Below are 72,089 nucleotides of genomic sequence, written 5' to 3'. Positions count from 1 at the left end.
AGTTTATAAACGTACGTACATTGGCAGCTACGGATACTACTGGATTTTATAAGGAATCGGTATATGCGCCCTGTGGCTCCTGCTCGTGCTTGCCGCCCCTTCTTTCTACTTCATTTGCAACAACGCTTCTAAAGAAATGACGAAAAATAGCATAGCGAATGCCGGCCCACTACATTAATTTTTTCATACTAATGCTGAAGTAGGCATCAAGCAAGTGTGCTTGCGGAAGTTACCCAATGAGTGTTTAGAAACTCTGAATGGCCGCTTTTATAGCTTCCTGTTAGACTGTGCTGAACCTTCCGCGTAGGGCTGGTATTTTGTTTTCTCTTTGTGGTAGACTCAAAGCTATTCGTTAAAACATATTTGCTTCATGGTTTTTCCATCCACAAAAAAGTTATAAGGTTTTCTCAAGAACAAAAGGCGCACTTTCAACAAAGAATAGAACACAATCTATGCACACCAAGAGTGGACAACCTACTAATGATTTAAATATTCGCAAATCGAATCTTACAATGCATTGTGGTTTCTGGGCAATAGCAAGTAATTAAAACATCCAGGTCAATGAGAGCAAAGTTGCGATTACGCCGGCGTCACAGAGGTAAAAGTGACAGTACCTTATTATAAATCGGCGAAAGCGAAATTCCTTACTTATTCGAATTAATGTTCGTGCATTGGTTAAACCGAGTATGCCTGAACATGAAGCTTGGTGACCATTATGACATGGTTCACAAACTCATTCCTGGACTGCCAGTCGTCTCCGGAAGCAAAAGATGTCTCCCCTGCAGAGGATACAATTAACCGAGGCATTGAAATTTGCGTCACCCCTGCAGAAATACAGAATGGCCCGCTCAAAAAACAAAAGATACAACCTAGAAAAATGGCTAAATGCGTCAAGAAAGTGATGCCTCGCAATAGCACGTTCACAGCAGCAGACTACGTCAAACACACGTCTAATCACGCGCCTTTCTCGTACTTGTTGCATAGCTTTTGTTTGTCTTACACCAAGTAGCTAAAATGTACGTTTGTTCGAACTAGGTCAGCTAGCAGTTTTACTTCACGCCACAATTGTTCGTTTTGCGAATCAGTGAAGCGCCCACAAGGTGTCCGTAGGGCAACATGTCAACCTACTCGGCTGTTAACTTTGTTCAGCTGCTTATAATCAATCGTCTTAACGCTTTCTAATGGGTAGCCCGTTAAAGCACCCACTCGTTGCCCAATTGAGACGTTTCAACGCCTGGCGCGATTTTACGCTTCTGCCTTGCAATGTTACATTTGTTAAGAAGACTTATTCCACTATATGACATAAATGTAGTATTTTTTGTGAGGCAGCTTCAACAAACACCGTGGTTCATTTGTACAACACGTGCTTGCAATGCAGACGGCTTGGTCGAGATGGCTCACACATACGTCCAGTGGGTCAAGGTGCCACGCAGGCAGTCACGTCTCCCTGGCATCTTGACCCCTTGGACGGCATCTTGTACACGCAGAGCTCGTGGACGATATCGTGGTAATGATGTTTTCTACTGGATGTTCAACTGCTTCCCGTACAGCAGGCGATAAGCTTTTCAATTCTTACCACCTGTCAATCATGCTTTGTAAGCGTATAAGTCCTCTCATCCGCTGAAACTCTCAATTTCTGGGCGACCTTGTTTATTTCTTTCAAACTCGCAAGCATTACACCTTTCTCGGAGGCGTGATCAATTTTAGTGTGCAAATAGTGTGCACGCAATAGGCATCCCAAAAAGCACTTCAGATATCTTATACAGTGACACACCGATATATATAAAATATGGGTAACAATGTTTTCTTCACTGACGTAGTAAACTATGATCAGTTTAAAAAGCGCGGGAATAAGGCGACCACTGAAGATGAATTCGCTTTTGTGACTGAGCTCGTTTCCCTGATGTTTGTGGAGCTTTCAGTGGTCAATATAACAATCTATTTGTAGCGCAAAGCTTTTGCGCTCCATAGTAGAAAAAAAATCGATGAAGAAAGAATAAGATGGGGACATAGCTCTTTTAGCAGAAATGCTTTTTCATGTCACGCTCTTTAATTTGTCGTCAGGAACATGTCTGCATTTGAGCGTACTAAAAAACAAAAATTAGGACGCCGACATCAAAGCTTTAGGAAGACGCTTTATTACAGCATTGCTTTGGTATGACAGACTTTTATTGAATTTTCGAGTCGCAAATACGGACTTTAACTAACTTACCTCTGCGCTCAAACGTATGAATTCAATGCCATAATAAATGCGTCTTTTCATTGTCAATATAGCAGTATTCTCACCAGCTTCTCTTCTAAATCAATTCTATGTTGTATGCAAGCGCACTTAGCAACAAAGCCACTGAACTTCATGAACTAAAATAAATGAATAATGACCTTCTTTATTATTTTTTGAGAGCAGCTATTGCTCTCCCTTTCTGTTTCTCGATCAGTCTGAAGAACAAGCTTGGCTTTTCGAGGGTGAACCAAGTAAGAATCCCAGGTGGTCGAAATTTCCGGAGCCCTCCACTACGGCGTCTCTTATAATCATATGGTGGTTTTGGGACGTTAAACCCCACATATCAATCAAGCGTGAACCAAGTGCTAACAGTACGTTGTGGCGCGTGATGTAGTCTTAATTGAAAAGCTTGAAAAGTTTTTTATTGAAATTTACCCTTCGTATATCCACCTTTCAAGTTTCCTCGAACAAGGCAGTATTGCACTGCTTGTATCTAATGGTGGGGGTCACCATTCTCTCTAGAACATTTCAGCAAGTTCATTGCAAATAATTTCGCTCACCCAACCCACTCACAATTACCGCTGCAAACACCTTCGCACTTGCGTCATGTCAAGTCGTTGTTCTCTCGTTCAAAAACAATGCATCGTTTTGAGACGACATGGTTACAAACAGTTTAATGTCAGTTATAGTTCTACAGTGTTAACATCTCAGCGCATGCTCGCCTCGTATGTCTTGATTTGAAGGTGATCACTAACCTGGAGATATACAACTAAAACTTTCACTCGCTATTCGCAGTAAGGACACACATTCATAAGCTAGGTCAACTTCAGGAGCGTTTATATTAGTTAATCACCATAGGTGATAACGAGCTCAATGTTCAATGAAACAGTAACAAGTTGTGCAGAATACGAAATATAAACCACTGACCCGGAGGAAAAAAATTGGCATAAGCTAAATATAATTTCACGTCACAAAACCACCATACTACCACTGACTACCATAGGTCACAGCAGCTTGCTGAGGAAAAATTCTTCAAGAAATGCGATCTCGGCGGAGACAGCCGGAAACGAGCAAGCCATTTTGATAATAATCATTGCGGCTCCTACAGCAACTCTGCCATCGCCGCCACAAGCAGACTCTTTACCAGAAGTGAAATTGCAGCTAGATGTTGAGCATCTTATCTTGTAGTAATCAAGGCTACCGGACTCTCTAACTGCTACAAAAGAAGTGCAATATTCCAGTGGAACTGCAACGGTTTGGAGAACAACAGTGGAGATTTTCAGAAATTCGTCGCTCAGCACGGGTTTCTGATTTTGTGTCTTTCCGAAACAAGAGTATCCACTAACTTTCGCTTGTCCAATTATGTGGTGTACCAAGCAGAACGTCCTGCTGCAAAAAGCAGAGTGATGTGTGTGAGACGCGATATTCCACCGACAATTGTGGCTACTTGAAAAACAGATGCGCCGGAATTCGTTAGATGCAAGGTGAAGTTTGGTAACTTTACTGTAACTGTAGTTAGTATATACGTGCACCCTCAAGCAAACGTTTCATAAACAGAGTTGGCTGCAGTGTGTAGATGTGATCATCATCCCATATTTATATGTGGTGATTTTAACGCACACCATGAAATGTGGGGTAGTGAGGGTTGTAATGAAAGGGGATCTGCTATAGTAAAATTATGTGAAGACCGTGGTTACACTATACTAAATGATGGTTCTCCGACGCTTTTACGGGGGCATAACTACTGCAGCGTACTAGACATCACTATGTGCTCCTCTGCCCCGCCGCGGTGGTCTAGTGGCTAAGGTACTCGGCTGCTGACTCACAGGTCGCCGGATTGAATCCCGGCTGTGGCGGCTGCATTTCCGATGGAGGCGAAAATGTTGTAGGCCCGCGTGCTCAGATTTGGGCGCACGTTAAAGAACCACAGGTGGTCGAAATTTCCGGAGCCCTCCACTACGGCGTCTCTCGTAATCGTATGGTGGTTTCGGGATGTTAAACCCCGCAAATCAATCACTGTGTGCTCCACTGAATTAGCGGCTGGAGCATACTAAACTGTAGACGCTGATACAAGAGCAAGTGACCACTTGCCATTATTCATATATTACCCAAAGTTGAACAAAACGAGAAATAACCGCACAACAAGACTTACAAATTAGGCAATCTTTCGAGAACTACAGAGACAAAATCTTGAATCTTATTCTGACGCAGAAACGTATGCATCGAAGATAAAATATTTTCTAACAAAAGCAACTCGTGCAGTACCCATTCCAGATGGGTATTCGGGTGTTGACGCTCAGTAAGAGAAGCTTCGGGCAATACGACGCCGATCTGAAAGAAGATATTGCTGGTCGGGTAATTTAGAAGATTTCAAGGTTGCACAGAAAGTATATTATGCAATGCGTAACCAACTGCAGAAGCTTTCAACCAAAAGGTGGCAAGATTTATATGCCTCACTTTCTTCATTTACCGCGGCGCCTAAACTGTGGAACATGGTACGTGCCCTCCGACAGCCAGTAGTCCACTCGAGACTACTACAGGCTCTAGCGCTGTCCCGAGGAGTTAGCGAACGTGTGAATGCCGAAGAAGTTTGCAATGTTATACTGAGAAATGGAGAGACCGTCCAAACTAGTGAATATATATCCTCAGCAAAATCAGCTTCGGCGGTTGTTACAAAGTTCTCTGCAATCAGTTCATCACATCTGGATGACAGCTTCCCACCAGAGGAGCTCCAATATGTGCTGTCTTCAGCAAACGAACCAGTTCACCAGGAACAGATTGAGTTACATACGCTGCACTAGCTAATTTGTGCAAGACAGGAAAATTACACTTGTTGGACATCTATAATAAAAGTTGGCAAGAAGAAAAAGTTCCGGAAAGTTCGAAGATATCAAAAGTAGTACCGTTGCTAAAGCCAGGGAAGAGCCCTAGCAGTTGGACTCGTTTAGGTCGGTTGGTTTGACAAGTTGTTTCTCAAAAGTGATGAAAAAAATGATCAATGAACGAATTTTATGGTAGCAATACATGAACAAATATTACAAAAAGCATAGCCGGCTTTAGAAGAGGTAGATGCACATTGAACTGCATTCTGGATTTGGTCGCAGATGCGGAGAACCAACAAACGAAAGGAAACATCACTGTCGCTGTATTCCTTGATGTCCACTGAGCATACGACACAATGAGTCACGTTCACGTTCTCGAAGGCCTGGCTGGCGTTACAGGCATTCAAGGGCAAGATACTGCGTTGGATCGCTGATTTCCTGAAGCATCGGAAAATTTTTGTAGTTACGCAGGAGGGCCCAATGTCAGAACATGTAGTCAGCCAAGAAGTGCCACAGGAAAGCGTGCTAAGCCCTACTCTCCTTAATGCAGTCATGGCGCAGCTCCCGTATAATCTTCCACCTAACATCAGATTTTCAGTACATGCTGATGATATGAGTATATAGATGTCTGGTCCATCGTTTTTGGATGTACAACAAACTCTACAAGAAGGATTGGATTATGTAGAAAGTTTTCTAAGAAAAAGAGGTATGGCACTGAGTCTGGCTAAAATAGCCATACTTCCATTTACCTTAAAAAGACCTGGAAATTTCCAGATTATTCTGCAAAATCAGCCTGTTCAAACAGGTAAAACTCATAAATTCGTAGGAGTAATTTTAGACCGGACACTACCACGGTCGCCTTATGTCCAGTCCCGTGAACAAAAAGTGAATCAGTCCATTCGAATTCTCCGGCATCTCTGCGGGGCTAATAGGGTGGTACTACAGAGTCGTTATTAGCCCTACATGTTGCCTGGATACGCCCCATCGTAACGTACTCACTGCCTCTGCTGCACGAACTTCCAGCCTCCACCGAAAGAAGACTTCACTTGTTATTGGCAAGAAGCTTGAGGATATATCGGGGTTTGCCACGGTCAACTTCCAGTGCTTTAATGTATGCAGAGGCTCGAGAGCCACCTTTGGCACTACTACGAACTAAAGAAAAATCTCGAAATTTATTTAGAATTTTCACGCAACATGAAAATCATTTTTTTTTCTGGGGCACTAACACAAAGGGCGGCAACGAGACTACAGGATGGTATATCATCATTTCAAGCAGTAGTACCAAAATTTAAGCAATGGAAACCTTCAAAACTACCTTGGACGCTGCCACTTCTCAACGTTATCCGTGAAATGAACGGCACAGAGAAGAAAGCAGACATGGCACCTCTAGTGGCGGCACAGATTGTACTGCATGAGCTTCATGTACTGCATAATGAAAAAACGATGATATATACAGACGGATCATGCACTGAAGAAGCGTCAGCCTGTGCGGTCTTTATACCCGAAATTCAGAAAAAGAAGATGTATAAACTATCGCACATATCTTCATCGGCGACAGCAGAAGTGGTGGCTATCTTTGAAGCAGGTAAGCTTATCTCCGAAAATCCTGAGCCACGAAAGTGAGTGATATGCACTGATAGCAAACCTGCTCTTGAGTTAATCAGAAATGATAGATCACCTTACAAAAATGGTGAAATAGCACAATGTATTGCAGGAACTGTGGATTATGCCTCATCTCGGGGTCACAGCATCGTATTCCAATGGATACCCAGCCACATTGGTATAAAGGGAAATGAAGAGGCTGATAGCCTCGCGAAGAAAGCAATGAAGGAAGGACGGAATTGCGCAATCCCTATGTATGGGGCGGATAATCGACATTTTATAACGCAAGGAGCTAATCATTCTTCGATGGAGAACTGGTTTGAGAGCCCTAAAATAATGGAAACGGTACTTTATGAAGTTGATCTACAAAGAAAATTTTCCTTAGTGACAGACCTCACACGAAACCTAGAAACATCAATCCACAGACTTCGATTGGAAGTAGCATACAGAAACAGCTTCCTGCACAAGATACATGAATCCAACTCACAGGAATGCCATTGTGGTCATGCAGACGAAAATGTTCGCAATATTCTTTTGCAGTGCGTTAAATACGCGAAGGAAAGAGAAAAATTAAAGCACAAATTAGCAAGTTTGGACAGACGGCCCCTAACAATAAAGAAACTACTTGGACCATGGCCTGAGATGCATCTGCATAAAAAAGCAATAATCTTACTGACAGACTTTTTAGTGGAGACTGAACTGAACAAGCACCTATGATAGACAGCCTGAGTTGGGTATATATAAAATATGCACATGTATATACTGACAGTAGAATAGTAAGGTGTGCGTGTAAATAGTTTATGACTGTGTGAACTGCGCTAAGAAAACTGTGTATTGGCATGATATTTGTACTGGTTTCAGTGTGCTATTATGTTTTTTCTGTATTATTAAAGTTTTGGGTACCCTTCTGTATTATTCTGTTTTTTTTCGCTGCAGAACTTTGTGATATGGAGTAGCCGAGGCAATATGCACCTACACCTCTCCACAGCAAAACAGTTAAAACAGAACAGAACAGAATAGAACAGAACCACCATACGAATATGAGAGACGCTGCTGTGGAGGGCTCCGGAAATTTCGACCATCTGGTGTTTTTAACGTCACCTTGAGCGAAGCACACGAGCCTAAAGCATACTCGCCTCGATCGAAAATACGGCCGCCGTGGTCAGGACTCGACCGCTCTACCTGCGGGTCATGAGCCGAGTGCCCTAGCCACTACACAACCGTGGCTCGTAAAGCGACGCAAGTTGAACTGAGAAGAATAACATACCGAAGCAATGAGCTTGTGGAATGCGCACCTGACGACTCACACAATCCTGTTTCAGGCCGCATCCTATAGTCGAGTCTATTATTGAGGCTTATGCTCAATACCACTCCGACAGAAAAGTGCAATAATAGTTAGGGTTACTTCTTTATTATTACTAAACATAAAGAATTTCCCCCTGGTGGTGTGCCAAGCAAGTAACCTGGTTGATTCTACCATGGCGCATCACCACCCGATCTTCATGGTGCGCATGGGACTGTTGGTCAGTCCTTCAATCGTTATAATATGGTTGGCTTTTTGCTGTTTCCTTGATACTGGATGCAATAGCGACCGCGTTGACCGTGAAACCTTGTGAAAATGGTGACTTTGGCTCAAGAACCACTAACAGCCGTTTATCAGAAGCCATTTGTTGGGCAGTATTTTGAATGATGCCCATTGAAATTTCTGCAGATAGCCAGCTTGTTCATGAGGATAGCACTTGCATCTTGGTTGAATAAAATCATGTTGCTGCTTCAATTTGCAACTCCTATCACTGATTCCCAAAGTTTTCTACAATAAACTTCCGTTATCAGACTGAGAAAAAAAACCTCTTGAGCTTCCCATACTGGGATAATACGAGATTGCGGGCACGTCCATGTCCCCAATGCCATTTTTGTGTTAGTTTGAAACTTATCATGCTCCACCACGGTGGTCTAGTGGCTAAGGCTGGTGATCCTCAGGTCGCGTGATCAAATACGGGCTGCGGCGGCTGCATTTCCTATGAAGGCGGAAATGGTGTAGGCCCGTGCGCTCAGACTTGGGTGCACGTTGAAGAACCCCAGGTGGTCTAAATTTCTGGAGCATTCCAAAACGGCGTCTCTCATATTCTAATGGTGGTTTTGGGACGTTAAACCCCACAAATAAATTGTCAATACAAACTTATCATACTTGCGGTGACTGGAAAAGTCTCTAGATCATTGTGGTAGCGAATTTAAGTTTTAAGGCTGCGTTCCAAAAGCTCGCCATGATACGCACGCTATAGCTTTGCTTTTTAAAAAAATCAAGATGCCTTAAGTATATAGGAAGACGTCTTTGCTTTTTTGATTGGATCTTCAACCTACGGCCTTGCACAGTTCAGCTTAAGCTGGTTTGCAGCATAGCACAGAAACACTGAACTGAACACTGAAAAGTACTGAACAAACACAAAATCTATCTTTCAACAACGGAAAATTTATTTTCAGGATCAGTAATATGCACGCACACAAAATCACGTGACAGTGATGAAAACATTCCATTTTGATAATCGCGAACAAATAGATAAGTTTTGGATCTTATGCGCCAGACCGACGCACTGCACTTTATACATTGGGAGATGACAACTTCAGCTGATAATATTAGTCGCACTAATGTGGATAAAGCATAGAAGTATTGAAGCCGCGCGAGTTACTTGAGATGTGCGTGGTAGAGGTATATGATACAATCATGAAGGCATTAGCACGAGTACCTCGTCCACGCCTTTGCATTCATGGGCTGCAAATCATATGCTAGCCACCGCACCTGGGACCTCTCTTCAGAAGTCGTGCTAACATCACCTGAAAAGTACGTACGACACTTGAAAGTGCCAAAGGAAGGCATGTTTGAAAAGTTGTTCCCCAACGATCAACATTGTAGGGCGAAATGCTTTCTGTGGTTGGTTGGGTAGTAAAAAGCGTTGTCTTCTTAGCTTGAATAATGGATATTTGTTCATAATAGGTTCGAATCAAAAAGAAAATATTCCCCTTTTTGAACACATGCTCTTTCATAAACTAACAGACTAACAGAGGATTGTACAAGGACAAAGGGTGCCCGTTACCACAACGACAGTGATCACGAGAATTCCCTTCTTCTTAATGCAGGTTCTCGTCGTGTTGTTCACCTCTTCGCTCCGCCTGGGCTCTATGGGCAGCCACACGTTCCCGGAGAGCCGCTGCTATACGCACCCGCCACCGTTAATTGTTGAAAGTCTCTTCGCAAGAATACCTGCGAAGGCCATTCAAGTCGGCTGTTTACGTCTTTGTCTTGCAACACCAAGCTACCTTGTGCGAGGATCGTCAGCATCCCCTTCAAACAGCAGCACCACATTCAAGTGCCTTGAAGCACTTGACCACGATTACAGTCTTGACGAAAATACCCTTCATCTTGATGCAAGTCACTTACCTTCAAAGCGCAGCCTGCTTGCGTACTGAAAATTGCTGTCCTAATGCTGTGTCGTGCCACACTTTTGAGTTTGGTACATGTTGTGGTTTGCTGTGTGGAATAGAGCGGTCTCTTTGTAACAATGCTCAGGCGATAAACTTGCTCCTGTTAATATCTGGTGACGTAGAACTATACCCAAGGCCTGTTTCTACGCCGTTCACTGAAATCATCGCAAATGCCATAATCCACATTGAAGAATTTTAAACTTCGTTTCTGACAGAACTTTCACTCATCCGAATATTCTAGTGTGGCATTGAGGCCCTCGTTTCCAGCCTTTCGACTCATGTTGTTACCCAAGAAAAAAAATATTGGGATTGTCTCAGTCTAATGAAACAGGCCTAAAGGCAGACTTAAGTCATAGCTTTGGCAAACTTTCTTCGGAAATGAAAGTTCTCACAACTGTGATGACGCTTAAAATCGCCAACGTCATTCTAACCCATACTTCACTACACGAATCTCATCATTATCATGTATGCACCAGTCACATACCTTCGCCATTCATTGGCGTCCCGTAATACTAAATTCGGCATATGTGAAGCTAGTGAAACGGCCGCGAGTGCATCATCAGTGTGGCATGTAGTCATGTTGTAACATGACACGCATGTCCTGATTATCATTTTTGAATGTGTGATTTACCAATGCCGTCAAATCGCATCGCGTAATACCGAGTTTGGTATATGTGAGGCTAGCGAAACGGCTTTGAGCGCATCATGAGCGTAACATAGGGTCATGCATGACATGCATCTCATGTTTCTCATGTTCGCGTCAATATCATAGCTTAGTCATTCATGGCATTCATGACATACATATTATGATTTTCATTGTATTACTATTCAAATATGTTCTTCATGCAGTCATGTTATGCCATGCCAGGTTTTGTATCGATACCATTATCGAAACGGCCAGGAGAGCTAAAAGTCGCAGGCGGCTAGATAGATAGATAGATAGATAGATAGATAGATAGATAGATAGATAGATAGATAGATAGATAGATAGATAGATAGATAGATAGATAGATAGATACGCTCAAAGTCGCCGAAGTTTACTAAAAGATACTTCGCATTTAACGTGACTCAATGCCATGCTCATCAAGCACTGGTGGCCGTTTCGCTAGCTTCCTCTATACTAAATTCGGTATAACGGGACGTGAATAGATGAGGAAGGTATGATACTGATGCAGACATGATAAACGATAGATGCGTATAATGTAACATGACTACATGTTACGCTCATAATGCGCTCGTGGCCGTTTCGCTAGCTTCACATGTACCATACTCGATATTACGCGACGCGAACTGACGAATTAGGTAAACTTGACACATCGAAACATGATAATCACAACATGCATGTCATGACACAACATGACCACATGCCACACTAATGATGCGCTGGTGGCAGTTTCTCTAACTTCCCATCTGCCCAATTTGGTATTACGTACGTCAATCGATGACGAAGGTATTTGACTACTGAAAACATGATAATCATGAGATTTGTGTCATGTGTTAACATAACTACATGCCACAGTCGAGGCGCCAATACATTCCGACGTGACGCGGTGCGCGTGCTCGCCGGCGTTGCCACGCCAGGCGCCGGTGCTGCCATATACACGCAGGTGCGCGCCGCGCTACGTTGCTTTGACGCATGCACGTTTCAGCGCGTCCGGCGTCCCTCCATCACGAAAAGAGGAACATGCAGTGTTGTCTGGGTATAACGCGTCGGTGCGAGTGCCGGTTGGCATCGGGCCGTGCCGACGGAGAGTGGTTGCGCCTGGCGTCAGACTGCAGAGTGCTCGCGTTTTGCTAAAGTAGCGTTGCTGTGCCTAGCGTGTGCGCTCGTCAAATGCACATAGGAGTATATTGGGCCCTTCATAATGCACTCCCGGCCGTTTCGCTAGCTCCACATACATTAAATTTGGTATCACGTGATGTGAATGGATGACGAAAATAAACGACACATCCGAACGTGACACACGTAAGTCATGTACGGCATCATTTACCTCCACCTCGTAACGTTGTGCTGGTTTTAAAGTGACAAATCAACATTTCTCATTCGTGCTTCGCAGATCATAGATTCCCACTGTACTGGCGATCTGCCAATTTTTCACTCCTGCGATAACCTGTGCCGTTGCTAAAATGAATTAAAGAAGTGTTTTCTTAGGGCGTTAAAACGAACTGCGAACATCACCTTTATGATTTTTCCCTAGCTTCGAAAAATTGGCAAATCCTATGTGCAGTTGGAATCGATGACATGCGAGGCTTGGATAAGTAATGTTGTTATATTACTTCGTAATTAGCACAACATTACGAGGTGGATAAAAATTACACGGTACCTTGATTCTATGTCATCATTATTATGGTTGGGCTTGGCATTTGTGTTCGTCGTTCATTTACGTCACGTAACACCAACTTTGGTGTGTAGGAAAGTAGCAGAGCGGCCACGACTGCCCTATTAGCGTAGTATGTATTCATGTTTTACATAACATGCATATCATGTTTGTCGTGTTTGTACGTGCCCTTTACAATCGTCATCCATTTCCGTCCCGTAGTACCAAATTCAGAATATGTGAAGCTAGCCAAACAACCGCCAGCACATCATGAGCGTGGTATGTAGCCATGTTCTTATGTGACACGCATGTCATGATTATCATGTTAGGTCGTGTCAACTATCTTCGTCGTCTGTTCGCGTTACGTATTAGTGAATTTTGGATATGTGACGCTTGCGAATTGGATCAGAAGGTGCTATGAGTGCAGTGTGTTTCATGTTTTTCATAACATGCATATCATGATTATCATGTTTGCACGTGTTGTTTACGTTCCTCATCCAATAGGATCATGTAGTACTAAATTTAGTATATGTTAAGCTGACAAAATGACCGCCAGCGCATCATGATCACGGTATGTGTTCAAGTTCTTACGTGACATGAATTTCCTGATTACCATGTTGGCACCAGTCACATGCCTTCGTCATCCATTCACGTCACGTAATAACAAAATTTGTATATGTGAAGCCAACAAAGCGGCCATGAACGCATCATGAGCACAGTATATAGTCATGTTTTCCATGACTTGCATTTAATGATTATCGTGTCTGGACGTGTCATTTGTCTTCGTCGCCCGTTCGCGTCTCGTAATACCGAATTTGGTATATGTTAAGCTAGCGAAACGTCCGCGAGCGTACCATGAGCTTAGCAGGTAGTCATGTTCCACATGACACGAATGTCATGATTATCATGTTTCGACGCCTGATCTACCTTCCTCGCCCATTCACGTCACGTAATACTAAATTTGGTATATGTGAAGCTAGCGAAACTACGGCGAGTGCACCATGAGCGTGGTATGCTTTCATGTTCTGCATGACACGCATGTCTTAATTATCATCTTTGCACCAGTCGTATACTAGCATTATCCATTTCTGTCACGTAACAGCAAATTTGGTATATGTGATGTTAGGGAAACGGCCTATGGTGAAAAATGAGCGTAGCATGTAGTCATGTTTTATATGACACACATGTAATGATCATTATGAATTGGGTATGAGTCCCAAACTGCCTTTCATATTATTGCATACACACTAAAGGACTTTATCTGCGGAAATGACACTTCACAGACACTTTTTCTTTTTTCAGCTGTAGTCCATAAGTAGAATACCGTTTATTCTTCAGTGTGTGAGAGCACACGACAGTCAGTTTTTTCGAAATTATCAGATGTTGAAAGGAGTTAGTAAATAGGTTTCCCACAAAAAGTTTTTAAATTCCCATTATCTGACCCGATTTTTTTTGTAAGGACGTTTGATCTACTCGAACTTTTGTGAACCTAATTTTATTCTTATGTTTAAGTTGTTTTTCTCCAGATGCGTGTTTGGTTTGTTGCATATTCTTTTTGGATTTTCATTGATATTTCAGTGTTGTAGATATCCGCTGCATATTATTTCAGTTCGTTGTATTAGTTCGTTTTATTTTGACAGAGGAAAAGAGCTGTATTTGCATTGCGCCTGTTTTAAGTAAACATGGATTTATGTATAATGTTACGCCCACCCGCTGAGATATGGGTATGAGACAGGCAGTATCATCAATAAGTGATAAATATTATAGGCTGCTTTCATAATCACTTGCTATATGTCAAGCCATTCGTGTTTGAATTCCTTGAAGAAGTCGCACTGTCTTTTGAGCATGTTCGTAGTGCGCATGCACTGCATTTTACAGTTTCTCACAGAACCAATGAGTTATGTCTTCCGAACAATATAATACTGGCACTTCACCTGTAACACCAGTTCCTATGAGTTGCGGACACCGGAAAAAGGAAGCCGCTCGGACAATTCACTTACTTTCGTACCATAACAAAAATAAAGGCATCTACTACAAACCTAATACTTCTACTGCGGCTACTGACAACACGAGCAGTGCTTTTAAAATTATTTTTCTTGCTGCTGATGTCCTTAGAGTGTGGTAGTATTCCGCACCCGCTAGCCTTTCAAGTGTCTGGCAGACTCTACTTGGGTTTTTCGAAATTGTTTGTGCTGAGCATGACTAACGTGTTAAGCTACTTGGAAGTGCCGATGAGGTTTCTCGATTGTATCTAGACTTCTGCACAGAGCCACTTCTGCGGCGGAGCACTTTGAGTACCGTTTATACACCTGGCGTGACAAGCGGTTATAAATGAAAATCTTTATACTTGTCACGAATAAAATGTGAGTTTTTCCAAAAACAATCAGACAACGACGGGTAGTTATAAGAGTCCAACAATCAACGCTCATCTGGTAACTGAGAAGTTTGTCATGCTTTTAGCGATCAATGTAAAGATCCATTTATATCACGTAAGTTGTTATGCGTCCCCCATTAGATGGTATACTGGGGTTCCTTTGCGCGTTTAGGAGCCTTGTGAGGCAAGGAACAGCACACTGGTAACGAGTCCAGAAGAGCCGGCTTTAATTTCGGTGTTTCATTGGCTGTGCTGCTGTCTCAGAGACGTTGGTAGTCCAAAATGCCCGCTAATCTCTGCTCTCGGTCGTACGAAATACAGTACGCGGTTACTGCATGAACATCATTATCAATCAGTCGCAAAGCTTACCAGCCTCCCTCTGCTGAATCCAACACCTGTTGTACGGAAATAAGCTCAGTAGGAAAGTCATTGATATTCACCAGGTGAACAAAGCAGGCATGCCATTTTCGTGCGTCTATTAGTCGGGTAAATTTCCAGCACGCAGTCCTCTACTGTTGCTGTTCTCGGCTAGTTTTGAACTTCTCGCGAAAGGAGCCATAGCAAGGGTGCGCCGCTCTTTGACATAATGACAGGAGTGACCATTCTCTTTGTTTTATTGTTCGCTGCTACGCACGCCCATTGAACGGAATCACGTTCACCTAGCTCGTTTTTACTGGCCGCTGCAAATACTCTCGAACAACAGTCACATCACGTGGTTATTGTCTCATCTAGCAAAGATGCCGCGTTTGCTGAAAACATAGTTGCAAACATTTCAGTACCGGTTACACTGGCCAAATGTTCACATCTTAGCGCATGCTTGCCTCGTATGTCGACAGACTTCACTCAAGAAGGTGCCTATTCGCCGCAGTACTTGCTCATTGCAAAATGGCAGGAAGATCTCACTTCGCTAGATTTGAAGGCACTCGCTCAACTGGAGAAATACAACTCCAACATTCGCTGGCTTTTCGCAGTCAGTGAGCAAAGTGATGCCCTTCGTAAACTTGGTGATCACTTGTGTCAGGTATCCACTGTGAGTGACAACGAGCTCAACGTCCCATTTGACAGCTACAAGTTGTGCAGATTGCGAAATGTATTCACTTCGCTTGAGGAGTATAAAGCCACTCAGGTTGAACGCAGACGAATCACGTACTCTAGGCACAGCATTATTACTTTCGCGCGTGACGACACCCTCACACAATCCTGTTTCAGACCACACGCATCAGTCGACCGCATTAAGCAAGTCTACATTGATCTTAATAACACTGTAATAGAGAAGTGCAACGACGGTAGCGTTGACTCGCTTATCCTTTCTAGGCAAGTTGACTTTGTCAATTGTGGTTTGCTCTGTACCAAGCATTGTTTCTACTATTAGGCTGTACTACCCCCGGATCCATGTTGTTTCATGGTTCGCAAAGGAGTACAGGTCATTCCTACATTCGTCGCAACATGGTTGACGTTTTTTGCTGTATGTTTGATATCGGCTCCATTTGCCATTGTCCTGATTGCGATACTTCGTGCAAACAATCGGTCTACTTCAGGAAGAGTTAACAGCACATCATTGGTAGTGCTTGTCTTTTTGAGTGTGTATTTGGGCAGAAGCCCCCCAAATTGTCTGCATTTGCATTCTATGCCTATGAAGATCGCACTTGCGTCGTGGATGATTTCAATGATGTTGCTGCTTAATTTTACGCAAACGCAGATTACCGCGTCGCAAAGTGTTCCGCGATATTCATCCGTGATCAGACACAATGATGAACTCGCCGTGGCTCTCGATGCTGGAAAAATACGGCTTTGCATGCACGTCCATCTCGCCTATACAATTTCCGTTGTCGCCGGCAGCATTTCGTACTTGCGGTCAATGCAAAAGTCCTTAGCTCACTGTGGTAGTGATTGTTCGGTCGTCGAGACTGAGAAGTGCGTTCCCAAGGCTCGACGTGGTACGCACGCATTTGTTGGTTCTTGTAAAAAGTTTCGAGAAGACAAAAACATGAGCGATGGCCTGGAGCTCAGTGCAGAGCATGTGATTTCGTTTCTAATTGGATCGGTAAGTCATGGCCTTGCTCCATTCAGGTAAGACAGTGCTCATTCACTTTACAATACTAGAAATTTTTTTAATGTTAAATCACTTTTCCTGCTTTGCTGTAGCTGTCTCTCTTGTGTTTTAGTTTCCTGCAGTTCTTTTGCCGAGTGCTGTAACGGGTATGATTCAATTTTAGCGGCAGTAACAGAACAGATATATAGAAAGAGGAGAAAAAGGGAACACTGTGTGTGCGTAGAAACATTTGCATGTTTTGCTTGCACATTGTTATTTCCGGGGTTGTCGTCGTGACATGCACGTACTCCTGGAACGGTAGTGAAAAGGCGTAGGCAACTTCGAATGGTTGAAACCTATTTATTCCCACTCATACCGAGGCGGCAGCCAAACTGCCGTGGGGAAGCGAGTGCCGGATCGTTGTAGAGCGGGATACGGAGGAGGAGTCGTAATGAGCGAAGTCGTTGGCAACTGGTCGTCCACCGCTTCATTTTGTACCGCTCAGAGGCTCGCTCGGAACCCAGGGTGGTTTGGGATACAACATCTCCTCCCTCCTTAGATAGTCGCTTGGAAGTGATCTTGGGGACGCCGTTCTCGCGTGAATGCTCTGTGGGGAAGAGAAGCCTCAGATCGCTGAGGGTCATTTCTCTTGTGTTCAGTGCCGGTCGGCGGCGCCAATTCATCTCTTGCGAGAAGCCAGCCTAAGTGTTGTTTGTTTCTTTTTTTATCTTGGTGCAACCCAAAATGGGGGATCATCCATGAAACGAATGGTGTCTTGCTATTTAAGAGGAAGTGTTCATAGTTCCGGAATGCTAAGTTTTCAATGAATATGCTTGATTTTCATAGTTTTAACGATAAACTTAGCATTCTATTCCTCTCGTCTCCCAAAGTAAATCGCAAACGGCTTCGCAAACACTCCTGTGGCTAAAACCCAGCATGGTAGCCCCAAAGGAAAAAGAACCGGAAGGAATAAATTTAATCTCAACCTTCGAAGAGGTTCGTCTAGAAGTCTTTTCCTCTGGTTGGTGAATAATCTGCACGTTAGAAAGAACTGATCAAGAGATTCACACTCATTGCAATAGATGCATAAAGGGGACTGTACCAGACCAGGCCAGTGTAAGTGAAAATTCAGTGGGGAGACTCGGCATCGTATTTTGGTAATTGCGATCTCGGTCCTTCTGGAGGAACACCATCGATTGTTCCAACAATAATTGAGGTGAGGGAGCTGAAAAACTGACAACGCAGACTTTGCGAAGTTGTCCGATAGGGCAAATTCTTCAAAACATGCCGCAGTTAAAAGCGTCACCGTCAGCAAAATAGACATTATCAGACCATTGCATAGTAAAATAGCGAGTGCATCCGCTTGTTCATTTAGAGGAATACCTTTGTGTCCAGGTATCCATACCAAGCGAATAATACGTATATGTCTTGGAATGAAGGAATGAATTATTGCTAAAGAATTTTAAAATTTTGATGCAGTGAAAAAGGAACAGACAGATCGGCTGTCTGTCAGAATGACAGCTTCTGATAATGGTAAGGGTAAATTCCGTAGAGCTATTAGAATGGCAAGTAATTCCGCATGATAAATAGGAGTAAAGCCCGCTAATCAAATTGACAAAGACCAATCTAAATATAATGATTCGATTCCCACCCCTGCCTTTTCTTCACAAGCTGAAGCGTCAGTTGATATCACTGTAGCCATTTACAATCTACATAAATGGTCCTCCAAAATGCAGTTTAGGTATCTACTGGGTAAATGTTTGCAATTTTTTGGAAATATGTCATCAAATTCTATTCGACTTGTTTGTACAAGATATGCTTATGATTAGTATCTCATAGAGCAGCACTTGTAATGTCTCCAAATGTGTCTGGGAAAAAATGACTTGGGGAAACCGTAATCTTGGTCCCTGATTGCCGAAAATTTTCGTTGTATGTTCAAGAAAATTATATTGCGATCTCCTGAATGGCAATGCATAGATCTTTAGAATTGTACGCACGGTTAGGATGTTAAATCAAGTATGAAGAGAAGGCAGGCGTGCTTTTTTCTACAAAATAGTACTTCATACAAATTTTGGAAGTCCAAGACATAATCGTAATGATTCGCGTTTAAAAAAAACAGTGGTCGTAGTTTGTATGCAGGTGCACCAAACAACAAGACGCAGTCGAACTCTAATATCGGGCGAATATACATGCAGTAAATCATGATGAGAACATCACGGCGTAAACCTGCACGTTTGCTGCTGAGTTTACGAAGAATCCCCAGCGCACGAGTTCCTTTGCAAGCCATGTTTTCTATATGTGGACTCCAATTAAGTTTTTCAGTATTAGTGATCCCTAAATCTTAACAGATTCTGTCTGCGGGATAACGTCTTGCCGGTAATGAAAAGTGTTATGGACCGGAACACTCAGAGGAAAAACTACCAGCGCACTTTTTTTGACATTCAGTGAGAGAGAGAGAGGGAGATAGAAGTAAACGTTTATTTTGTAACAGTGCCCGAGCAATGCCCGGTGTCACCCTGAGGTGGGAGGGCTCCTTAGTCCAAGAACCCTCTGGCTTCTAGTGCCCTCTTGGCCCTGGCGACGAGTTGCTGTTGCTCTTCCAGGTCCTCGAGGGCGAGCTTCGCCTCCCACGTTTCGGTTACGTCTTCGTCCGTGCGTCCTGCTTCGTTATCAGTCGTGTGTTGTTGCTGATTACGTCTGGCAATACACTGGCAGGCAAGAAGCAAGTGCGTCAGGGTGTCCGGTACGTTGCAAAAAGGGCACTTAGAGCTATATCTCGTTGGGTAGAGGTGGCGCATTAGGGCCCCATGTGTGTATGTGCTGCTTTGCAGGCGTCTCAGTATTACGCTTTCCCTTTTTGTCAGTTTTGGGTGTGGTGGAGGGTATACTCGTAGCTCCAGCCTGTAATGCTGGAGTAACGCCGAGTTGGTGTTTTGAACAACTTCCGTCTTTTTAACGAAGGGTCGAATGTCCTGTGGGCAGGGGGCAGCCCGGCTGACTTGCTCGCGGGCAGCGGCGTGGACCGCTTCATTTTCCTGCAGACCCTCGTGTCCTTGTACCCATAATACACAAGTGTATAGGAGTGCAGTGCTTCACCGTTTCAAAATATTGATGGCATTGGCTGAGATATGGCCCTGAGCCAAATTCCTGCAGGCGGCTTGTGAGTCGGTGAAAATCACCGCGGCGTCTGTGCATGTTGTGGTTGCTAGAGCGATTGCCGATTCTTCTGCGGAGTCTGAAATGAGTGCGTTGACCGTGGCCGACGCAAATTCTCGGCCTTGAGAATCGACGACGCTGACAGCGTACGCGTTTCAATGGGGATACTTGGCCGCGTCAGTGTAGCGGGCGTCCGGGTCCTTCTTGAACTTTCGTCGAATAGCGTTAGCTCTAGCCTTGCGTCTACTTTTGTGGAAAGCAGGATGCATGTTGCGTGGAATAGGTGCGATGGACAGCGACTCTCTAATGTACAGCGGGATGCGCTTTTTCCGGTCTGCATCGGCGATGAACGTGTCGCTGTAGTTGAGGTACAGGAGGTACCGGAGCAGGGACCTAACCGCGGGCGTCAGCTTGAGCCTCTCCAGCTGACTGTTCCTATGTGCTTCGATGAGCTCTCCACGTGTTGTGGGTGCTCATCTTTAGGAGACGATTGGTAGAGGCCATTGGCGGAAGTCCCAGGGCTACTTTAGTGGCCTTTTTTATCATGATATCAAGTTTTTCAATTTCAGCGGTATTCAAATTCAGGTACGGCGTGCCGTACGTAATGCAGCTGGTGAACAGAGCTTGCATTATACGTAGCGTGTCGTGCTCTTTGAGCCCGTTTTGTTGATTCGCGATCCTCTTGACGAGGTGCGTGAGTTGTGATACTGCCCGTTGCAGTCTCGGTATGGTGGCAGCTCCCGATCCATCCTTGTAGATGTGAACTCCAAGAACTCCCAGCGTCTCGACTTTTGGAATTAAGGTCCCTTTCAGCATTACGCTAGGGTCGGGCTCGTCGTATAGAGGGGGGTCTGCCTCTTGTTCTCGCTTTGAGGACGAGGTGCTCGGATTTCTCGGAGCAAAGCAGAGACCACAGTTTCTGAGATACCGTTTGATGGCATCTACGGCGGTTTGTAGACAGGTCTCTTGTCTCCCAGTGTTTGAAGCCCTGGTCTAGAGCGTGATGTGATCAGCGTAGATCGCGTGCCGTAAATCAGGTATTTTCTCGAGAATTTTCGGCAGATTGATCATAGCCACATTGAAAAGTAACGGCGAGATGATCGAACCCTGTGGCATTCCCTTTTTCGGCAGTTGGAAGCTTTTGCTGCGGATGTTGCATATGCCCACAGTTGCTATACGGTCTGTCAGAAAGTTTCTGACATACGTGTAGGTTCTAATGCCGCAGTCAACACCTTCGAGATTGTTGAGGATCGCGTCGTGGCTGACGTTATCGAAGGCCGCCTTGACGTCAACTCTGAGTATGGAGTACTTTCTTCGGTAGGTGAGGTGATCAAGGAGGTCTTCTTTACTTATTTATTTATTATTTATTAGTATACCCTCAAGACCCAGAGGGTGTTACAGAGGAGGTGGGTACAATATGAATGTGGCAAAGCAAAAAAATAATAATAACAACAGTGAAGGAAATACAACAAATATTAGTTAAGACAAGAAAAACAAAAAAACGATTAACAGTGTGCAGTTACGCCATAATGTGTTTCGACACTGCGGATTTTAACAGCCCTTGATCCTTAGTGGCAGCAATGGAGGGGGGAAGGCGGTTCCAGTCTCTGCTTGTCTTCGGAAGAAAAGACTGCAAAAAGTGGTTGGTGTGGCTGAAAGGAATGGCTACTTTATTCTGATGGTCAACACGGGATGAGATGTATGCAGGTCCTGAGATTAATTCCTCTCTAAGTACTTGATTATGAAAGAAAATTTTATGAAAGAGCGACAGACGGAAAATTGTTCTTCTCGTGACCAGATCTGGGAGTTCAAGAGTAGATTTCATTAAGGTCACACTCACAGTACGAGCATAGTTGTTATGAATGAAGCGGGCTGATCGGTTTTGGACAGCTTCTAAGGATTCAATTAATGTTGATTGAGCTGGGTCCCATATGGCAGACGCGTACTCGAGTTTTGGTCAGACTATTGTTTGGTAAAGCTGCAATTTAAGGTGTGTCGGTGCTTGGCGAAAGTTTCTGTGAAGGTAACCAAGAGACCGGTTAGCGTTGTTGATAATGTAGGTAATGTGAGAATGCCACGATAGATCATTTGTTATGTGAACTCCAAGGTATTTGTAACTACTAACCTGCTCTAATCTAGTTCCATTTAGCGTGTAGTTGAAAAGCTTCGGAGTGATAGAAGAACGTGTGATTGTCATGCTTTTACACTTAGTAACGTTAAGGTTCATTAGCCACTTATTGCACCAGTCAGAGACGCGATTAAGATGACCTTGAAGAAGAAGGTTGTCGTCTTCGTTAGTTTTTCTGCGGTACAAAGCGCAGTCGTCAGCAAACAGTTTTGTGGATGACTTAATGTTACTTGCTAGATCATTGATGTAGACTAAAAAGAGTAAAGGACCTAAAACGGAACCTTGCGGTACGCCAGATCTAACTGCACAGGGATTTGAGGAATAATTATTAGCGGTAACATACTGAGTGCGGTTAGTAAGAAAGCATTCAATCCATTTCAGAGTGTTAGGGTCGATATTCAGTATGCTAAGCTTAAGAAGTAGTAGTTGGTGTGACACTTTATCAAAGGCTTTTGCGAAATTTAAAAAAATGCAATCTACTAGTATTTTGTTATCTAGTGCTGAGATGACGTCATGTGTAAAACATAGAAGATGAGTTTCGCACGAATGATGCTTACGAAATCCGTGTTGGAACTTGCTGAAGAATACGTTAGTTTCAAGAAATGCCATGAGATTAGAGTAGATTATGTGCTCAAGCGTCTTACACGGAATACTTGTTAAAGAAATTGGTCGGTAGTTCAGGGGAGAGTGTTTGTTTCCGGATTTAAAGACGGGAATAACCTTCCCCACCTTCCAGTCAGTTGGCAAAGTGGCACACTGGAGAGACTGCTTAAAAATGTGCGACAATACAATGGAACAGTATATTTCAGTGTTCTTCAGAAATTTCGCGTTTATCTCATCAGTGCCACAGGCAGAAGACAGCTTAAGTCGCCGGATTAAGTTAATAATTCCTTCAAATTCAATAGTTATATAGTCCATTGGAAAAAACCCGCTGTGATATACCTGCGGCACTGAAACTGCACATGAATCTGAAAAACATTGCGAAAAGACGTTGTTAAGAACAGAACAGCATTCTTCGTTGCGCATCGCGCGGCCATTTGAATCAATAAGTGATACGACGGTTCGTTTTATTGGGTTGACAGTTTTCCAAAATTTCGACGGGTTAGTAGACAACAACGAGGGAAGTGTAGTGTTGAAATAGTCACGCCTTGCATTCTTCATGGAAAAGCGATACGCGGAAAGAGCTTCGCGATAAGCCTTCCAACGAAAAACACTGCTGTCGAGCTTAGCAGAGCGGAAGAGGCGTTTTTTTCTATTAAGAAACCTTTTCAGGTTTACTGTGAACCATGGCGATCGCTGCTTTTTTTATATAACTTGAAGTGGCACATGCCTGTCGATCAATAGAGAAATTTTGTCCCTAAAACGACACCAATTCTGCTCGACTGATCGATCAAAAAAACTAGGCATATAGCTATCAATAAACTGTTCAAGTTCTGTATTTATTGTGGCATAGTCCCTTTTTTTGTAGTTTCTTATGGTCTTCGTAACCTTAGTTCGGAGTGAAATGTCAATCTTTAAAGTGAATTGCAGGCAGCAGTGGTCACCAACACCAGGAAAACAAGTCAGTGAGTTCAGTAAGTTTGGTGTCGTAGTCAGGATTAAATCCAGTACATTAGCAGACGTAACGGCTGTTCTTGTTGGTTCGGTGACCATTTGAGTCAGATTGAAATCTAAACATACATTAACAAATGATTTATTCTCCGCTGTCACCTCTGTGATACTAGGACTCGTACTTGACCAATCAATTTTAGGAAAGTTAAAGTCTCCCAAAAGGAACATATGAGAATGCGGAAATTGTACAACTAGTTAATTCAACACGTCATGCAATTCGCTACAAAAGTCAGGCGCCGCGTTGGGCGGCCTATAGCACACACAAAATAGAATACTCTGATGGCGTAAAGGGATATTTGCACAAACAATTTCTAAAGAAGAATTCACCGGTATCATGTGTGACTCTAGGTTATCGGCTACCGCTATAAGCACACCTCCCCCTTTTCCGCTACTACGATCACAGTGATAGATGGTGTACTTTTTGTCGCAGTCAAATAGTTCACTACTGGCTACATCGGGGGACAGCCATGTTTCGATGAGCGCCACGACGTCAGCGCAGCACGAGTCAATGACAGCCAATAATGTGTCTCGCTTATTGATTGTGCTTCTGACATTTGATAGTAGAAAGGATGTGCCAGCCAAAACAGGGGTCACAATATTTGATGTTCGGGCTAAGACAAGCAAGGGCCTCTACCTGCAGACGTAGAAGCAGACGAAGAATCGTTCGCACTTTCATCTCTGTCGGATTCCAGTTCACAGATGCTATCGGTTGTTCGCGAGTACACGAAGCACTTTTTGTTTATATATAGTCTGTTATAACATACTGAAAACTGCTGTTTGCTAGCTTTTTCATATTCAAAAAGCTTTTTACGCACACTTCTCATAGTCGCACAGAAGTCTTCATTAACCGATAAGCCAGAAAACCTTCAGTTTGGCTCTAGCGACCAAGATGCTCTCGCGCAGCTTGGAAGATGCGAATTTAATTATGACGGGTCGGCATTTTCCTGGCGCATACTTTCCCAACCTGTGCGCACGAGATATGCGTTCGTTATCGTCACCGAGATTTAGCTTTAGTTCAGTATTAAGGACAGTGCAATTTTTTTTTCACACTGGGTCTATGTTTCGGATGCAGTGTCTTCAATGCCGTGTAATATAAAATTATCCCGGCGGGAGCGATCTTCTAGTTTGTTGGGACGTTCGCTCAACGCTGCCAGTTTTGGCGCTACGGCCACACTCGCATTTTCACTGCTCAAGCGCATACTGTCCTCTACCACGAAAAGCCTGCTGTGAATGTCGCAAATTTTTCTTCAGGTGAACGCTGCGCTTCCTTGAAAGCGCTGAGAGAAGCCATAACCTCGCTGTGCTTCGTGTCAACGTTTTTATGAAGGGATTTTATCAAAGAAAGAAGTTCTTTGTGCTCTTTGCTTGTCTCCTCCTTCGACGGCCCAGGATTCAATTCCACATCACGCGCTAGAAACAATAACCCCGCTACATGTACACACTCGCAACCGAGAGAGAACAACACTTGTGGGCATGGAAGTACTAGCAAACAACGGTCACTGGACCTTTTACAGTACAGCGGAAAGGCACAACCCACCTGCACGATAAAGCAGAATGGCGATTGAGGCGGCTGCATCACTGCGGTACTTCCACGCCCACTGAGCGGAGGCAGAGGTTGCCAGGTGCTTAACAGGCGCTCCTGTGATGCGTACGGCGATGTGGAAGACCAGGCTGGTGGGAGCACATGCAGGGATTCTTGAAAAACTGAAGCAGGAGCTTTGCAAGACGCCGAAGACAACGCAAGCAGTCCGGCGAGAAACGAGCGGTCTTGAGTAGTAAGAGCATGTCGTGCTTCGAAAGATGCTGCCTGAGGCCAAACATGGTGTCTAGTAGGTGTCCACTATCTTCCAGCTACTGGGTTAAGTGGTCGTGCACCATGTGTTTGAACAGCTTTCCCACGCACGAGGTGAGAGAAATCGGGCGTAGGTTCTCGATGCCGACTAGTTTGTTAGGCTTAGAGATCATGGTGATTTCCATCATCATCATCATCATCATCATCAGCCTGACTACATCTACAGCAGGACAAAGGCCTCTCCCATGTTCCGCCAGTTAACCCGGTCCTGTGCTTGCTGCTTCCAATTTATACCCGCAAACTTCTTAATCTCATCTGCCCACCTAACCTTCTGTCTCCCCCTAACCCGCTTCCCTTCTCTGGGAATCCAGTCAGTTACCCTTAATGACCAGCGGTTATCCTGTCTACGCGCTACATGCCCTGCCCATGTCCATTTCTTCTTCTTGATTTCAGCTATGATATCCTTAACCCTCGTTTGTTCCCTAATCCACTCTGCTCTCTTCTTGTCTCTTAAGGTTACACCTACCATTTTTCTTTCCATTGCTCGCTGCGTCGTCCTCAATTTAAGCTGAACCCTCTTTGTAAGTCTCCAGGTTTCTGCTCCGTAGCTAAGTACCGGCAAGATACAGCTGTTATATACCTTCCTCTTGAGGGATAGTGGCAATCTACCTGTCATAACTTGAGAGTGCTTGCCGAATGTGCTCCACCCCATTCTTATTCTTCTAGTTACTTCAATCTCGTGGTTCGGCTCTGCGGTTATTACCTGCCCTAAGTATACATAGTCTTTTACAACTTCAAGTGCACTATTACCAATCTCGAAGCGCTGCTCTTTGCTGAGGTTGTTGTACATTACTTTCGTTTTCTGCAGATTAATTTTAAGACCCACTTTTCTGCTCTCCTTGTCTAACTCCGTAATCATGAGTTGCAATTCGTCCCCCGAGTTACTCAGCGATGCAATGTCATCGGCGAAGCGCAGGTTACTAAGGTATTCTCCATTGACTCTTATCCCTAACTGTTCCCATTCTAGGCTTCTGAAAACCTCCTGTAAGCACGCTGTAAACAGCATTGGGGAAATTGTGTCCCCCTGCCTTACACCATTCTTGATTGATATTCTGTTGCTTTCTCTATGAAGCACTATGGTAGCAGTTGATCCCCTGTAGATTTCTTCCAGAATGTTTATAATGGTGATTTCCGCGTGCTTCCATACCACAGGTAGCTCTCCTTTATCCCAGAAGTCGTTGTAATATCGGAGAAGAGCCGTGGTGGCCTGGTGCGGTAGGTTGCGTAAGTGCTTGTTGACAATCCTGTCTATTCCGGGGCTGAGATTTCTTGTCAACTTCGTTAGGGCTGTGTGCAGGTCAAGGAGGTTATACTAAATCTTCTGGAGTGGCGGTCCCGCATACCCGCCCATGTCTCGAAGTGAAGCCGCAGCGGCCATATTGCTCAGGGCAGAAGCAGGCGGCGCCTGCTTTGAAGCGCCGTGATTCTTGCCATGCGTTTCGTTATTGCTACAAAAGCACCTGTTTAATATTTTTATATAGTAGGCGAAGGAACACGGAAAGGACTTTAATGCACATCTGCATTAATTTTTCTTGGACACTTGGCGTTTCAAGCGTGTAAAAAAAAAGAACATGCCAGACCTGCAAGGAACGCGCAGCACAGTCACAGCGAAAGCTGGGGAGTGGTCTTTCAGAGCCTTCTCTAAAAACTCTTTGGGATGCTACAAGGGCACTGCTGGGTATCCACAGTGCCTTAAATAATCATAAATTTTCTGTAGTAGGCCAGCATTCACTATGCTATCCTTCGCCATTCTTTGGAGAATCGTGCGCGGTATTCGCTACACACTTGTTTGAAGTTTAGTGCATCTTTTTATGCAGTGGCTGATGACGATGAAGAAATATGCGTGAAGTGGTTATGCACCACAGTTAATAGGTGATCAAGAACAAGTTATTTAATGGATGGGAGCGTTGGGCGACCAAGTCGTCACGAAATTTGCATTGTGTGACGCCTCGCTGTTCCTTGATGGTCTAAAACACTTTATTACTCATATTAATGCGACTCGTTTCCAGACATCAAGCCTGCCTAAAACCAGTTTAGAAACAATTTCCAGCGCTGGCGCGCCTCAGTGGTAGAATGCTGGGTTGGCACGCAGCGGACCCGGGTTGGACTCTCATTGTGTCATTGATATTCTTAACTTACCGAGTTTTTTTTGTTCGATACTAATTACGAGTGGCGGCGGCGGTGGACACGGCTCTACGCATGACCCATGTTCTGATCTCGTAACACCTTTCACTATAAAAAGAAAAAAAACTTACTCAAGAATATGACACACACACACACACACACACACACACGCACGCACACACACACACACATATATATCCTACAAAAACATAGAGCCTGCAAAAAATTATTCTTAGCGTCATTGTGCCCCCGGACGCCAAAAGAAAATCTATGAATGCAGTCGCATAGTCGCTAAAATATGGGAGAATAAGCGAATGAGCGAAGCATGCCTACTTAAAAGATCGAAAGCTGAGCCCAGTGTCCGCTTCACACGATTCGCACAGCCAAATACTACCCAAGAGCCCAACATCGTCGCCTCAAAATGTGATCACAGACGTGTTCAGAAGCGTCTTGTTCAATTAGAAGCATGATACGCAACATTACTAGCACTAAATCAACACGAAAGCCACGCACGCTAAACTGCGCCCATCCGTTTTCTGCCCTGATCAATATGGCGGTGTCGGCTTCAGCCGCGGAGCCTCTGCGCCACTCCAGAATCTCTAATATAACCTCCTTGGTGCAGGTCAGCCAGGCTGAAGGGCCGGTCGAGTTCAGTGTTTGGTGTGCCAGCGTATTCTTTGGTGTGAATTGAAGCCCCAGCGGGTGCATCGCCACAGAGCTTCTTTTGTAATTCTTCTAAGAGGGGTTCTTCTGTACCAGCGTAGTTTCGAATACGCCTCTGATGAAGTTGCTTCTGTGCTGCTTTGGAGGGTTGCGTGGCTAGAAGTGTGCGCAGCAGATACCAGGTCTTCTTGGTGCTCAGTCTCCTGCACTTGTCACAGAAAGCATGCCAGTTCTGCCTGGCCAATTGGTACGCATATTCTTGAGCTTGCTCGGTGAGTTGAGAAATGCGTTTCCGTAAGTTTCTGTTTAGTTTTTGCCGCTTCCACCGTTTTAGAAGTCATTTTCTAGCCTCCCAAAGATGGAGGAGATGTGCGTCGACGGCGGGTGTATCGCCGTCAAGCTGTAGGCCCTTAGTGTACCGTTCGGCTATTTTGAGCACTTTCTTAAACCAGTCTTCAATGTCGATTATGGTGGTTTCAACGTCGAGGTCATTCCTAAAGGATTGCCATTCCGTTAACCGTGCTATTCCAGTTTTGGTCTAATTACGAGTGTGCGCTACGGAGAGTTGGATGATGTGATGATCACTGCCTAAAGTTTCCGGTAGCACACTCCACTCTGCCCTAGTGACGTTCGCCGTAAATGTAAGATCTGGATTTGTATCTCTGGAGACGCTCTTACCGATTCTCGTCTTCCGAAGAGGGTCGTTCCACAGGGTTAGTCTGTGATGTTGAGCAGTATCGTGCACCCTATAACCCTTCCTCATGGTGATATGATAGCCCCATGCCGTGTGAGAGGCGTTAAAGTCTCCCATTATTATGATCTGGTGGCCAATCGTGCGCTTCCTGTTTTCTCGTATGAAGTGATTGAAGTCTGGTAGTTGGTCTCGTGGGGGGCTGTATATATTGGTTATGAAAAGACTTTGCTGCGTCTTTCGTTCCGGCAGAATCTCTATTAGGGTATGTTTTATCTGAGTGTCCTCGATTTCATGTTTTTTCGTTGAAAGTGCTTTCTTGACAAGTATGGCAGTGCGTTGGGTTTGTGCGCAGGTCGTGTACCCTTGCAGTCGTAGCTTCTGCGTTTTGGTTTCCTGAAGTGCAATGATGTCTGGTTGGTTAAGCTTGATGAATTCTTGTAGGCTTACGTGTCGAGGGCGGTATGACCGACAGTTCTATTGCCATGTGCGTAAAGTTGAATGCTGGTTCTTATACTTATGGTTAGGGACTGCCATCTTCGATCGATTCGATGTCATGCCTGCCATCGCGACTCGGTGAGACTGAGCGAGAGGCAGTGTGACTGTTCGCTCGTGCCTTCTTCCGAGCCATTTGGCGTGGGTTGTTCAAGCTGTCGAACTGTGCCATGGTTACGTAAGTTTGCTTCACGTACGCGATGAAATTGTTGACTTGCGCAGCAATGCCATCAATTTTGGGATTAAGCGTAGTGAGGCTTGTGTTCAAACATTGAGGCTGTTTTTTCTATTGCAGACTGGACAATCTTTTCCATCGTGGCGAGCATGTTGTTCATGAAAGATTCTTCGAATATCGTGCACCTTGCATTCACTAGGGCTTGGACGCCTACCTTGGTCAGCGTCGTTGCCGGCTCTGTGCTTGAGTTTGCTTGTTCTTGATATTGTTGTTCTGCATTGTCCGTATGTCCTTGCTGATGCGTGCACTTTTCAAGTAGTTTGTCAATGAGCTCTTGTTGTCGTTTTTGACTCTGAAGCAGTTTGTTTATGAGGCTTTGTTGGCTTTGCAGTTGGCTGTGCTGATTCTGGAGCTTCTTTTGCTGGTTTTTCAGTCTATCTTCGAGAACTTGTATTAATGAGGTGTCTGACTTCGAGGAGGTTGAGCTGCTGCTGTCATTAGATCCACTTGCCATGGCAACGTAGCTCGCACGTTTAACGGAACGCGAGCGCGTGCGAGAGCGGGAGCACGTATTGGAACGCAGTATTGATTTGGATCTACTGCGTGTAAAGACGGAACGCGTGCGAGAGTGGGAGTGCGAACTCGAACGCAATATTGACTTGGAACTGCTGCGCATGGAGACGCGGCCCTCATTGTTACTGTTAGAGGTAGCGGCAGATATGCTAACCTCAAGGAACTCTTCTCCGCTGGCGTTCCAGTCGTTGTCTATTTCTTGAAGCCTGTTGAGGCACTGTTGTATTACGTTGAAGGGTGGCGGACTTGGCTTTAGTCTCCTTTTGCATTCTTTACTTGATGTTTCGTGTCCTTCCCCGCAGATCTTGCAGATGGGCGCGCATTCTTGTCCCTGCGTTTGTCCGGCATTGCCACATTTATAGCAGAAATCTGGGATAGGTTGCGGACAGACGTCCTGGCGGTTACCCGTATTGCCACAAGCTCAGCGATACTGCACTGACTTACGATATGGTCTGCAGCAGTCATAGGTCTACGAATTTTCTGTTGTTTTGTTTGCCTCCACTGGGTCAGTTTGCATTGTATTTTCTTCTTCTTGGTGGTTTCTTTGCATTTCGCTTGCTGCGGCTGCGTCTCGGCTCATTCTAAGCTTTTCGCCACGGTGAGCGCTCGCGCTCGCGCCGTGCCGTCAGGAACGCCTGAGTGCGTTGTGCACGAGCCGCGCAGCTTTGCTCAGGAACGAATTTGGCGTTAGGCTCAATAAACTGGACGCGCGCTTGTCGGGAATTGTCTTATATCTTGAGACAGGATGCACTCACCCAATAGAAGCTGGTGTCCGCCGATTCCTCGTGTCTTGGCGGCTGAGGCTGTGAAACTCTGGGATTCGTCACTGGCCTTGTTTCACTTTAAAAAGCACGAAAAGCAGGAGCCCATGCGAGATGCGTCTGGTCTATACGGCCCCCTAGCGGTGGATTACACTCAGTGATAAATTTATTTTTTCTAACCACATTTCTAGAGCGTTCATATACGTCTGAAGACTTCGATAAAGTGAATGTAGACCTGCAACTCTAGCAAAAACGCGGTATCGTCGGCATATACATACATTTGCACGTCCATCTGTGCAGGAATAGTGCATAGTAAAGTATTAAATAACAGTGGTGATGACACTGTTCATGATCCATGTGGGAGACCTCTATAGTTTGTTTCTGCCTTTGAGACGACAAACCTGATTGAGAACAGTAAAATTCCCTGTCGTTGAAGAAGTAATCTACCCATGCTACAAAGTATTGTGGTAGACCTGCGTTCTTTAATGAATTTATTAGTTTTGAATGTTCTACGCTGTCATAAGCTTTTGTTATGTCTAGGGTTACTAAGGCGGCATATCGTTTCTTATAACGGGCAAGCAGTATTCTACTTTCTAAATCAACATGGGCACACCAAATTGAGCAACCACGCCTGAAGCCAATTTGGCAAGAGGCGTGGTTGAATTTGGTGTGCCTATCTCGATTTAGGCTAAGTGGGACGAAGCTGCTGTCGGGGCGCCTGCTTGAACGAAAGCTTCCCTTGATAAACTACCTGGACGACGTAGGTGATCAAGGTGGTGGAGTGTGGCATTTCCGCCGATGTTGACGGGCTTTGAGCGCAAACGTGTGCGTTTTGAGCCCCGTCGCTTCAACCCAGGCAGGCCCTCTGTTAAACTGATGGGCGTGTATGCGCTGCCCACTTTCAATTCTCTTGCTACGCGGGAGTTTTTCTTCCTCAAACAATGTCCTCGCCGAGGGCTACGGCACAATTCCTGTCAGCTGGGTTGGCATTTCTCGTCCAAAGATCAGTTTCGGTGGCGTTTCCCCTGTATAGCTTTAAATAGTATTGTCCGGAGAGAAAGCGTGCGACGCAGCGTTGCATTGTCCCAGCGGACGTAATAGACGAGATTCCATTGCCTCTATAGAACTAGAGAGTCCGCGTGGATGAAAATGAAGCGCCGTTGTCGAAGACAGCCTTGCGAGGTAGTTCGAACGTTGCAAACAACGATCACAGAGTGTCGATAATTGCCGCTGTTGTCGTTGTGGACAGTTCTTTTACCTCAAGCCATTTGGTGTATGTGTCAACAACCGCCAGGAATGAACATTCTTCGACAGATCCAGGAAATTCAATGTGCAGGGTGTGCCAAGGCGTTTCTGGACTTTCTCATTTCGGTATAGAAACTCTTGATGAGGCTCTGTGGATGCATTGGCAAGGCTCGCAATGCTGAATTGTTGATTCGATTCGATGATACCTGGCCACCACATGTAACTTCTGGCACAATTCTTCATGGCAGCAATGCCTCGATGACCTGAATGGACAAGCGGCATGGATTGTTCGTGAAGCACCACAGGAATCACCACCTTTGATCTCAATGTGACGCAGCCATGATGAGTGCTCAACTCCGCAGCTCACTTGCGATAAGCGTTGAAGTGTTCACCCATCAGCTTGTGCACGTTGCCTTTCTGTATAGCTGCGTAGACTTCCTTCAAGACCGTGCACTCCTGCGTTTAGCCGCTACTGTGTCAGCCGTTAGCGGATGGTTCGGCAGCGCTTCGAACATGAGTATATCACCTGGCGGAGTGGTTTGTCTATTGCGGTGGCCAGCGGCAGGCGGCTTAGTGCGTCGGCGTTCTGGTGTTTTTTTGCCTTTGTGATGTACGAACTATTAATTGTACAAGACATCTTGATACACCATCGTGTCATTCGCGGCGACAAGGTCTGTGGCATCGGTTTTTCGGGGCCAATAATACCCAATAAGAGCCACTGTTCAGTTCTGAAGGTCACTTTTCTGCCAGTAATATACTGTCGAAAGTGGTCTGCTGCGTAGAAGATGGCAAGTCCCTCTTTGTCTAGCTGAGAATAATTCCTCTCTGTTTGCGATAGGGTGCGCAATGCGAAAGCAATTGGGGTTCCCATCCCTGGTCGTCATCTTGGGCGAGGACTGCTCCCACTCCGTATGGTGATGCGTCACAGGCTGCAGTAGGGGTCTACTTTCGTCGTAATGTCCCATAACAGTAGACTTCCATGGGAGTTTCTTAAGGACAACGAATGACTCTTGGTGGCGTGGTGACCTAATACATGGGACTTCTTTCTGTAGGATCTCATATATATCGTCGGTCACTGTAGCTCGTTGTTCTAGGAACCTGTCGTAGAACGTTAATTGACCTAACAACGACTGCTATTCTTGTTCGTTAGTTGGCGAATGTGCTTCAGTGATTGCTCGCACTTTGTCTTCAGTGGGGTGAATACCCTGCGCGTTAATCCCATGTCCAAGAAACTTCCCTTCAGGCGCCAAACACATTTCCCTTGCTGATGCGCAAGTCCCCATTTCATAGCCTTTCAAGAATGAGCTCCAAACATTCTGTGTGCTCTTCAATAGAAGCGGCCCCGACAATAACGTCATCTAAGTAGACGCAAACTCCAGGGATCCCGCTAAGTGTAGACTCCATAAATTTCTGGAAGATAACTTGTGCTACAGCTATGTTGAATGGTAGCCTTTTGACTTTGTAGAGACCCTTACGGGTACTTATCGCGACCAGTTCAGATGTTGATTCGCTCATCTTCAGTCGCTGGTAGGTTTATGTGAAATCCAAGATGCTGAAATTTTTCCACCACGAAGCGTCTGAAAACCTCTTCCGGCGTCGGCAGTGCCTTTATAGACAGGTGGGGGTGCTCCGGTGTCTCCGCAGAGACGTAAGGTGCCGTTCTTGTTGCGGATGACAACGAGTGACGTATTACATTCTGAATGTTGCGTTCGTTCCATGATCTACTGCTCCTGCAGTCGGTCAAGCTTATTCTCGACTGACGTTCTTGAAGCAAAAGATACCGACCTAGCTTTCCAAAATTTCAGCGTTGCATCTTCTCGCAACTCCAATGTGACTAGAGATCCGTCGCTTGCTGGTATTTCTTTGGGAAAAACCACCTTGTACCTATATAGGGCTGCTCTGCTGACAGATAGCTGATTGCATGTATAACTGCGCCAACAACCACTCCAAGAGGCTCGAACAAATTTCGGCCTCATAGGCTTTATCCAGAGCTGTGAAAGACTAGTAATGGCAGATGGCGGGTCTGGCCGTTGTAGTAGACTTCTACGTTGGCACAACCCGGTAGCAGAAGGAAATGTCCTGACCACGTCCTCAGCTGTGCGTCGTCTTGCTAGAGAGTTGGCGCGTTCTCACTACGAGTTGCTCGAAAAGTGTCCTCACTGATGAGCGAGGATGCTGCTCCAGAGTCCATCTCAAATTGATGGGGTGATGGTCAATTTCTGTCATTACCTTCGGTCTCGTGCTGAGATTCGCAAGGGCGTTTAAGTCGCATAGAGCCGCTGATGTTAGCGATGTTCTGGCTGAGCTATCTTGTGTCTGGTCCTCTTGAGCCTCGACATTGTGGTCGCATTGCGCTGAACTCTTCGGTCTAGGCTTTTTGCGCTTCGTTATACATAACTTTGCAATGTGTCTCCGTTTTTGTGAAACATTGCACGTAGTTGTCTTGAATCAACATACCTGGGATTGTCGTCACATCACCAACAGTGCTATGTTTTTTTTCTTGAGTTGGCCGTGGTAGCAAAATGGCCTGGCTGCTGGCTGGTGTGGTGCACTGGCTAGATGTTCCTTCAGATGTCCCTCTGCTGGTGACCGGCGCTCTCCGCTCGCTGGGTGGATGTCCTACGTTTTAGAGAGTGGGAAACCCGTCAGTGGCAACAGGCGTTGTTGTAGGCCTTCGTCACCAAGTCCACACACAAAACGGTCCCGCTACATAACGTCCAAGGGGAGCATAGTGGTGTTAGCAGGCGTAGTAGTCTATTCTGCCTCCTACACAGTATCTGTAGTTACTGAGGTCGGCGTCCCGAAAACGCAGTCAGCAGCGAGTTTCTTAGAAGCCACAATTGAATCACTCAATTTTAAGAAGATAGTCTTTCTTGCGGACCTTCGACGCAGAAATTTTGGTCTGTCTGTTTGTCTGTCTGCTGGTATGTATGTATGTATGTATGTATGTATGTATGTATGTATGTATGTATGTATGTATGTATGTATGTATGTATGTATGTATGTATGTATGTATGTATGTATGTATGTACGTATGTATGTATGTATGTATGTATGTATGTATGTACGTATGTATGTATGTATGTATGTATGTATGTATGTATGTATGTAAGTTTGTCCTTTTGTCCACTTTAGCGACATCGGGTACTTGAAGCGGCCGACCTTATCTGTAGCACCCAACAATGTTTCTCAAGATTCAGCGTTCATACTTGTGTGATTTTCATTTAGGAATCAATTATTGCGCATGTCTGGGGCACCATAACAACACGTATAAATTCTGCATGTGCTCCTTCTACTGAAAAAAAAACACATACACGAGTAATTCTAAATACCGTAGCATTTATCACGCTGCGCTGTCCACGCAACGCTTGAACGCAAAGGCAAGTGTTTCCAACGCTTTGCGAAGACGACACGGTGGTGGCACCTACCCGTCGCCTTGCGTTCTACACCTTATCACCTCTGAGGAGGGTGCGCACACCCGTCTCACACCCACGCGCTTCGTTTTCTAAGAAAACTGCCAGATGACGCTCATGTCTCACGTGTGACGTGACTTTATGCGTTCGTTCACCTCCGCTGCACGCTCGAGGCACTCTGACACAGCGCCTCCAGAATACCATTCACTGATTGCCTTTCGCCGAACATCAAATTAATGTTTGTTCACTCTCTCTACACGTGAGATTATCGTCTTTCTACGACATATGCAGATTAACATGCAGATGCGGGGCCAATTTTGTTTCGCCTTCCAGTTGATCTTGCCTTTGGAAGCGGGCTCGGCTGTAGACCTCTGACGGCCTTCGATCATAGCGCTTTTGCAGCGCAGCTACAATGCAGTTGTAGTAAACAGTTGCTGGAGTGTGTGGCTGAATTAAGCCGCAGACTTTGTAACCAGTTTGCTCCCCACACAACGTTAGCAGGCTGGCTCTCTTCGTTGCTGCATCAGTGATGTTAGCCTCGAAGTAAAATTGGAGGCGTTCAAACCACGAGGATTATAATGAGCCGCTGAATTCGGGTAACCGATTGTGGAGCTCGTGCGTATCCATGACTTGCTTCTTAAAAGCGTTGCGCAGCGCATATCCAAATCCACTGCTTCGTCACCACTGTTATCATCGCGGTTGTCGTCATCCCATAGACGTACATCTGGAAAGGTAGTGAAAAAACATAGGCAACCTCGAACGGTTAAAACGTGTTTATTCCTACTCAGACGGGGGTGGTAGCCGAACATCCGTGGGTAAGCGAGTGGCGGATCGTTGTCTAGTGGGGTACGGAGTAGGAGGAGTCTTGATGACCAAAGTCATTTGCAACCAGTCATTCTCCGCTTCATTGCGTAACGCTTGGAGGCTTGCTCACAACCCCAGGTGGTTTGTAACACAACACAAATATGTTTTTTTTTTGAAGCTAACGACCACCTGGCACGGCTGGAGATCTGTGCGCAAAGGTGTGACGGTTATTTTTAATGATGTTATTAGAGCACGAAGTGTGAGTCATGGTTTGAAAAGGCACCGAGCTAGGCTGCACGTGCAGTTTCGGAGACAATGTAAACTCAGCTGGCCACGTCAGAGCAAAGTCCAGAGTTATTCAGTCATGAGAGGTGCGAATTTCGTCATAGGCTTTATGTATTGTAATCCACACGCACCACTGCCCTTCCTTTATCAGGAGTGAGCAGATTGTCGCACCACCTGTTTATCCGAACGCTCACTAATGAACGCAATTACTGTGTTTTGTGATGCCGCGACCATGTCATTCCGAGAAATTGGGCCAGCTGCGTGTCCACATTTCAAAACTCAATTTCACAACTGGTACGATTGAACAACTCTGAGTGCAGCTAGTACACGCGAAGACGCAGTTATGGACGAGAAAAGCAAAAGTAGTGCAAGCGTATGGCGCATGCCAGCAACCAGCCAACGGAAACCAGTGACGTAGGTAGGTTTGCTTACGTTGTCGCTGTATTGATGTCGGCGTCACGAGAGGCTTCGAATCTCGCTCAGTCGCGCAGCGCGCCCTTTACAGTGCATTTCATTCATATTCTATGCTATATTTGCCCTTGATCTGTCGTAGATGTTGTGCATGACTACACATAAATGAAAGGGCTCATTATCTTGCCTTCCGAATTTCGTGTAAGCGGTTCTTTAAGAATGTACATACCTCAGATATTTATTGCCTACTTTGAACTGTATTCTGCATTTATTCATTTCAGCCACCAGCATAAAAGACTTATACAGCTATCGAAGAATTCGGACTCGGTAGAAGAGGAACTGAAAATTTTGGTGATGGCGAGCGTACATTTAATACTTTTTCCGTTCCTTTCACTGATTACATGTTAATTTACACAATATGTAACACAATTGCACTGTTAGTGTTCGCTGGGGAATTGATATGCCATAGACGTTATAAATATGGAAGAGAAACGATTGAAAGAATGTACATATAAACTCTTGATGCATGTTGATGCATGCAGTACATATAAACTCTTGAAAAATTTTGAAAGTGAGCAACTATGCTGCACAGTTTGTAGAGCCGATGAAATAATAATTTTGATTTAAAGTTAGCACAGAGTTTTCTTTGAGTGATAGGTGATTATTTTTCCCTATCAAGCAATGCTTGTAGCACAAAACTGTCTAGACTAGTTTCTTTTTGCTAGAAGTGTTGAGTACCTCATTCCCTTCAGAATTATTAGAAGTGTTTTCTCAATGCATTTTTTCATTGTAATTTATTTTTCACAATTTCGAACCGTGATACCATATCATGTGTGTTCTATGCATATCACGAAAGCCTGTTGCCCTGGTGTTCCCCGGCTGCATTGCTATTGCTGTGAAACAATTATCCGATGGACACACCACTATGAATCGTGCTTGACATAACAACGCCTCAAATTCACGGGCTGTTAGTAAATGTATAGGACAGAAACTGTACGAGTTAACCTAGGCTTTGACATACACATGCCGAGAACCTGTGCGCTCAGTTGGGCGAAGAGTTCGGCGCACTGAGAGTCCTGACACAGTCGCAAGCACCACCAAACGTTATTGTTTTTTTTTTTGAGGGCGAAGCAACACATTGCTTCCATATCTCTTTTATTTAGCAGCTTTAAGAAATGTTCCCAAGACCTCAAAAAGAGCGCGAGGAAAGTCAATGACGAAGCTGCAAATGAAACGTCGCCTGAAAATTTTCGGGAGATCTGCATTATTTCGCCAGACTAATTGTTCGTACGCTGACTTGGAAGTGTAGAGGTGGTACTCTCAGCCTGTTTAAAACTATCTTGAGTTTGTACAATGGCAACAATTCTCCAACAGAAAGCACCAGCCTGTACCACAAAGCACGAAGGAATAATACGTCGAATGCCAGATGAGGGAAGGGGAGGGGGGGTGGGTGGCTGGAAAAATAACCCGGCCATGTTGAAAACAGTCGTTGAGCCAAACCGAACAATGCTTTCAAGCTAGACACAGACAGCATTGTAACAATGTTTTGAATGACTCTGGAGTTCACCTTGTAACACATTTACGGGATTGTCGGTAATTAACGAAATCGCGCGCCTTCTTTGTTATCACTATGTGCAATTATAAATGACATATAATATTTATTGAGACTAAGAAGATTTCAAACAAGCGTTTCTTGCGTGAGTGTGGCCTTGATATCTATGTCGCAAGAGCAGGATTTTATGGAATGACTGGGAAGCGCTGATATAAGGAACATCACTCTCTGTATAAATAGCGCGTCTTTGTTTTTTTACAGAAATAAACATCATTGAGAATGGCACCCTGTGTGCATGTCTCTCTCTCTCTCTCTCTCTCTCTCTTATCTGCTGTCATCCTTGGGCCTTTTCTCTCGGAATATTTAAATAATGACAGACGTTCTTAGCCACATATAAATTCAAATGGCCGGCGTTGGAGACAAGTTCTCGCATTTTACATCTGCAGCCAATTCCTTGAGACGCTCTTTTTGATAGCAGCATCAAAAAAATATTGGCCATTTCATTGTGACCGTCCGAGCACTGAATAGAAATGCATAAAAAAGAAATATTGCTTTTTTTTACGCAGTTCACGGAAAGGCACATAAAAGGTGCCTGTTTTTTGCACTTTCTTTGTGCGGCGACAAAAAGTGTGCGCACTAGCGAAAACATAGCGTCAGTGGCAGCATAGCACGATGGCGGCCAACAAAATTGTAAGCCTAAGGACAATGCTGTGACATTCTCAGTACATAAGGGCGAGCAATACGTCTTATACGATTAGGTGCCGTACAAAAAAACTTGAGAACTGTTATTGTAATATGTTACTTATACGGCATGCGTGCCTAAACTGTACCTCCAAAGAATAATGACAAACACGTAAAATTCAATTTAGAGGCCCAAACAAACTGTGAAAAGCAATGTTTTCTATTAAAACGCTCGATGAATGTACATTATTATTGAATAAATATTTTTTGGATGCACAACGATATAAAAACACTCGCATTATTCCAGCCTTGTCGTGTTCAAAAGGCAGCTGCGGTTAGTAGGCAGTGCGACCTTCCTTGATTTCTGAATGGATCGAGGACACGTTGGTCGCCCACGCAACCTCATTTTGGTTGGTAGCGTATATGTGTCCTATTTCAATTTATTCCAGATTTGATGATTCTGAAAGGCTTCTTTTGTTTGATGGACAAATTATTTATGGAATTGATAGACTAGTGCCGAATACACGTTTTTCTGCCACAATAAACACCGATGTGGTCGCTCGATGTGTTCTTATGTGATCTGTATTCCTGAAACTGAATGAAAAAAATATTAGGTACTTTGTTGATCTCCCTGCGTACAATCACAGCGAAAAAAATTGTGTCTAAGAATGCTACCTGTGCGAGTAGATCTCTCATCTTGATAGCCACCTGGATGGGGACGCGGACGACTTGCCAGCGAGAGCATGCTTGAAAAGGAAATTGTGACTGGAAGCAGCACGCAAAAGCCAAGTCAAATCATGTTTTATTTTAAAATTTGGGTCCGCTATATCTTTAGTATAGTACAGAAAGTGGCCCCATTGTTTTCGAGAAAATTACTGGAGGACCTCTTATGGCTACATGAGTGGGGTATAATTACAAGACATAAGCAAAATATGCGAAGCTGCGAGCTAGGACTAACGATAATATCTAACAATAACAGTGCAATCAATACATTAACTGATACTAATATTGTTGAAAAAAGTTGGAAGTAAAAACAGTTCATAGCAAGTGATAACATAAAAATAACCATGTATGGTTCATGAACTCGACGTGACTTCTGCAACACTAAAATTCTACGATCAGTGAATTCAGTTCTACAAAAGCAAATGTGGATGCGAAACTAACAGATAACTGTTAACAGCGGTCAATAGTTGATTACGCAATCTAAGTGAGTTGATAAATACCCGTAAAAAAGTTTTGTTGCTAGGCGAGGTGAAATTATGAATGTTGGGCGATGATTATATTTCGAAGGGTAATGAATTTCGAATAACTATATGCTTGTAAACAAGGTTGCAAACTTTACGTAGTTTGTTCTTATGGCCGATGAAAGAAGATTATGGCTTTAGGTAAACCAGGTAGTCTTATCGACTCCAACTAAGCGCTCACTACCTAGCGGCTGCACCTGGATCGGCGTTAACGAGGTGCACTCTGTAATGAGATAGGTTACCCACTGCGCGCGTTGAGAAGCAGACAAGACATATAGTTCCATTATAATTAAGCAATGCCATACATGCGAGCCACTCTCCCTCCCTTTCCACAAGAAAAAAGAAAAGTGATATCCAAGGACCACTGAGGTGTGCCGCAATGCATGTTGTCGTGCTGGAAAAATGGCAGCGTTTCGTTCTATCGCATCGCGAAGGATGCAGGGGACGTGCGACGGAGAATGGCGCAAATCAGAAACTTGGGCATTAGAAAGAAGAAGATGCACACAACGGTAGTTTGTTCTAAACAATTCATTCGCAACGACCTAAGTGTCCTTAATGAGTAGAGCATTATTGAGCGAGTGTGCATCCTTATGAATATTATGGCTTCTCTAAGGACGAACTATAGTTTCGTCTTTAGAGCTAGCGTTTTAGGAAATTTGTTGCGTTACATATGCGACTATTTTTCGCACATGCTTGTTTTCTCTGCAAGTCGCAGTGCCACTCATTATCAATTCGAGTTACTATGATATGTACCCCCCCAACCCCCTGGAACAATTTTGATTTCGAAATGATGTGTATAGGCCTCCGAACCTCGGCCAGCACTGCGCCCCGCACGTTTGGCCGCCTTTCTAGCTAAAACAGGTTGCTCGGTACCCTGCTCTCGCCTTCTGCCTGCGCTCTCTCAGCAGCACGTTCACTCGCTCTGCCCGCGCTGTTGTCTGATCACCTTGCACGTGCAGCGTCACCTGCGACTTGCTCCAAAGGTTTTAAAAGATTGTAGAAAAGTTTTCACGGAGTGAATCGTATCAGCAACGAGGGCGATTCATCGAAAACATTCGCGGGACTAAGCAAGTCAAACCGATGTCTTTAAGCGACTGCTATGTACATGTCAATGGTGAACAGCCGCCTTTTGTAGACAATAAAAGTGAGTTGACGGCGCATATTTTATAGGTATGTTACCGGTAAAACGCGCATTTGTTGCGACATTCGTGTCTTCTCGGAGCTGTCGACAAACTACCGCCACGCTCTCGGTGCGTTTGTATATAGCGTTCGAATTTTGATATCTTGAATTCCAAGCTTAACATGTGGTTCTACTATAATGTGGAGGTCAGTGTGAAGAGGCTAAACTAACTTCTGCTCTGTTCTGTGTCAGGCACCATTTTAATGCGGAGTGTTTAGTTTCGTAAGAGTTTAACTTTTGCCGAGGATGTTAACAAGGTTATATTGTAAGTTAAATAACACCTTGGATTTTTTTGCAGCTGCTTTAAAAATATAAAGATGCGCACAAAAAGTATTTAATGTCCGCTTTGATCATGCATGTTTCTTGCAACGCATGTTTCATTTCGGATAGTATCCACGTCTGATCATACAGCATGTTCACTGATTCGGTTGTCCATTCGGTTGTTTTGACAGCTCGCTTGGCTTTCGTCATATATACCATACCCACTAGGATCAAGCATGTGTTTAGTTACACCGAGATTTTCCCCTGGTGTATGGATGGATGAAATAACTTGATTAAGGTCTAATAGGTCGTGCTAGTGTCCTAGCCCGAAGCGGGCTGCTCCCACCTTGGGACCAAAAGACCTAGCTTTTCAGCCGCTTTGCTGGCCCGTTGGACTGCCCATTATTGTCCCTCTAATGTCCTACTGCGCAAAACTGCGTCTCATCGTTCTTCAGTATTTTCGTTGTCGCTGCGTAACGAAGAGCAACGCCAAAGCATATGAGCAACATCTATGATGTCGCGCCATTTATGGCGTGTTGTAGGAACACAGAACTGCGGTGAACTCCTGTTAATTACCAGAGGGGTCGGATAGGTTAATGTTTGTAATCGCCTGAGTTTAATCGCCTGAGCTCTGTTCAGTTTACTGTGTGGAAGGCGGAAGGCTCTGCGTCTTGGATAGAAATGTTTCGTTAGCGCAAGACCATCCAAATTTTTATATCTGCCTTGGTTCTTTATTCAACTCGTTTTCATAGCGGCAGCTGTATATCGCCCGCCGCTCAAGCCCATGCAAGGTTATAATATTTTACGCGTTAAAACCATCAAATTGTTACAGAAATGAAGAGACGCCGTAACGAAGAGGCTGGGGATTGGATATATTCAAAACCAGTGGTAATGGCGTAACCGATTCACCAGCGATCGAGCGGACACAACTCTGTCTTCCTCGTCAGGCACACACCGCGCGTCGCCCCTAGAATATCAATATTCATGCACGTAGCACAATCCCCGGTGGTACAAGTGCCGTCTCAGCGCTTTTAAATGTCAACGTCACTAGGACAGTTGTAGGGCTTCAAGCGCGCAACATGTAGAATATCGGTAGCCTGTTGGGCAGATGAAGGCGACGGGGTGGCAGGACCAATATCAAATGTTACAGGAGTAACCACACGAAGGACTCGGTGTGGGCCTGTGTAGCGAGTAAGCAGTTTTTCTGACAAGCCAACTTGACGGGTCGGAAACCAGAGCAGGACCAAAGAACCGGGCGGAAAGTGTATGTCGCGGTGTCGTTGGTCATACAGACGCCTTTGCTTCTCTTGAGAGGTCAGAGGGCGAATACGGGTGATTTCGCGTGTGTGAGTGGCCCGAGTGATAGCGTCCATGACATATTCACTGGTCGGTACTCCAGGGGACGGTATGACGGTGTCTAGAGACAATGTTGGTTCTCGGTCAAACAGCTGAAAAAATGGAGAGTAACCAGCAGTGTCATGGCGGTAAGAATTGTAGGCAAATGTGACATACGGCAACGCGAGATCCCAGTCGGTGTGGTTGGAAGAAACATACTTAGCGAGCATGTCTGTAAGAGTTCAATTTAGACGCTCCGTGAGTCCATTGGTTTGCGGGTGGTATGACGTAGTCAGCTTGTGTCTCGTTTTGACTGTGTCTCGTATTGACTGCAAGATGTCGGCAATTACCTTCGACAGAAAGGTGCGGCCACGGTCTGTAAGCAGCTGCCATGGGGCTCCGTGTTGCAAAACCAGGTCCTTGAGGAGGAAGTCGGCAACATCTGTGGCGCAGCTTGTTGGGAGAGCTCGCGTGATGGCATAACGCGTGGCGTAGTCGGTGGCCACGGCTGTCCACTTTTTACCCGTGGAAGACAAGGGTAAAGGGCCAAGTAGGTCCAAGCCAACGCGGAAGAACGGTTCTGACGGAATATCAAGTGGTTGAAGGCGTACGGCGGGAAGTGTCGATGGTGTTTTGCAGCGCTGACATTTCTCGCAAGCCGCAACGTATCGACCGAGCGTGCAAGCACCGGCTAAAAGAAGCGTCGGCGTATTCGGTCATAAGTGCGGGACACACCAAGGTGACCAGCAGTCGGAAGTCATGAAGTTCATGTAGAACTTTCGAGCGAAGGCGTTTCGGAATGACAAGCAGCAGAGCCGGTCCATCCGGCTCAAAACTTCGGCGGTATAATGCACCATCGTGGAGCACGAATGAGCGATGGCACTGACTGGAAGATGGTGATTCGAGGCGCTCACTGATAGCACGCAAGGGCGCATCATGGGGCTACTCGTCACCGATGGATGTCATATATGTCATATGCAAAAGGGAAAAGACGCAAGGCTCGGTGTCGGTGTCAGGCATAGTGCTCGACTCTGCGGCTGGGTAGCGGGACAGGCAGTCTGCGTCCGGAAGTACGTGTCTGGACATGTACGTCACCGTGTAGGTATGCCCTTGGAGTCGCAGAGCCCAGCGCCCGAGTTGGCCAGTAGGATCCTGCAGTGGCGTATGCCAACATAGCGCATGATGGTCAGTTATCACAGAAAAATTAGTGCCATATAATAATGGGCGGAACTTTGAGACTGCCCAAACAAGAGCAAGACATTCACGCTCCGTGGTAGAATAGTTGCGCTCAGCAGCTGTGCGGAGGCGGCTAGCGTAGGCGACAACTCGGTGGTGTCCCCGTTGGCCTTGGGCTAATACGGCTTCGATTGCGTGACCACCAGCATCGGTTCGAACTTCCGTCGGAGCCAATGAGTCAAAATGAGCCAATATGGCTGGAGTCGTCAGTAGCGTGATTAGGGGAGAAAAAGCAGTAGCTTGGTTGGTACCCCACGTAAATTTGACGTCTTCGGAAGTTTTGTTAGGGGTCGAGCGATGGTAGCGAAATATTTCACAAACCTTTTAAAATAGAAGCAAAGTCCTACAAAACTCCAGACGTCTTTGGCTGACTGCGGTACAGGAAAAGTGGTGACTGGACGAATTTCCTCGGGGTCCGGCTGCACACCAGAGGCGTTGGCATTTTGGCCCAACATTGTAATTTGCCGGCGTTCGAAGCAGCACTTCAACGAGTTCAATTGGAGGCCTGCAGTGCAGAATATGTCGAGAATAGCTGACAAACGCTGAAGGTGGGTCTCAAATGTGGGGGAATATACAACGACATTGTCAAGATAAAAAAGACATGTTGACCATTTGAACCCTTGTAGCAGAGAGTCCATCATGCACTAGAACGTGGCTGGAGCGTTGCGTAGCACAAATTGCGTAACCTTGAACTTATATAGGCCGTCTGGAGTTACAAATGCATTCTTCTCTTGGTCTTTTTTGTTGACAGCAATGTGCCAGTAGCCGCAACGTAGATCTATTGAAGAAAAGTATCGGGCGCCGTGAAAACAATCGAGAGCGTCATCGATGCGGGGTAAAGGGTAAACGTCTTCTTTCGTGATTCTATTCAGATGACAATAATCCACGCAGAAGCGCCACGTGCCATCTTTCTTTTTAACGAGCACAACGGAGCACGCCCAAGGGCTCGAAGAGGGTTCAATAATTCTTTTGGCTAGCATCTTGTTGACTTCTTGTTGAATTACTGTACGCTCGGTGGTAGACACCCGGTATGGTCGCCGATGAATGGGATGAGAATCACATGTGTTAATGCGGTGCTTGACGAGTGAAGTCTGGCCGAGTGGACGGCTATCGATGTCGAATATGGCGCGGTATGAAGCCAGAAGGCGCATAGCGTGGTTGACTTCTAAAGTTTGAGGTCCGGGGCGATCATAAAGCGTAAAGTCGCGTCGAGGCACGTGGCATCCTGCGATTGGTGTGGGTGCTCGGGACATACGTCTGCCGTAAAACAGGTGACGCGGTCGTCAATTAAGGGCCTTAGTGTGGCGACCAAGATTCCTTGGGGTAGCACTTCTTTATGAAACCGAAATTAATAACAGGTAAATATGTTCGGTTAGAGGCCATGCTTACGCCGCAGTGTGGGACAGTGATGACACGCACCAGGAGAACATCAGTAATCGGCGTCACGATATAATCACCGTCGAGCACGGGAGAGGGTGTTGCCAATTCAACGAATGTGAGAGCTTTGGGCGGTACCCGGAAGAAGTCAGTGGTGCACAAGCTGTTCGGGTGTTCATGGTGAGAATCCGGGAGAAAAGGAAGTTCTAGGCAGAGTGTACCAGCGGCACAATCTATCAGGGCAAAATGCGTCGATAGGAAGTTCATGCCGAAGATTAGGTCGTGTGGGCGATTTTCAAGCACCTTAAATAAAACGGGGACATGGCGGCCGGCAATACTAACGCGAGCGGTACACATTCCAGTGATGGCCACAGTTCCACCATCAGCGACACCGAGGGCTTTAGTTGCGCAGCTTGTGGCGAGGGTCATTCGACAGGCGACCGAAGTCGCAGAAAACGACTCAAATCTCCGCAGGAAAGAACCTCGAGGGCTAGTGTGCTCCAACCTACGCTGAATGACACCTCACCATGGCCACCTCAACGCCCCCACTGGTTCAGTTCTGATGATGAACAATCTGCCCTGGACCACTCTCCGGAATCGCCAGAGACTCGCCCAAGGTTCGGCTCTAGATACAGATCTAAATCGAGATCCCGGACCTGCAATGACTCTACTCACAAAACCCCACGCCAATTCAACTGACTCAAGTCACCTAAATCCGGGGCACCACGCTCAGCGATCAAGGCCCGAACAAGGCGAGGTGAGCTATGCATGAGTTGCTTCTCCCGCTGCTCTTTTAACGGCTAATCCAGAATATAAAAAATAATTACCGAGAACAAACTCCTCCGTGAGAGCTCGGCAGAAATAAAATGAGAGTTGGCTTCCCTTAAAGCTAACCGCGGTATAGAATGAAGACAAAAAATTCTGCCATATCCACGAAGTGAATGATGATGAGTGGGCGAAGCTCCGGAGGTAAACCTGGTAAACCATAAATCCTGTGTACATTTTGCCCACTCGATTTTATTACATCGCTCCCCCTAGCGTACGTCGCCGCACTAAATCGAACGATTGCCTTCAACCAATGACACGCGCCATATGTGACATCATTCCTATTTTATAAGATCTCGCGTCTTTCATCAACTACAAGTACCGCTTTCTAGTTTATAACATCTTGCATCTTTTCATCATCAGCTACAAGTACCACCAACTAGTAAACACTACAAGAACTAAACGAGAGGTGGCTACATACAGGAGACGGTACCGCCATCTAGTGAACACTGCAAGAACTAAACTAGAGATGGCTACATGGATGGATGGATGCTATGAGCGTCCCCTTTATAACGGGGTGGTGACAAGTATGCCACCAGGCTCGAAAAAAAAAACCTTTTTTCTTTTTTTTATGTTGGCCTAATGCCTCTACTTCGATAAATTCTATCTTAATGGAAAAAAGGTAAATTTTCACCTTAAGTTCTCTGCCATTTACGGCACACTGTCCATATTTTATTTTTCCAATATTTATTTTTGTCCTTTCTCTCTAATTTTCTGCCACCAATACTCTAACCGTCTCTTCAATCGCGGGTGTGTTCAGCTTTCCATTGTTGTCCCTAAAACCCAAGGCTTCCTGTAGGCTCGTGCCCAAACGTACACCTGGGTGGATATCTCCACATTCAATCAGAACATGCTCCGCCGTTTCCTTATCTTTCCCGCAGCATGTGCATTGTTCTTCTTCTTTACTGAATCTTGCTTTATAACTACGCGTTCTAAGGCAACCCGATCTCGCTTCAAACAGTAAAGCGCTTCCCCTTGAATTATCGTAAAATGCCTCCCTCCTTATTTCATTTTTGCCCTTTCTGTAGTTACTCAAAGCCGGTTTTTTCTCCATAGCTGCCATCCAGTAAATCCTCTCCGCCTCCCTGACTTTTCCCTTAACGCTCTTTGTTGACATATGGCTCACAATACCAGCCGTATATTTACTAGTGAGTCTTCTAGTTCTTTTTCTCCACTGTGTGTCCACGCTCTTCCTATACAAATAACGGAACACCTTGTCTGCCCATCTACTCTCCTTCATATTTCTTAGCCTTTCTTCGAACCTTATTTTGCTCTGCGCTTCCCTCGCCTCAAAACCTGCCCACCCCATATCGCCCTTTACAGCCTCGTTTGTCGTCTTCCCGTGAGCATCCAACGCGAGGCGTCCCACAGTCCTTTGATTTACATCCATTCCCGATTGCACCTCTGCCCTCATGCACACCACTGAGTTCCCAAAAGTAAGCCCTGGAACCATTACACCCTTCCACAGACCTACATACATGGGACGGTACCGCCATCTAGTGAACACTGCAAGAACTAAACTAGAGGTGGCTACATACAGGCTACAGGGGACGCACAGCCCACGCCCTAAGGAGCTTCGCCCCTAAAATACTTTCTAAAGCAACCGGCACATCTGGCTAGGTTACGATCGAGTCTAATTCTATGAAAGATACGTTAAAACAAGTAATGCAGCAACTGCAAAGCATGCAAAGCTTTCAGCAGCAAACGTTTGCTGAATTTCAGAACCTAAAAAGTTATGTCGACGATTCTATTGCCAGCATAAGGGGCACTGTTCTTAAATGGCCTAAAAGCAGCCCGGATGCTCCGTCTATCCGTCGTCCGAAGCACCTCCCAACCTCGGACAGCGATAGCACTATCTATGGCGAGTAAAACACGAGCGCGCACCAAATATCTCGAAGTTGCCAATGGAATTGCCGCACCTTCCACAAACGTGCGGCCGCCTTACAACAATTTCTTAATACGGCGCCAGTCAAACCTGATGTCATTTGTCTACAAGAGGTTGGCAATAAGCCAGTGAAATTGAGTGGCTACTACGCAATATCAAATCCTGACTACCCTAAAGTCGCCACGTTAGTTCTTAAGGAAATAGCGACTAGTGTGGATTATCTGGTAACTAGCAGCATTAACCACCCAATCATAAGTATACTACCGCACAAGCGTAGCAAAGCCGAAACCATAAATACGGACGTTTATAGCTCCCCTAAGGTAAAGAGGGCCGATTTTACGCACTCATTCGGTATGCCAAGAGTAATTCCAGCATCCAGGATCGACTACTGATTCTCGGGGACTTTAATGCCCCTCATACTACCTGGGGGTACCGAAAAGATACCCCGAAAGACCGGGAACTCGAGCGAGTTGTTGATGCGCATGGGCTCCAACTTCTCGCACTCCCGCAACACCCGACAAAATTGGGTAACAGCGTCAGCGCAGACTCATTTACAGATCTTGCATTCATAAATAATGTTGACGAGGTGTTCTGGAGCAACCTAGAAGAGAATCTCGGCAGTGACCTTTATATTTTGAGCGTGTCGATTGCCTCCCCCAAAATTTGGCAGTCTCATAGCCATGTTGTATTAACAGATTGGGTAATTTATCGTAAAATACCACTGCCCGAAGTTTTACCGGACAGCGCTGAAGATTGGGCAACGCACATACGAGAGGCTCACAAAGCAACTTCTAAGCGGGTTGCGCTCACAGCGGAAACCCCGGTAGTCGATAGCCATCTGACACATATCTGGGAATCCAGGTGAGGGTTGACCAAGAGATGGAAACAACAGCGACTCAATAGAAAATTGTGCCATGAATTGCTGAGATATCTGAGCGGGCAAACGCTTACGCGCAGCAGTTGGAGATGGCGAGCTGGGCGAATTTTCGCGACTCACTCCGAGGAACCTTACACACCTCCAACACATGGGCAATACTGCGCAGCATAATGGAACCTGGTAAAACCAATACGGCAGCAAACAGATGACCAAGAACAGATGACGCCCTCCTCGATAAGCTTCGAGACAAGTACATAGATGCGTTCACAACTCCCCCGTGCTCTTTAGCATACCAAGGCCAGGAAAATGCAGTGCTCGACGCACCTACACCAAGGCAGAATTATTCGCGGCCGCGCAAGCAGAAAAGCGCAATACTGCCCCCTGACCGGACCAGCGAACAAACGCGATGATTCAGAATCTGAGCGATGAACACCTGGAACAACTTACTCAGTATTTTAATGAACAGGTATGGGAGAAGAGCGCGATTCCTCAACATTGAAAGGAAGCCAAAATTATTCTTATTCCGAAGCAAGGAAAAACACCCGATCTACAAAATCTAAGACCAATATCATTAACATCCTGCCTTAGCAAATTATTCGAAAACGTGATTCACACACGTCTCACGACTTACATTGAAAATCGGAATCTTTTCCCTACAAGCATGTTTGAATTTTGCCAACATTTGTCAACGCAGGACGTCTTCCTTCGACTTCGGGAAGAGGTACTCTGCAATACCACGGTTGGTGCAGAACATCTCGTCGTAGCTCTTGATTTGAAAAGTGCATTTGACACTATGTCCCATGAGTTCATCTTATCTGAGCTAAATGACATCAGTTGTGGGCAAAATATATATGACTACGTTCGCTATTTTCTAACCTCTCGCACTGCTACAATAGGCCTAGGCAATACACACTAAGATCCGTTTCTTATGCCCAATAGAAGCACACCGCAAGGGGCGATACTATCTCTTCTTCTCTTCAACATCGGCATGAGACGCTTAGCAAGAAGACTACACAGCGTTTCAGGGCTAGGGTACGCGTTCTATGCGGATGAGTTTACCCTATGGGCCAACAGTGGCTCTTTGGCACAAAAAGAGCAAGTCCTACAAGACGCAGTGACCGCTGTTGACGACTTCGCTTATCAGAGCGGAATGAGCTGTGCTCCCGATAAATGTAAATTTATTTGAATCCGAGGCAGAGGCCGCCGCATTCAAGAGCTGGTCAACCTCTTTCTAGGAGACCACAAGATAAAAGAGGTACGGAAAATGCCAGTCCTCGGATTGTGGCTACAAAGCAACAAGCGAGTGGACCACACAATCAAAACCCTCAGAACAACGGTGAAGCCGATCTCCTGTTTGATTTATAGAGTCACGTATCACTGAAAATGTTTTAAGGAAGCTGAGACGCTCCGGCTGGTTCAGGCTTTTGTCCTCAGTCGTAGAACATATAGTCTTCCTTTCCAGGAGATCAATAAAACTGATTTAAAGGCACTAGATCTGTTGATACGAGCATCGTACAAGGCGGCTCTCGGCCTACCACTTGGAACGTCCTCAGAACGTCTCAAAGCCCTCGGTATACACAATTATTATGAGTAGTTGCGCGCAGCGGTGCTCATTTCTCAACGGAAGAGGCTTAACTTAACCACTACTGGGAGGAAATTGCAACTGCGTGCAGGTTACCCAGCTCACCCTCAGTATGCGGGAGAGGAACTGGAGTCCATGGCTAAACAGGTACGTGAAAAGATTCTAGTATCCCCTATCCCCCCAAAAATGAGCCCCCGATATCACAAAGGTCGTAGGAGTGCACGAGTTTGCAAGTTACAGCGGCGATTCGGGAACAATCCGGACATGGTGTACACAGATGTCGCCCTTTGCGGCACGAACAAGTACGTGCTCACAGTCGTAGGAGCGGCCCCGGGTCAAGGCCTTATGACTTGCGCCACGGCACGAGCCGCGTCCGCGAATCACGCTGACATTTTAGCTATCGTGCTTGCTATTAAAGCTTAGGATATTCTAAGACGATCGTCCCTTGTTCTCATGGATTCCATAGTCGCATGTAGACTCTTTCTCACGGGAAGACTACCACACAACACCATTCGCTTATTAGGACTGGACCTAACGCAGGACCATGCTATCATCTGGTGCCCGGGTCACGCAGGACTCGCTGGCATTGAGAGAGCGGACGGCTAAGCTAGTGTTTTAACCAACCAAGCGGCCTACCACTCCGATGACAGCCTCTTTTTACCGCGTTTGAAAACCATCGGCTTGAGCGACGAAGGCACAGTGTACCACACACAGCTTTACCCGACCGGAATGCTTATGACTGGCGCCATATACAAATTAACACATATCCAAATCTTTCGTTGAAGCATGCTATTCACCCTGCGATGTACAGCGATAGTTGTCCGTGGTGCGGAGGCAGGCCCACTCTCACCCACATAACGTGGGATTGTCGGAAAAGGCCAACCGAAATTAACTCGCCGCAAATAGTCGACAAAATATCCGCAAGGGAGCAGTGGGAGGCTTTGCCAACCAGCGAAGTTCTGGGAGTGCAACTAGCGCTCCTCGACCAGGCGCAGCGGGTCGCTAAAGCCAGTGGAGCCTTGGATAGGGGTCCCACCCACCCACATGTTCTGCGTATCTATTTTTTTCTTGTTTTTTTCTTCAAATAAACGTTTTGATATATATATATATATATATATATATATATATATATATATATATATATATATATATTGACCCGAGACTGCGTGTGAACGACAGCGATGATGTGGAGATTTAGCAGACACCATGTAGTGGGCCTCTGGCTTGACTCAACAACAAAGAAGACAGTCTTGCGGCTTAGCTGTTGAAAACACGCTGCTTTCGCTGCCTCAAGGCGTACTTGTGCTTTGTTCGCGTTGTACTGCGACACTGGTGGAGGTGCTGGCCCGCGACCCCGCCTGATGCTCTTCACTCCCACGGGGAGCCGTTCATCCAGTCCAGAAGCACTTGTCGACACTCCCGTGCATCGCTTCAGTCGTCGCTGGCGAAGCCTCCCTCCAGAGTTCGCCCCCTCGCAGGAACACCCTACAAGGCAGCGCTCACATCTACCAATGGCAACCGCCAGTCCACAACAGTTACTACGAGACAGCAGTCCACCAACCCCATCTCAGGTAACCTTTTTTTCACCGCTGGTGCCTGATCGCTTTGGTGGTGGAGCACATGAAGACGTCGAAGACTGGCTTGATCACTATGAACGTGTCGCCAACACCAACCAGTGGTCTCTTGAACAAAGGCTTTCCCGCGCCTATTTCTATCTCGACGACAGTGCTCGTACTTGGTACGAGAACAGAGAAGGCAGTTTGTCAACATGGAGTGACTTTAAAAGAGGGATGATTGACACATTTGCCGATGGTGACCGGCGCGAACGTGCGCAACATATGCTCGAGCTACGGGTTCAGAAACCCAATGAAATGGTCGCAATGTTCGCTGCGGACATGGCCCGTCTCTTCCGTAAAGCTGACCCGCACATGACCGACGACAAAAAGTTACGCTACCTCATGCGTGGCGTTAAAGAGCAATTGTTCGCCGGACTTTTGCGGAACCCGCCAAGAACCATGACAGACTTCATCAAAGAAGCTACGGCTATCGAGCGGGCGCTTCACCTACGATGCCGACAATACGATCGCTTGTCCAGCAGCACCCACATTCAACTCGCCGCTACGACATCTGATAATCACAGCTCGTTACGCGATTTAATACGAGAGATTGTTCGCGAAGAGCTGCTGAAGCTGCGGACTCTGGTCACGGAACCACCCACGGCGTCTGTCGCTGAAGTCGTCCGCGAAGAAATACGCTAAGCGTTTTCGGCAGCTGGTCCTACTCACGAACAGCGACCCATGAGCTACGCAGCCGCGCTTCGCCGCCCGCCGCCCGTTCCGCCGTCATACCGCCAGCCATCGACAGCCGTTTCTTGGTCGCCACCACAAGAACAGACACTGCGGCGCCCTTCCGTAGTGCCACCGTACGAAATGCTGCCGTACGAAGAGCCGTCTCCCAACGAGACACGACATTTACAACATTATAAGCCGTTGCGGCGTCCACAGCTTCGTAAAACAGACGTCTGGCGCACCGTGGATAGACGTCCACTTTGTTTTACCTGCGCAGGTGTCTGCCACATTTCTCGTCATTGCTGGCACCGCGTCGACACGTTTCGACCTCTTCGGCAATGGTCTGACGATCGACGCCCCAACGACGACTACCCACCAAGCCGGGACGCTGATTCTCAACGACCTTCCTTGTCTCAGTTCCATTTTGACAACCGCCGTGCCAACAATGACGACAGTGAGCCTAATTACCAGCCAGGTTTGGGACGTCGACCACGTTCTCCGTCTCCGGCATATTCGCCTTCGTCGCGCCACCGCTCTACAGCCGACGCCAGCGGAAGGAGGTCACCAAGTCCACGCCGTGGAAACCGAAGGCGGCGACCTCCGGGGGTGAGGTTGCAGGCCGCCAAGGCGACGAAAAAAGGCCCACGTTACTCTTACCACAGGACGCCGTAAAGCCGAGTAGTTGTAACGTTGACGAAACTGTGACCACAGATCTTACCGTTTTTGTAGAAGGACAGCAAGTAACAGCCTTAGTGACACCGGTGCCGACTTTTCTATCATAAGTGAAAACCTTGCCGTGCGCCTAAAGAAAGTGAAGACTACGTGGATGGCACCTCACCTGAGGACAGCAGGCGGCCAGCTGTTGATGCCTGTCGGAAGGTGTACAGCGAGACTCGGCCTCGGCGGCTCTTCTTTCGTGGCGACGTTTGTCATTCTTACCTCATGTTGCAACGACCTGATCATAAGGATGGACTTCTTAAGAGATTATGGTGCCGTCATCAACATCCCGGACCGTTCAATTACGTTCCGCAACAACCCTGGTTTGGTTGACTGTTCAGACGCAATACGTAACACTTTACGTATAATTGATGATGATGTGGTCGTCCCGCCACGGTCATGCACTCTTGTTTCGGTGGAAGGGCACGAAGCGTTTGATGGCGAAGGCATTGCCGACCAAATTGGCTCGCTGCTATTTAGCCATGGCATTTCGGTCGCACGAGGTATCGTCCGTCTCACTGGTGGCGCACGAATTTACTTTTGACCAACTTCAGTACTGAGCACCGGCACCTTCCGAAGGGCACAGCTATCGCTTCTTACGACAATATCGTAGACATGCGAGGCAGCTTATGTTTATCGGTATTAGACGAAGTGCTTAATCTAGAACCAGAACCCGTTCTCGATGTTAGTCCCACTCTGTCAGAGAATGACCGACAGAGACTTCTTCAGCTACTAGCCGAATTCCACGACTGCTTTTCATCGACCTCACGAGTTGGTCGAACACCTTTGACAAAGCATCGAATAATCACCGAAGACACGGCGAGACTTATTCACCAGAACCCTTATCGTGTAGCTTTAAAGAAACGCGAAGCCATACAACAACAAGTCGCGAAAATGCTTGAAGATGTAATTCAACTGTCACAGAGCCCCTGGGCATCGCCTGTAGTGCTAGTAAAGAAAAAAGGACGGCACGCTGCGTTTTTGCGTGGACTACAGGAAGCTGAATCGGGTGACCAAAAAAGATGTGTACCCGCTCCCACGTATTGATGACTCCCTTGACAGACTTCGACACGCTCGCTACTTTTCTTCCATGGACTTGAGGAGTGGATACTTGCAGATCGAGGTAGACCCAAGAGACCGAGAGAAAACCGCTTTTGTGACGCCAGATGGTTTATACGAATTTAAAGTCTTGCCTTTCGGTTTGTGCTCCGCGACCGCGACATTTCAAAGGCTTATAGACACGGTACTTTTGGGATTGAAGTGGAAGACGTGCCTAGTCTATCTGGACGACGTTGTAGTATTTTCAACGACTTTTGACGAGCATCTCCAAAGGCTGGAAGTTGTTTTACGTGCCATACGGTCTGCGGGCCTAACATTGAAACCGGAAAAGTGTCATTTCTGTTTCCACGAACTTCAGTTTCTCGGTCACGTCGTCAGTAACGCAGGCATCCTGGAAAAATTGCCCGATCCTGGAAAAATTGCCGCTGTCGGACGGTTCCCAGTACCCTAAAATAAGAAGGCTGTCAGACGCTTCCTGGGCCTTTGTGCCTATTATCGCCGATTTATCGCAGACTTTGCCCGCATCGCGTCGCCACTAACTCGTCTCACAAGAGACGACGTTGCCTTTGAGTGGAACGAAGAACAGGAGGCTGCCTTTATTGACCTGCGTCAACGTCTTCAAACGCCCCCAGGGCTTGCCCACTTCGATGAAGAATCCCCGACGATTCTTCACACAGACGCGAGCAATGTTGGTCTGGGAGCTGTGCTTGTGCAGCAGCAAGAGGGCACAGAAAAGGTAATCGCTTACGCAAGCAGAACGTTAACACGTGCCGAGGCTAATTACTCTACAACTGAGAAGGAATGTCTCGCCATGGTATGGACGGTTTTAAAATTTTGCCCGTATTTATATGGCCGCCCCTTCAAAGTAATTAACGACCACCACTCATTGTGCTGGATAACAAGTCTAAAAGACCCTACCGGGCGATTAGCGCGTTGGAGTCTCAGGCTGCAAGAATTCGATATTGTAGTCGTACACAAGTCAGGCAAGCGACATATGGACGCCGACTGTCTGTCTCGTTCACCCATTGAGTCGGCAACCATACCTGATGAGGAGGAAATGGCATTTCTCAGTGTCCTCGACACGACCGCCATTGCGCAGCAACAACGTGACGACGCTGAGTTGCTTGGCCTAATTAACTACTTGGATGGCAGATTTCAGAAGGCACCAAGAGTTTTCGCAAGAGTGTTGTCATCATTTTCTGTACTCTACAAAAGAAACTTTTCGCCGACGGGATCCGCCTATCTGCTCGTCATCCCAGCAACCCTTCGTACCGAAGTACTCAAAGCATGCCACAACGAGGTGAGCTCTGGCCATTTGGGTTACACGAGAACGTTGGCCAGAATACAGCAAAAGTATTACTGGCCGAGACTAACCACAGCCGTGAAGCACCACGTTCGTACCTGTCTCGACTGCCAGCGACGCGAGTCACCACCGACTAAACCAGTTGGCCTCCTGCAACCCGTACAGGTCCCAACAGCTCCATTCTACCAGATCGGCATGAACATTTTGGGCCCACTGCCTACTTCTACTGCAGTAAACCGCTGGGTTATCGTCGCGACGGATTATCTGACCCGTTATGCTGAGACAAAGGCTATCCAGAGAGGTACAGCAGCAGAGGTGGCAAGATTTTTCATCGAGAACATTGTACTGAGGCATGGTGCACCAACCGTCGTGATCACAGACAGAGGAGCCGCATTTATGGCAGCCCTTTTGGATCACGTCCTCGTGCTGAGTGGAACAGCGCATCGTAAGACCACCGCCTACCACCCACAAACGAATGGGCTGACAGAGCGTCTAAACAAAACCATTGAAGATATGCTTTCGATGTACGTAGACGTTGAACACAAAAATTGGGATGAAATCTTGCCGTACATAACGTTTGCGTACAATACGGCAAAGCAAGAAACGACGCGCCTGACCCCGTTCAGCCTCGTTCATGGACGAGAAGTACAAACTATGTTGGATGCGATGCTACCGCACGAAGGTGACGACATCGACCCATACGCCAACACGTTTACGGAACGCGCGGAAGAAGCAAGGCAACTTGCACGTTTACGGATCCGCCAGCAACAAGAGTACGATGCAGGCCGCTACAATGCTCACCGCAGAACAGTCGTCTATCAAACTGGCGATAAAGTATGGGTTTGGATGCCGGTACGGAAACGAGGACTTTCCGAAAAGCTTTTAAGAAGATACTTTGGGCCTTACCGAGTACTGCGACAACTGAGTGAGGTTACTTACGAAGTTGTTCCCGACAGTTCGTGTAGTACCAATCTTCGCCAGCCCCATTCTGAACTCGTTCACGTAGTGCGCATGAAGCCTTACGTCAGCGAGTGATTGCGTGAGACTTTTCTTTAAAAAAAACTGCATTATTGACTTCGCATCGGGTCGATGCTCTTTGAGAGGGAGGCAAATGACTCGAGACTGCGTGTGAACGACAAAGATGATGTGGGGATTTAGCAGACACCATGTAGTAGGCCTCTGGCTTGACTCAACAACAAAGAAGACAATCTTGCGGCTTAGCTGTTGAAAACACGCTGCTTTCGCTGCCTCAAGGCGTACTTGTGCTTTGTTCGCGTTGTACTGCGACAAGATATATATATATATATATATATATATATATATATATATATATATATATATATATATATATATATATATATATATATATATATATACTAACACGAGTGGTACACATTCCTGTGATTGATGGCCACAGTTCCACTATCAGCGACACGGAGGGCTTTAGTTGCTGCAGGCTTGAGGACTTTTTGAGCAAGCGACACAGATGAGCACTCATTATGGACACTTGAGCTCCGGTATCGACTAACGCCGTCAAAAAAATGCCGTCCTCATACACCTCAATCAACTTCGTATTAGCGGGGAGCGTTAACGGAGGATTTGGATGAGTTGCAAGTGATGCAGCACTAACTCCCGGAGTTGCATGATCTAGTTTTCTGTCCGAGAGGATCCGTAATTGACCGGCGACAGATAGCGGCGTGGTTGGGGCGATGGGGAGCGCCAGCGTTCAGGTGACGGTGAACGAGTAGTGGAGCGGCTGTTAGGGACGTCAGGAGAAGGGTACACACAACTCGGTGGCAGCGGAAGCAGATCGGCTTGTCATCTGCCGTTCTCCATTTCGCTGGATTGCGGGATCGCGGAATAAACAGTAAGTCATGGCGTGGTGTATTTGTTGTCATTGGTCTGGAGACGGGTCGGGAGACAGAGCAGGCCACAGGAAAACCGAGCTTTGCAATTTTCTGCCTGACGAAGGCTTGAATAACGGAGACCGCCGGAGGCGTTTGTGCGGCGCCATGGTCGAGCGGATGTGGAGAAAATGATGCCACACTTGACGCCTCAAGCTCCCGTCGAACTATTCGTGTCACGCTGTCCTGCACGGGTGGTGTGGCACCGAGATCGGTGCAGGTGGATGTAACGGCCGTGTTTGGTAGCCGCGTAAATTGAGGCAGAACACGGCGGCTTTTGGCCGTTTCGAAACGGCAACATTCCTTGAAAGTCATATCTACGATCGTGACGTTAGTGTAGACGAGCAAATTGAAGGCGTCGTCCGCGATGCCCTTTAGTATGTGGCCCACCTTGTCACTCTCTGTCATTTGCTCGTCAAATTTTCGGCACAACGCGAGCACGTCCTGTGTGTACGAGACATACGACTGTGTTGAGGACTGCACACGAGTGGCGAGTTTCTTTCGCGCTTCCATTTGGCGACTGGATGGGTTCCCAAAAATGTCGCGTAGTCACTCCTTGAAGGTATCCCAGCTGTAGAGCTCGGTCTCATGGGCGTCAAACCAGACCCGTGGGGTGCCGTCCATGTAAAATATGACGTTGGCGAGCAGCATGGTAGGGTCCCATTATTGTGCCTGGCTAACACGCTCGTACATACGGAGCCAGTAGTCAACGTCAAGCCCAGGTTGTGCGGAGAGTGTATCGGGATCACGGGGGGTGGGCATTGTCAGGTATGTAGTGGCTGGAGCTACAGATGGAGACGCTGACGGGCCGTTGTCATTAGTAGCCATGGCCGGTGACTGAACGGTGCGGCCACTGCGAAGCTTCGTGGTGAAGACTGGGAACGGTTCACCTCCACCAAAAATGTTACGGAAAACAAGAGACGCTGTAACGAAGAGGCTGGGAATTAGATATATTCAAAACCAGCGGTAATGGCGTAACCGGCTCACCAGCGATCAAGCGGACTCTTTGTCTTCCTCGTCAGGCACACACGCGCATCGCCCCTAGAATATCAATATGCATGCATGTAGCAATAGCCTTAAGAGGCAGGCCGCGGTGTGAGATTCTAGATTGATTCCGCCTAACCTAATCTTTTTTAACGTGCACCTAAATTTCTTTGAAGTGTAAGGCGCGGCAACAATGGGCAGAGGGTGCACACACACCGAGCGTCCCTCCTGTTTACATTGAGCGACATACGATCACACACGTCAAATATGCAACACCAATGTGCCCTGTCTTCCATTCTTGCGCCAAAATCTGGGCGCATTGTTACTTCGTTTCGCTCCCGTGAAAATAAAGCTGGAGTATGCGGGAATCGAATTTATCACTTCAAACCTAGCATCTCAACACCTCACTATGCTAACTTATTGGTGAGTGTTGCTTGCAAGGCGCTTAGCGAGAAGCCGCTGCATAAACCTGTTTACACTGAGCTGCGACGAGAGAGCTACAGCCATTAGCTGAATAAAACACTTACAGGGCTCCCGGTATTGTATTTTAACAGTGATGTATTAGGCTAGCAAGCTCTAGCACTTTCACACTACCAGCTGTTGTCTCAGAAAGCCAGAGCCAAATCCCCTAATTTACAGCGGTTGCCTATTTGGTGTAGTTTAAGCTTACAAACACGATTTCATTTAGTATGAATCTGGCCATCACATGTTTATTTCAATGTAAGGAGAAGGCGGAGATCGGCAAACTTCCATAATCCACTCTTGGTGCTTAATTCTTGCACTGCTTGCATTGAAAACGGTGGAACTTGACAAGCAGTTTTGAGGTGTTTGTCGTATTTAAACTTTTGCAGCAGCTAACAGTGCAGCAGTATAGCGCTTGCCAGCTTTTCAGAATGACGAAAGAGAACTGCCTACAGCACACAAGGCAAGAGATTAAGTGCGCCAAGGAACACGCTTTCCGTGCACGCAACGGGAAAACCCAGCAACCGCAGCCCATCCAAGCTTTGCCGCTAGGGTGGCCAATGGCGCTGCGCAAAATTGAGCCTGTCTTTGCAACACACGCACACAAATGCACGTGTGTATGTATGCTCGTGTGTCCGTGCATCGGTAGCGTGAGTAGTGGGCGTGCATATATCTGCCTTGAATATGAAATACACTGCCAACCCAAATAAGCGAGTGTATGGAAGCACAGCTTATTCATGAGAAAGTTATTTTTTAACATGGATCACGAATGAAAAGACGGCAGCACTCCTTTTCAAATCGATTTTACGATTTGGCTTATCTCGAGATGCACTGGCCCAGGCATGACTCTGTGCGTGATCAAGTGAAAAGAACGCGTATTTAGCTTTTTATAAGCCAACAGAACTCAATAGAAAACGTGCAATCGATAGCACGAGTCGAAGTGTACTTTCCTGAAAAGCTGTTGAGCCCTTGCCCGTAGCAGTGTAGCAATGCAGCGCGAAACTTGCTAGCAATTTCTAACGGTCCTGCTAGACATGATCCTTCTTCAACCTCGGGCTTGCTAGCTTGCTAGAAAAGTTCTGCAACTTGAAATATATCTGATGCGGTTAGTCAAAGACGCCAGACGTTTACGCCCACAGCGCCACAATTTCAGCTGTTTGGCGAGTAAAATACTGTATGCCGATGAAAATGAGGTGCTCCGCGACCAGCTGCCTTACTCTTTTGAAAAAGCAACACGGTGCGACGCCACAATGAAAAAACTTAAGCACATCGCCAAACGAAAGGGCCGCGTTAGCTCTGTAAGGCGCAGCCATCTTTGTTTTTTTTTGTTTGGCCAGTGTGTACAGCATAAGGAGTGTTTTCTGGAGTTGTGGATGGCTATTAGTAAAGTGATGTGGATCAATGCACTGACATCATGTGTGATGAGCCTATAGGCAGCTATGGACAGTCTGTGACAAAATAATTGTCTTAACAATAGTAGGTTAAGGTTTCGAAACAATGAGCTACACGACGAGTAAAAGGGGCCAAAATCATTAGTCTAACCAAGTGATTCTATGGTCGCTGAAGATACACAATGGGATATACGACTGCTAATATGTAGGCAAAACACAAAAAAGTTATGTTGTGAGGCGAGACGTACGTACGTTTCTTGATGTTAACATTGATTCAAAATGCTATCTTTTTGACGAGTGAAGTGTTATATTCATGAAAGTTTAGTTCAGTGTTTAGGATGTCGTGGGACCCCAAAAAACAATGCTCTAATATAAAGAATAATGACGCTATTGCCAATGTGAACAGAAGGTGTTATGTGAAAGGAAATTCGCGGGGAAGGAAACTTCGTGAAGATGGTTTTAGGAGCATAGATATGCAGCTGACTGCCCTCGCAACTTAAGGTCGTGGTAATATATTTGTATAATATGTGGGGTTCAATGCCCCAAAACTACCATATGAATATAAGATACGTTGTAGTAGAGGGCTCTAGAAATTTCGACCTTTTGAGGTTTTTAACATGACACCAAATCTGAGCACACGGGACGACAGCATTTCCGCCTTCATCGAACATGCAGCTGCCGCATCGGGGTTTCGATCCCGCGACCTGAGGGTTAGCAGCCGTGTAATATAGCCACTAGATTACCGCGGCGGGGTATAGTACTATATATATGTTGAGGTCAGTCTGTAGAGTTGAAACTCAATTCTATGATGTAAAAATGGTTGTGTCGTTAGCGTGCAGTATGCACTTCGTCCTATTAAGAATGCTAGGTAGTTCATTATGAACATCAAAAATAAAAGTGGGTATAATATAATCAATGTGGCACGCGTACGTTAATCAAATCGGTTGATTAAAGATGGCCGTTATTGTGTGCGATTTGAGACTGATTACTGAGGTAGCTTTTAACAAAACTCAGATAGCAAGACATCCCAAATGATTGCAGTTTTGCAAGTACTACACAATGATTTATTTTGCCAATAACTATCGTCAACTCACTAAAAAACAGACGCACTAGCAGTCCCCTGTGAATAGCTTATTTAATTTGTTCAGTAAAGTTAGCTCGTGCCAGCTTACTTTTATATACTGGACGAAATCTAGATTGTCGTGGAGAAAATGGGTCATTTTTTGAAATAACGCTATAATCTAATGTGGAATGGTTGTTCAATTACCTTACCAAGACAAAAAAGTAGGATACAGATATACTTACAGGTCTGGACAGAAGTTCAAGCGCCCTTAATGAGAGCTGGAACTGTTTTACCAACTTTCAGGCAACTCGAAAACACACCCTCAGAAAGCAGCTTATTAGCAGCATGTGCCAAAGGTTAGAATATTGTGCTTGAAACTAGTTATCTTTTAAAAAGGGTCATTATGATCTAACCCAGCACTGGTTGTCTTCAATATTGCCTTTAGTTCCCTACTTTCGGCTGGCTTCTACACTACCTAAGGAGGGAAGGTGTTTGTAGCTCGGAATGGGTGCCCCTCGATGACTCGAGTTCTCGCTGGCAGCACAATTTAAGAGCCGCAGTCGAGTGAAGAGACGCTATAATGCAGCACTCAGACGTCTGCTCAGGTCATAGCCCAAAGCTCCTCTCTTTATACCTCATACTAATTCTTCGCCCCTCGAAAGTGTTACTGGAAACTTGATGTCTAGTGAAACTCACTATACAACAACAACAACAACAACAACAACAACAGCAGCAGCAGCAGCAACGACACCACCACCAACAACAACAAAAAGATCAATAAAAATCAGTAACTCACTCTCGGTGCGCACACATGCGTGAACGAATTTTCACTTCAATCTCAAAGGGAGAACTTTCGCGTCCTACTGCACAATAGATACAGAAACACATGTACTCATTGATACGTGTATGAAACCGTCGCTTCGGCACAGCTGAAATGGCACCTGAAATGAAGAAGACGACAACGTGGTTGTTGTGGGTTGGTCTCTCGAGCTTCCCCCCCCGGCAATGAACCGGAAACAATTGATCACTTTCTTCTCACATGCCGCCGCTTCGCCTCATTGCGCCAAATAATTCTTGAAAGACCGATTCGTATACTCGGACTGCCAGTCAATACATCCACCCTATTATCGTTTCGAGCCAGTCAGTTGGGTGTGGGCCGCAGTGTTACTGTCAGCGCTACATACATTCATTCAGGCAACCGGGAGGATACGCTGCTAGTGATACTGCCAGGTATATCCAATTCTTTGTGCCCCTTCCTCATTCTTGTTAATTTGTTTTATATATTCTGGTTTATCGAATTCTTCTGCACTTTTTTACGGTTTTTCAAAGGAACAGTGTTATTGTTCTTATCTAATATCTCTCTTTTTAGCAAGCGTTGTAAAAAATATCTATTATAAGGTACAGTGTGGGCAATCCCCAATGTTGGTATGAGCCAAGATCTCCTAGGCGACAAGACAAGGCAAGCTTCCCCCGTTAACCTGCTTGACTGTGCGTTATTTAAGCCGTTAGGAAGACCTGCTGTTGGGGAATAAATCTTTCCCGTAACATCTTTTGGTGGAACGTGTGGGGTCTTCACACAACCCGGCTCTGGGACTCGGCAGTGGACGCCAGCTTTCTCCAGCTGCGAAGCCTGAAACCGGCACTCAGGCCTCGCCATCCGCGCCGGCTCCATCACCTGTAATTCTCCCCCATCTTCTTGACCCTGGCACGTTTTCCGGGATGGACAGCACGGACATCGAAGAATGGCTCGCATTATTCGAGCGCATCAGCAAGCACTACAGCTGGGATGAGACGCTTATGCTGGAAAATATTCAATTCTACCTACGGGGTACGGCACGCGCCTGGTATGAGACGCATGAAGAAGAATTAACCAGCTGGGACACATGCAAGCAAAAGCTTCGCGACTTGTTTGGTCGGTCAGTTGCTCGTCATTTGGCAGCCAGGCAGGAACTCGCGTCACGTGTTCAATCATCGACGGAGTCATACGTCACGTACATCGAGACGTACTGGCACTGTGCTGGAAAACTTACAAAAACATGTCCTAGGCGCACAAGATCAGCAACATGTTGGAAGGCATTGCTGAAGATGTTTTCCACATGGTAAGGTGTAAGAACTGTACCACTGTCGACTCCATCATATCTGAATGCCAACGATTTGAACAAGCTAAAAGCAGGCAAATAACCCACCACTTCACGACACTACCAAACACCACTGTGAATTCGTCTGGCGAGGATTCCGCAGCGCCCCGCTCACTTGCGCTTTCTGCCAGTGTCGCAAGGATTGTTCGCCAGGAGCTGGAGGCCATGGCACCCACTTCCTATTATCCCCCTGAGCAAGACAACTGGGCAACAGTCTCGCTTATTCAAGCCGTCGTACGTCACGAGGTTGCTAACCTGGGCGTCCAGGTTCCCCAGCCCGCCAGGATCATGCCGCAGCCCATGAGCACTCTCGTCAACAAGGCTGATCACCACTTTGCCCCACTTGTTGCTGCGGCAGCTTCGACTCCTTGGTTTACACCACGCTACCGAAATCTATCTGAGTGGCGCACGCACGATGATCGGCCCATCTCCTTTTCTAGCTCTGGAGTTGGGCACATTTCCCGCCATTCCGCCATTGCCGCAAAAGGTGGTATTTCCGGCCAAGCTTTCCTAATGTCGACCGCCGTCAGGACCATGGACACTATTCGCAACCCGCTTTTCTAGATCACCATCTTCAGGCCCTTCACCTCGCCGTTCATCTCCACGCTCCGAACCATCTTACACAGACGTCCTCGCCCGCCGTCACCTCAGGGTCAGCCGTCACGCTCCCCTCAACGCCACCGCTCTCCGTCACCGGCTTTTTCTGGTCATCCCACGGCAAACTGACGAGTGCAGCTCCTAGAGGTGGCGCTGCATTGACGACTTGGAACGAAAAACCTCAACCGGCTACAAATTCAAGACGCAATTTACTTCGAGTGTTCGATGATGGCCATGCTGTTACTGCTCTGAGTGACACTGATGCCCAAGTGTTACGAGTTCAACACTTCGATTTTGCCTGAAAAAGGCTTTCACACCTGCTATGTTCTCTACTATTCGAGCAGCCAACGGAAGTTGAGCATCGGTGCTTGGCATGTGCACTGCCCGCGTTACTGTTGCCGGCCACCACACTTCCGTTCTCTTTGCAATCCTTGATGCTTGCCTACATGACGTCGTCCTTGGAATTGATTTCTTAACTGCCCACTCCACCACCATCGATTGTTCGACAGGTATCTTACGGCTCGAATTATCTTTGTGGACCAATTTCACTCCTCCAAGTCGCACTCGGCTAGGATCTGTGGAGTCTATACGGCTAACGCCCCAGGCTACTATGTACATTCCTGTGTTCCCTTTCCGTCCGTTTCTGATGGTGACTATCTGGTGGCTCCCCTCATTTATTTGACCCTTATGCACCACATCGCACTACTGCATACTATAGTGGTTGTTGCTAACAACACGGCGCTACTTTCAGTTCTGAACTTCTCTACGTCGACCCAAGTTTTTTCCTAAGGCATCACCTTAGCCGATCTTTCCACCCTTGATGAACGTTCGATTTTTTCTTTTATCCCTGACACTAAGACCGTGGCGACACCTGTCAATGCCTCGCAATATAAGGCGTTCCTCGACAAAATGATATCAAGCGACCCCTTACCTTCCCAATTTGCAGCGCTCCGGGGTGTTCTATTTACTTACCTGGATATCTTTGACGTTGACGACCGTCCCCTGCGCCGCACCAGTGCCGCAATCCACCGCATCGACACCGGCGACGCCAGTCCACTCCACAAACACCCTTATCGCGTGTCACATGCTGATGGCCAAGTTATACATGCCGAGGCCGGGAAAATGCTGAGCAAGGACGTCATTGAGCCTTCATCGAGTCCTTAGGCATCTCCTTGGGTCTTAGTTAAAAAGAAGGACAATACCTGGCACTTTCGTGTCGACTATCGTCAACTGAATCGGATCACCAAGAAGGACGTTTATTCTTACCCCGAATCGATAATGTGCTCGACTGCCTCCACGTCACACACTATTTCTCGTCGCTTGACCTTCGATCCAGATACTGGCAAATTTCGGTCGACGACCGCAACCGCGAGAAGACAGCATTCATCACCCCCGACAGCCTTTACCAATTCAAGGTCATGCCTTTTGGTTGTGCAATGCCCCGGCTACTTTTGACGTATAATGGACTCTCTTCTCCGTTGTTTCAAATGGTCGACCTGCCTTTGCTATCTGGACGATGTAATCCTTTTCTCGCTCTCCTTCGAGAGTCGGCTGTCTCGTCTCTCGGCGATTCTTGACGTTTTTCGTTGCGCTGGTCTCCACCTGAATTCGTCGAAATGCTCATTTGGACGCCGGCAGATTAAACTACTCAGCCATCTTGTTGACGTCACTGGTGTTCAACCCGACCCTGACAAAGTCTGTGCCGTCCGATAATTCCCGGCTCCGCGTTCTACACAAGAAGTTTGCAGTTTTATTGGCTTTGCTCATACTTCCACCGCTTTGTCTTCAACTTCGCGGATATTGCTAGGCCCCTCACGGATCTCCTCAAAAAGAACGTGGCCTTTTCTTGGGGGAAGGACCAAAAATATTCCTTCGCGTCGTTGATTACCCCCTCACATCACCACCTTTGTTGGCTCATTTTAATCCAGCGGCTCAAACAGTGCTTCACACCGATGCAAGCGGTATTGCTTTGGGGCTATACTCGCTCTGATACAGAATGGCACCAACCGTGTGATAGCCTACGCTAGTCGCCTTCTGTCGCAAGCGGAAAAAAGTTATTCCATCACTGAGCGGGAAAGCTTAGCCCTCGTTTGGGCCATTTCGAAATTTCATCCGTACAAATAAGGACGTCTGTTCGCAGTCATCACAGACCATCATGCGCTTTGCTGGCGGTCGACGCTTAAGGACCCAACAAGAAGACTCGGCCGATGGGCACTTCAATTACAGGAGTACACGCTCTCGGTTGTGTACAAATCTGGAAAGCTGCACAGCGATGCTTAATGTTTGTCCCGGAATCCCGTTGATTCACCTAACTCCTCTGATTTGGAATCTGATGCCGGCGTTTCAGCCATCACTGACTTTCTGAACGTGGCCGACGAACAGCGCCAAGATCCATTGCTGCTCACCATCAATCACCGCCTTTAATAGCGTCATACTGACCCTTCCCTTAGCGGATTCCTGCTTCAACACAACGTTTTGTACCGCCGCAACTTACAACCCGACGGCGCGGAACTTTTACTCGTCGTACCACATCACCTGCGAAAGGATGTTCTGCGACAATTACACGACGCTCCAACTTCTGGACATCTAGGAGTCTCCAGAATTTGCGACCATGTTCGACAACGGGTATAGTGAAAGGGTCTCTATCGCTCCGTTCACCGTTACGTCACATCTAGTGACCTCTTCTAGCGCCGAAAGAAGCCTAGGACTCCCCCTGCCAGCCTTCTTCAACCTATTGAAGTTCAAGCCGAGCCGTTTTATCGAGTGGGGTTGGACTTGCTAGGGTCCTTTTTTGCTTCTACAACTGGAAATAAATGAATTGCAGTGGCCACAGATTATGCTACTCGGTATTCAATCACTCGAACGCTACCAACCAGCTGCGCACCAGACGTTGCCGACTTCCTGCTCTACGACATTACTCTGTAACATGGCGCTCCATCTCACCTGTTCACAGACCGTGGTTGCTATTTCCTATCTCGTGTTGTTGGTGATCAACTCCGATCTTGTGCTACCCGTCACACCTTTACCACATCTTACCTCCCTCAGACTAACGGCCTTACCGAACGCCGAAACCGCATATTGATAGACATACGTATCTACCGACCATGCTGATTGGGACATAGCTCTGGCGTTCGTCACCTTCGCCTATAACTCATCGCGTCATGAAACAGCAGGCTACTCTACATTTTATCTACTTTTCGTACGTCATCCCTTACTGCCCTTCGACAAACTGCTTTCATCAGACCAACCATCCTCCGCTTCGTACGCTCAGGATGCGATCACCCGTGCTCTCACGGCACGCGTGGTGGCCCGCACTCGGTTGTCGTCGCTGACAGCACTAAAGTCCTTTTACGACCATCGACATAGGGATGCCATTTTTTCTGCTGAATCTCTTGTTCTCCTGTGGCTTCCATCTATTCGTGACGGCCTCTGAGAGAAACTACTATCGCGATACGCTGGGCCCTATCGGGTCCTTCGTTAGGTCACACCTGTGACCTACGAGATTACCGCTACCACAAACTCACCGGAGGCTGCACAAAGAACGGAAATAGCCCACGTTTATCGTCTCAAGCTTTACAACGCGGACTCGCTCATTTAACAGGCATCGAGACGGTGCCTTACCGGCCGGGGTGATGATACGTGTTTGGAACTGTCGCTTCGGCACAGCTGAAGTATCACCCGAAAGAAGGAAGGCGACAGCGTGGTTGTTGTGGGTTGGTCTCACGAGCTTCCCCAGTTGGCTTGCATGACTGTGCGCTCTTTATACCGTTCGCAAAACCTTCTGTCGGTGAATAAATCTTGATTGATTTATTGATGGATTTGTGGGGTTTTACGGCCCAAAACCACCATATGATTACGAGAGACGCCGTAGTGGAGGGCTGCGGAAATTTCGACCATCCTGGGTTCTTTAACGTGCACCCAAATCTGAGCACACGGGCCTACGACATTTACGCCTCTATTGGAAATGCAGCCGCCGCAGCCAGGATCGGTGAATAAATCTTCCCCGTAACAGTATTACTAATAATGGTCACCTTCAAGAAATATATCTCGCAATGCACAACAATTGAGACGAACTCTAAATGAAATCAACAGTGCTAATAAGTTCGCATTAGCTTGAAACAGGGCCCGCGCACCGTGTAGAGTCCTGCGGTATAGGTTGTCTTTCATATTCACAACACACGGTCATTGTCACAAAACGTGAGTTACGCACTTATGTTACGCAACGCCAGGCCTAGCGTAACAACCTCAAAAAGAGTGACGGAACCAGTGCCATCTATATCTCAGTCTCAAAAGATCGCACCAAGCACAAAGGACAAAAAGAAACTCATTTCCTGAATTCTGCGTTGTTTAATCTACAAAATTGTACCTACAGACACATCTACTGCACCTAAAACAGTTTTATCAATTAGGCGCAAGTTCGTGTTGCAACAACCACATGATACGTGTATGGAACTGTCGCACCTACACAGCTGAATTGGCACCCAAATGAAGAAGACGACAACGTGGTTGTAGTGGGTTGGATTCTGAAGCTTCTCCTGTTGGCCTGCTTGACTGTGCGCTCTCTAAGCCGTTAGCAAGACCAGCTCTCGGTGAATAAATCTTTCCCGTAACATCTTTTGGTGGAGGTGCTGGGTCTTCACACAACCCGGCTCTGGAACTCCGCAGTGGACGCCAGCTTTGTCCAGCCGCGATGCCTGAAACTGGCACTCAGGCCTCGCCATCCATGCCGGCTTCATCACCTGTGATTCTTTCCAATCTTCTCGACCCTGGCACGTTTTCCGGGACGAACAGCACGGACGTAGAAGAAGGGCTCGCATTATTAGAGCGCGTCAGCAAGCACTACAGGTGGGACTAAACGCTTATGCTGGCAAATATTCTATTCTACCTACGTGGTACGGCACGCGCCTGGTATGAGACGCATGAAGAATTAACCAGCTTGGACACATGCAAGCAAAAGCTTTGCGATTTGTTCGGTCGGTCAGTTGCTCGTCAGATGGCAGCCAGGCAGGAACTCGCGTCACGTGTTCAATCATCGACGGAGTCGTACGTCACGTACATCCAAGACGTACTGGCACTGTGCCGGAAGACGGACAAAAACATGTCCGAGGCGGACAAGATCAGCAACGTGTTGAAAGGCATTGCTGATGATGCTTTCAACATACTAATGTGCAAGAACTGCACCACTGTCGACTCCATCATATCTGAATGCCGGCGATTTGAGCAAGCTAAAAGCAGGCGAATCACCCACCAAATCGCGAGACTACCAAACACTGCTGCGACTTCGTCTTGCGAGGATTCTGCAGCGCCCCGTTCACTTGCCCCTCCTGCCAATATCGCAAGGATTGGTCGCCAGGAGCTGGAAGCCATGGCACCCGCTTCCTATCAGCCCCCTGCGCAAGACAACTGGGCAACAGTCTCGCTTATTCAAGCCGTCGTACGTCAGGAGTTTGCTAACCTGGGCGTCCAGGTTCCCCAGCCCGCCAGACTTATGCCGCAGCCCATGAGCACTCCCGTCCACAACGCTGACCACCACTCTCCTCCACTTGTCGCTGCGGCAGCTTCGACTCCTCGGTTTCCATCACGCTACCGAAATCCATCTGAGTGGCGTACGCATGATGATCGACCAATCTGCTTTTCTTGCTCTCGAGTTGGGCACATCTCCCGCCATTGCCACAACAGGTCGTATTTCCGGCCAAGCTTTCGTAATGTAGATTGCCGTCAGGACCGCGGATACTTTTCGCAACCCGGTTTTCCGGATGACCATGTTCTGGAGCCTTCAGCTCGCCGTTCGTTTCCACGCTTCGAACCGTCCTACGCTGACGTCGTCGCCCAGAGAAACTGTTCCAGCCGCTCGCCGTCACCTCAGGGTCGGCCGTCACGCTCCCCTCAACGCCGCCGCTCTCCGTCACCGGCTTATTCTGCCCATTCCCCGGGAAACTGACGAGTGCAGCTCCTGGAGGTGGCGCTGCGTTGACGACTCGGAACGAAAACCCTAAACCGGCTACAAGTTCAAGACGCAATTTGCTTCGAGCGTTCGTTGATGGACAAACCGTTACTGCTCTAATTGACACTGGTGCCCAAGTATCTGTTACCAGTTCAACACTTCGATCTCACCTGAAAAAGGTTCTCACACCTGCTATGTTCTCTACTGTTCGAGTTGCCAACGGAAGTCGAACATCAGTGCTTGGTATGTGCACTGCCCGCGTTACTGTTGCTGGCCACCACACTTCCGTTCTCTTCGCAGTCCTCGATGCTTGCCCACACGACGTCATCCTTGGAATTGACTTCTTAACCGCCCACTCCGCCCTCATCAATTGTTCTACCGGTATCTTACGGCTCGAATTGCCTTTGTGCTCCGATTTCACTCCTCCAAGTCACACTCGGCTACGATCCGTGGAGTCTCTACGGCTTCCGCCCCAGGCTGCTATGTACATTCCTCTGTCGCCCTTCCCGTCCGTTCCTGATGGAGACTATCTGGTAGCTCCCCTCATTGATTTGACTCTTACGCACCACATCGCACTACCACATACTATAATGGTTGTTGCTAACAACACGGTGCTACTTCCAGTTCTGAACTTCTCTACGTCGACCCAAGTGCTTCCCCAAGGCATCACTTTAGCCGATCTTTCCACCCTTGATGAATGTTCGATTTGTTCTTTTACACCTGACACTAAGACCATGATGAAACCTGTCATCACGTCGCAAAACAAGGCGTTCCTCGACAAAATGATATCGAGTGACCTCTTACCTTCCCAAGTTGCGGCGCTCCGGGGTGTTCTATTTTCTTACCTGGATATCTTTGACGTTGACGACCGTCTCCTGGGCCGCACAACTGCCGTAACCCACCGCATCGACACCGGCAACGCCAGTCCACTTCACAAACGCCCTTATCGCGTGTCACGTGCTGAGCGC

This window comes from Rhipicephalus microplus, chromosome 7 (genome assembly GCF_043290135.1).
Source record: "Rhipicephalus microplus isolate Deutch F79 chromosome 7, USDA_Rmic, whole genome shotgun sequence".
Classification (NCBI taxonomy): domain Eukaryota; kingdom Metazoa; phylum Arthropoda; class Arachnida; order Ixodida; family Ixodidae; genus Rhipicephalus; species Rhipicephalus microplus.
The sequence above is the reverse complement of the archived record's forward strand: the minus strand, read 5'-3'. Positions refer to the sequence as shown.